This window comes from Papaver somniferum, chromosome 7 (genome assembly GCF_003573695.1).
Source record: "Papaver somniferum cultivar HN1 chromosome 7, ASM357369v1, whole genome shotgun sequence".
NCBI classification, from domain to species: Eukaryota; Viridiplantae; Streptophyta; class Magnoliopsida; order Ranunculales; family Papaveraceae; genus Papaver; species Papaver somniferum.
This window is the reverse complement of record NC_039364.1, coordinates 255,519,398-255,589,840: the sequence shown is the minus strand read 5'-3', so window position 1 is coordinate 255,589,840 and position 70,443 is coordinate 255,519,398. Positions and strand designations below refer to the sequence as shown.

At 37.0% G+C, this 70,443-nt stretch overlaps 3 protein-coding genes and 1 non-coding gene across 4 annotated transcripts; 1 reads left to right on the top strand and 3 right to left on the bottom strand.

The window, feature by feature from the left end:
* The first annotated feature begins 29,397 nt into the window (after positions 1-29,397).
* On the top strand, positions 29,398-29,868 carry LOC113296403. The gene has a single exon (XM_026544714.1). It carries the CDS (start codon positions 29,398-29,400, stop codon positions 29,866-29,868), a length of 471 nt encoding a protein of 156 aa, XP_026400499.1.
* An 8,887-nt stretch (positions 29,869-38,755) lies between these two features.
* Positions 38,756-41,226, bottom strand: LOC113296402 (probable LRR receptor-like serine/threonine-protein kinase At1g05700). The gene is made up of 8 exons (XM_026544713.1): positions 41,130-41,226; positions 40,458-41,028; positions 39,871-40,370; positions 39,639-39,774; positions 39,437-39,505; positions 39,285-39,356; positions 39,112-39,183; positions 38,756-39,019 (listed from the first exon to the last, which is right to left on the bottom strand). Exons 1-8 carry the CDS (start codon positions 41,224-41,226, stop codon positions 38,860-38,862), a joined length of 1,677 nt encoding a protein of 558 aa, XP_026400498.1. The 3' UTR covers positions 38,756-38,859.
* Positions 41,227-42,649: 1,423 nt separating this feature from the next.
* On the bottom strand, positions 42,650-45,394 carry LOC113296401 (wall-associated receptor kinase 2-like). Its single transcript, XM_026544712.1, has 4 exons — positions 45,294-45,394; positions 44,192-45,104; positions 43,916-44,077; positions 42,650-43,839 (listed from the first exon to the last, which is right to left on the bottom strand). Exons 2-4 carry the CDS (start codon positions 45,081-45,083, stop codon positions 42,650-42,652), a joined length of 2,244 nt encoding a protein of 747 aa, XP_026400497.1. The 5' UTR covers positions 45,084-45,104; positions 45,294-45,394.
* Positions 45,395-63,806: 18,412 nt separating this feature from the next.
* Positions 63,807-63,910, bottom strand: LOC113300783. Its single transcript, XR_003335917.1, has one exon. It is a non-coding gene; the product is annotated as a small nucleolar RNA R71 (small nucleolar RNA).
* Between the last annotated feature and the right edge of the window lie 6,533 nt (positions 63,911-70,443).

Below are 70,443 nucleotides of genomic sequence, written 5' to 3'. Positions count from 1 at the left end.
AAAGAAGCAGCCTTCTTGGACGGTGATTATATCTTTTTCAAAAATCATTACCGATAATCAATTATTCATGGTCCGATCATATTTTTCTCTTATTCCATAAAAATAAAAGGAGTAATTAAATCAAAATACAGTCGACACGGCTAATGAACACTAAAAAGGAGACAATTCTATATTCAGTACTACAAATTTTCATTAACAACATCTATCACCTTCGTAATCCATACTATAAGATTTCATTCATAGATATGTCATAAGCGATTTTTTCCCTTGAAATTTACCCGGGTTTCCTAATACTTAGTTGGCAAAAGCGGTTTATAGACTGCTAGACTTTTTTTTTTCTGATGAACCATAGACTACTAGACATAAACGGCCAAATACTTCATTTCTCCGTAATTTCACACTTATATATACTCCCTAGTAATTAATAACGGAGCACATAATTTTAGAAGAAAACAAAGTAGCAGCCTTCTTGGAGGGACAATTTATCGTTCTCAACATTGATTAGCTGAGAACAAGTCATGGTTACATAATAATTGACATTAATTAATTAACTAATTATGTCATTTTTTAACTAATTATGTCATTTCTACGACCCTACCCACGTAACACAATAAACCATGACAGTTTATATGAACTTTCATTAACAACGTCCACTCTATCACCTCCTTCCTGGAAAGCAAGAATTTGAACTTTGGATCACCTTAGGAGATGAACCTTATTACGTCCGTTGTGAATGCACATGTTTAAAGCAGTCTGAATTGTTTGTGACTTTGATGCACACACGATGGACTCCGAATATAACTAGTGACCTCAAGATATCCAGCTAACCAACCTCGAAGGGTTTTATCTGCGTATGTAGAAATGTTTTTGGTCGTATACTGCAAGAACACCAATGCATCAACTCCCTGAAAGCAGTAAGACCCTTTAGCCCAATGGAAACTATCAATATTAATGTTTCTGGTTACCTCCTGCAACTTGAAAACTTTTTTGGAGAACAACAATTAATGCATTTCCTTGTCGGAAAACACCAACTTGATTGTTTTTCTACACAGAAAACCAAAAGTCCAGGCAACCAGGGTCGGCCCTGAGGCAAAGTCGACGAAGTCTTACTTTGGGGCATCAAAGGTCCTGGGGCAACAAAATCGTGAGAATTTATTTCGAATATGTAGGTACCTGTATGCTCTGTTTACCATCACAAGTATAATTGCTTCCCGCCAATGATGCAGGTACCTGACTGGCTGAAGCGTCATTTGGCTTTAAAAGCTGTCTCCAGCACTTTGGTTGTTATCAACTAATAATAATTGGGAAAAAAAGGATAATTTTTGATTAGTTACGGCTGCAAAAGTAACTAACTTTGTTTAACGGTGGTGTTTGAACGGAGTTGGCAACTAATTAAGAATTGATTGACCGATTGCATACTAGGGAATAGAGAGCATTTGAGTTGTATAGATATTAATTTCGTACGACTTTAACCATGCTCTCATTCTGAATCTCTCTGATAACCCTACAGACAAACTCCTTTGAACAAGGTTATAAACACAGCTATGGCTAATTAACATTATAACTACTAGTACTGACAATGGCGCAGTTGCTAGATCCTGGCCGGTACCAAACACACATTACATAATATATAAATACCAGCTTATATTAGCAGAAAATATTTACGAAAAAAATAAAAAAAGAAAGCGAAAGTTATAATAAATATAGGGAAAAAAGTTGAAATGCCCCAATTTGTGGGATCATTAATGAAAATATCCCGAGTTTTGAGAAAAAGTTAAAATGCCCCGAACATCTACAACTACAACTACGTGTGGATTTCGAGTCACTTTCTTATTCTTCTGTTTAGCTTCTTACTACTTGTAAGTAGCTATCATCTACATTCTTTCCTCTTCTAATAAAATCTTCTACTTAATAAAAAAAAACAAAAAAATTAATCTTGATGGGGCATGAAAGTCTTGACGCGGTTTACAAACCGTTGAATTTAATTGTTAGCCTTCAATATCTATTACTTATATACTTGGAAATTAATACAAGAAAACAAAAAAGCAGTTTCCCTAGAGGTTGATAATGTCATTTGATACACATAATTCATTTTTCAAGTCATGTGATTCATACAAGAATATATTGGATTTTTTAAATATGACATTCTTAAAATTAACGACAATTGACTTGTAAATCAATTAAGTCTCTTGATATGATCAAGATGCTAAAACAAACAAATAAACATGAGTCCAACACTAAACCAAAATTCACCTTACGCGGTAAATACTAGCCGTTACTAGCAATTCAAATGCCACGTACTCATATATTATTCAACATTCTGCCACTGCATTACGACGAAATTTCATTAATAACATGGCATATACTACTATGTATTACTGGATTTGTGCCCGTATTACGCAACGGGTATATTTAATTTCCGATAACCTGTGCTATAGCTCGGTTTGAGGGAATTTTGATTTGGTGTGGCGGGGCGAAGCAATAAACCTTCTCTCTTTTAATAAAACTCGCATGTAACCTTCACTATGCACCGACCATATTTAACTTTTTAAATGGCATGTAACCCATGTTATATATCGGGTTTGATGAGAAGTTTTAATTTGGCTTGTCAAGCTACTCCACATCGCAATGCATAAATTCTTGATTGCATCTGTGAAAGGATTTAGACTCAAAACCTGTATCAATTCTCATTAAATAAAAAAAATTAACATTTAACAAACACAAATTAAAAAATTGATGACTGAAGAACTTGAGCCAAACCCAACAGCTGTTATGCACGGCGATGTGTATATTCAAGCACTTTAAGAAAGATCAGGATATATAATATAAAGTCATGGTGAATAGAAAGAACGGAAATGTGAAGTTCCAAAACTTGGATACACTACCTAAGGGTTCAACACTTTGAATTTGATATTCAAGTTTGTATAACACCAAATTAAATTTGTATAACACAAAAACTTGGATACACTACCTAAGGGTTCAACACTTTGAATTTGATACTCAAGTTTCTAAGAGCCGGGAGCCCTAGGCAAAAACTACTACGACGATGCTGGGCATTATGAGGCACTGTGGTGAAGTATCAACAAAAGTAGATAAGAAATAGAGATGTAACTTAACTCCTGCTGTTGTAATTCTTCTTTCTGCATCACTGAGCTAAGTCTAAGTTGCACCCTCCTTGTAACAAAAGAGTCATAGGTTTATTCAGTACTTTCATGATCGTGCAGGTTGACATAGTTTAACAGAGACACAGTCATACCTTGATATTTCTTCACTGTTACAGGCTATTCAGTTTTGCAAGAACATCTTACAACAACGCATTGGACTCGCATGCGATATGACAATCCAAAAAGCATTAGACATGGAATAGACCAACAAAGCTTCGGAAATATGTTTCCCTCAAGCTGTAAAAGTAGTGTATAAAATTTAAAATAATGCCTTACTGCATTTCATTGCATGGAAGGAGTTCATCATTTAAAATCAACCTCCATTTCATAACTCATGCTACTATTGATGGTTTTCCCTCGGTTAGCCTTGTGATAGTCGTATATCTATTTTTCATGAGAAGGAGCATTCTCTTGTATCTAGCAATGTCCTAGAACCTTTTCCCAGCATTAAACTCATCGAGTGCTTGGAATTTGGGTTTTGTTTTCTTAATCATTGTGATGTAATCCCCTGATTTTTCCCAGCCTTAAAACTTCTTGTTAACAGACTTAAGTACATACTGATTCATTGTTAAGTAGAATGCTTGTTAAGTAGAATACATAATATATTACCCTTCTCACAGGAATCAATATGCATTCGCATGAACGAATCTGAATCAGCTAACATCGAAGGTACTGGATTAGAAATTAATGCGCCACAATGGTTCAATTATCAACCTCTTCTAGAAAACTCAAGAAACCTGGACATGCGAACGAATATGTGAGGGTAAATTACCCGATGGGCACATGTCAACATCTCAAGGGATGGTGTCATGATAAGATGATGAGCTAAGAGCATTGGATCATACTCTAAAAGGTGATTTCGTTTGAATCGAGACACCTGCTACAACGCTACCTGAACGACGCGTGTGAGGAGTGGTCTAATAAACTCAGCCGATCAAGTCTAAAAGAATGATTTCATTTAATGAAGGATCAGAAGAGGCGTGGACGAATCCACATCGTATCATAAGGCTCGGGAGATCTATACTATAACCCAAGAATAATGCAGCACGAGGTTCCCCTAACACGATGACATATGGAGCGAGATAACTCGGAAGGAGAACCAAGCAGGCCATCACGAGGGATAGTATAGAACTCGTCCGAAGTAATGACAAAATGTACGATAGCTCCACCAACTCGACGAGACCAGGCCTTCACGAGTCTAATTTGCCTATAAATACCAGTCTATGTAGTCTAGATGGTTTTTCTACAAAGAATTCCTTAGAGAGATCTAGAGAAAGATAAATCTATAAATCTAAGTGATATTTGTAACTTTTTCAGGGGTAAGACCTAAATCAATAAAGAAAACATCTTCTTTCCCGTGGACGTAGGTTTTCATGGCCGAACCACGTTATATGCTTGTGTCAATCTTTAATTTTCGTGTTATTTGCATCTTGTTTATCTTTGAATCTTTAATGTTAGTAGTTTTATATCCTTCAGATCTACTTGGGTGTAGTCACCAGAAAAGATGCAACTATATTTTGGCGCTAGAAACATGGAGGTATGAAGATCTAATCTACCTCCCTATTAACAGCTCTATATTATTTTCATAATCTCTTTGAGAAAAGTGGATTTCATACCACTGTTTAGAATCCTGTAAAAATTCATGAGTAGATCTCGGACACCACACAATCTACACAATCAGTAAAGTCCTGAAGATCCTCAGAATCATCAGATCTACATCTTTTTCACTATTTTTCTTTAAAATTTTCGTTTTATTTTAGATTTCCTATACCTTCCTCAAGATGCTCAAGAGGGTTGAAGATCGGAGTGAAAATGAAGTTTAAAGCACTTCAAAACAGTACTCAAACGATCTCCTCCATGAAAGAGCTGGGAAGAAGTTTAAGGAAGTAAACTTCATAAGAGAAAATATTACCTTATGAAAGTTGAAAAGAAAAGTTGTTCATGATGTTCTTCATCTTTTTAAACTCAAGATAATCCATAATCTTATTATTAGAAATCTAACTCTAATTCAAGGGGAAGGATTAATGAGTACAAAATCAATCATCAAACTCAAAGTTTGTTCAAAATCAAAAGTTTAAGGATATTGAGAAATATTTCCTAAAATGGGAAGATATGCTCAATAGTCATAACTTGCTTTTTTCCTAGTAAAGGTATGATGTGTAGATGGAGGTATTTTTCTCGAAAAGAGAGATAAACAAAACACCTTTTTCCCATCACCAAAACTTTATGCAAGTAGGGAATGTTTTGACATTTTCACATGTCTCCAAAATTTACTAAAAAGTCTTCCTGTACTAAAATTGTCCAGTCTGAACTACGACTTAGTAATTTCACATGACCTGCAAATCTAGGGTCCAACTTTTCTATAAGAAAAGACAAATTAAGAATTATTTCATATATCGCAGGTAAGGCGATGGTGACGAGACGATCTTCTCGCACGAGCCAAGGTGAAACCAGTGGAGCCCAATCCAAAGGACTTGAAGGAATGGAGCCAGGCGAAACCAGACACCACGGTGTACTCCTAGGAGAGGGACAACCCGATAACCAATATCCGGAAGGGTTGACAGATAACTCTAGCTCTAATGAAGAGGGAAATTCCATCGAAGGGCGGGACGATATCCGTCTAAATCAACCAGAAGGGTTGAATCCCTTGCCAAGGCAAACAGTACACAACGAGGCAAAAATGGATGGCACTTCTAACCTCGGGGACTCCAGTGCTACTCTTGAAGCTATTCTGAAATCTCAAAAAGAGCAAAAGGAAAGAATGTTAAAGTTAGAAAGGCGTAACAAGAGGCTAGAGAGGAAAAAACGTAAGATAAAACGCAAAACGAAGAAGAAGGTATCACTCACTACTATAGAGGAGACCCCCAAGCAGGAGAATCCTTTTGAGAACTTGAAGGATGACGAGTGAGTTCACATCCATGACGAGTGAGAACGAGGAAACACGAGAACGCTTTCCAAAGGAAAGCCGAGGGTCCCCAAACGATAAGGAGATCCCGTCCGAGGGATCATCCGATATCGATCCCAAGCATCGATGAGAAAATAAAAATGAAGACGAAGTAAAAACCAACTGCGTGGCCGAGAACCACACAGTCGTAAACCCCAAGCGAGGGGAGACTTCAAATTCAGTTCACTCTAAGATAGTGATGTACGCCGAGCACTCGGACGAAGGATGAAGGCCGAAACAAGGCATAATGATAAACAATTACAAGACCGACTCTATCAACTCGAAGCGATGTGCAGAGAGGATGCAGGAAAATAAGAAGGCAAAAAATCGAAGGAAGTACTGGAAGAGGCTGCACAATGTTCCTTATCGGAGAGTCTATTGGCCCAACCATTTCAAAGGAAATGCTCGCTCTCAACGTTTTCAACTCCCTTCAATGGGACCGAAGATGCAATCGAACATCTCAGATCCTAACGCATGACACTGACACAGTGGAATTATTACGACGTAGTGATGTGTAGTCTCTTTCGATCCAGTCTAAAAGACGAGGCCCTATTGCGGTTCAATAACCTGCCCAAAGCATCGGTTAAATCGTTTGATCATCCATCCAAGTTGTTCTTAGAAACATGCATACATAATAGCCAAGTCAAGACATAAGTCGATATGCTATTCCAATTATCCTGAGGACCGAATGAGTCGCTCCGTTCTCTGGTAACTCACTGGAGAAAATTATGCGCCGAGATCAGAAGTCCCAGAGGCCTACGCGATCTTTGGCTTCAAAAATAGTCTAAGGAAGACATACGCCATACTTGTTCACATGTATGAAACCATGCCACCTAATATAGGGAATCTGAGATAAATTCAAGAGGAATATATATCCCTTGAAGAACTACAGGATGAAACCTATGATAAATTAGTGAGATGAACCAATAGACGAGCAAATGTGGTAGAACCACATAACCCTCAAGTGTCATCCCAAGGAGCAGGGAGATCCCACAACAGGTCCACTCAGTTCGATAAGCATCAAAGTGGAGGATGGAAAGGGCGAGACCAATCCTAATAAAAGAAAGGAAAATTTGTAGACCCTGTCTACACAAAACTAAATACACCCATATCTGAGATCTTTAAGAAGATTGATGGGAAATGTAAAATCATATACCCATGGAATAGAGGACAACAGCCCCAGTGCACTAAAAATAAAACTGATTTATGTGAGTTCCACCAATTCTACAGCCACACGACAGACTGATGTAGAGATCTGAAGAAAATGGTGCAAGACATAATTGACGAAGGAAAACTCTAGGAGTATATCGCACATCCAACAATCCAACCAACCGCAAGAATACCCGTGCATCATATGGAAATTCCTAAAGAGGAACAATACTTGGGATGCAATACGATATCGCACTCAGCTATCACTGTTCCCACACCCGAAGTAAGTGTCATGGGACGAATCCACAAACGAAACTTCTAAGGTGACGAAGTCTTCAGCGTGGCAAAAGAACCTCCTATGCAAGAGTGGATGAAACAACATATCATCTTCTCAGCCTCTGAGGCACCTGATGGAGGACGAAACCACAACGATCCAATAGTGGTTACAATGGCTATCACACGCCGAACACGGGGACGAAGAAGAAAAACCTAAGGTATGTCCGTGTGAAATGCCTAAGATACTGATAGACGGAGGAACTTCTGTCGAAATATTATTTTTAGAGACATTCAAATAGATGGGTCTTAGAGACGAGTGCCTAATACCATCTACCTATATTATATTGTTTTTCAATGGCCCGCCCAAGGGCAAGGTTACCCTATAAATCCACGTAGGAAAAATCGTCACCCTAATTATATTCTGTGTCGTGGATGTACTTTCACCTTACACGGCAATTTTCGGGCGACCCTGGGTCCATGGTATTAAAGGAGTTGCCTCGACCTATCATCAGAGGATAAGGTTTCCAACACCCAATGGGATCGCAGAGATAGTGGGAGACTCAGGCGAAGCTAAGTACGTTTCAACATGGATATACAAAATGGCGAAAACATAGTAAACTCCCCTAAAGTAAAAAATAAGAGGGTTAAGGACGCCAAAAACCAGGCCGAAATCGATGCTTACATAGAAATAACGAACGAGGCAAGGCGCTCAGACAAGGTGCCAGCCTCGGAAAATGTCCAAAATTTGGACTCACTCATGGAGTCCCTCCCACAAGTACAAAACCTCTCCGATGTTGGAGAGCTCAATTCAAACTTCTTGGCCTCAAAACCCACGAAGGAAATAAATATCAAAACACCCGAAAACCCGGGAACAGTTAAAATTAGAACTCTCGTCGACAAAGAGTAAAAACAAAAGCTCATACGAGTATTAAAAGAATACTCATATGTCTTCACATGGCGCATGGAAGACATTCCTGGGATAGAGCATGAAGTCTGTTGCCATCACCTAAAAATTAACCAAAAACATAAAACTATAAGACAAAAGATGCGGAAGGTAGCACAAGAATACCATGAACCAATTCAAAATGAATTGAGAAAAATGGAGACATCAGGAGTCATCCGAGAAGTACAATATCCAATATGGATATCCAACATGGTGATAGTACCAAAGGAAAATGGAGGAGTTCGAATTTGCATTGATTTTAGCGATCTTAATAAGTCTTGTCTGAAGGACATCTTTCCACTCCCCAATATTGATCATCTCTTAGAAGTAACATCTGGATACAGACTACTATCCCTCATGGATACATATTCCGGTTATAACCAAATCCCACTTTCCGAGGAAGACCAAGAGCATACTATCTTTTTTACTCCCCGAGGTCCATATTGTTATACTAAGATGCCATTCAGACTATAAAACGCAGGCACGACTTACCCGAAAATGGTCGAAAAGATGTTTGACAGCTGGGTACAAAAAACCTAGAGTTATATGTGGACGACATGCTCATCAAGAGAAAACTTCCACAATACCATGCGAACGATCTCAAAGAAATTTTCAAACAAATGAGGAAGTTGAATATGAAAATTAACCCGACAAATGTGCTTTTTGGGTAACCTCGGGAAAATTATTTTGACACTAAGTCACCAAACGAGGCATCGAGGTCGACCCGGATAAGGTTCAATCCATACTCAAGATTCCCTTGCCTGCCACAGTCAAAGACATGGAGAGATTAAATGGTCGCCTGGCAGCCCTGGGAAGGTTTACAACTAGATTGTCCGACAAATTAAAGACTGCTTCAATACATTGAAGAAAGGGGAAAAGTTCTCATGTAACGTTGAGTGCGAAGAAGCTTTTAAAAAGATCAAAGAACATTTGGCCACTATGCCAATCCTCCAGAAGCCCGATCCAGGAGAAAATCTTTACATCTACCTATTGGAAACTAACACTTCAATTAGTGCAGTGCTAACCCAAATAGATAAAGAAATGGAAAAATATATTTACTTCATAAGTAAGACCTTGACATCTGCAGAGAATAACTAATCTAAAATTGAAAAGATCATGCATTCCTTGGGTTATGCGACGCAAAAGTTGCGAAAGTATTTTCGTGCCTACCTAGTGATGGTCATTACAAAAGTTCCAATATAATTTGTTTTGGACCCTTCCGACAGGGCATGAAGAATCTCCAAATGGGGAGCCCATATCAAAAAATTTGGTGCGAAATATCAGGCCCAAACAGCAATAAAAACTCAAGTGTTGCAGATTTCTTAGCTGACTTGCCTCTAGACGATACCGATGAGATCGAAGAAATCCCAGGAATGGAAGGCGAATTAGAAGATCCACCTGAGCTGCTTCGCTCGGAGAACCCCAGACGATGGAAAGTCTTCATAGACGGGTTATGTAATTCGGAAGGATCTGCCATCGAAATGGTATTTACGACACCGACAGGACGCATGATCATTTATAGCCTAAGGCTAGAATTCCCCGCTACTAATAACATAACCGAGTACGAGCAAGTCATACATGCCCTACGAGTTATAATTTCACTTGGCATCAATCAAGTGAGACTTACGTGTGACTCACAACTTACTGTCCGACAGATACATGGGATATATTAAGCTTCTGATGCGTGTTTACAACAATATCTTCAACTCACCAAAAATTATATCGGATAGATACCTAACATCACTATCCGACACCTAAAGAGAAACAACAATAGGCATGTCGATGCCTTAGCTTTAATTTCCTCCATGACGACAGATCTGGGGGACACAAGCGTAAGAATCGAGAGGGTACTACTTCCCTTCATACCCATAAAAGGAGATATGGAAATCCTTAATATGGACACAACAATCCAAAGAGAGGCTTTGACCGAGGACGATTGGAGAACCCCAATCATGAAATACTTAGCCAATTGCGATCTCCCAAGCGATCAAAATCTCGCACACAAAGTGATATCCCGATCGGGAAACTATCAAATCAAATATGGCGTCCTGTACAGACAGTCATATTTGGGATCTTTGTTTAGATGCATTTCCTTTATTGAGGGACATGAATTATTGAAAGAAATACATTATGGTTACGCCAGAAATCATAGCGGGGGATGATCCATAGTTCATAAAGCCAGATTACAAGGATATTTTTGGCCTCGCATGAACGAGGACTCGGAACAAATGGACAAATTATGTTTAGAGTGCCAAAAATTTGGTAAAAGAAGGCATGCACCATCAATGGATTTAAAATCTGTACTCATCCCTTGGTCATTCGCCAAATGGGGGGTCGACATCGTTGGAATCCTACGAGCTGGCACAGGGAAACGAAAATACGTAATCGTGACTACAAATTATTTTACCAAATGGGTAGAAGCCTCAGCCCTCAGTGATGAGTGCTAAAAAGTGCATATTTATATATATTTTTCTTGGCATTTAACTCATCTTTTGTGTGTTAATTCTACATTTTATCCCATATTCTGTATTTTCCTTGTTTTCAAGAATAAATATTTTTATTAATTAATTTTGCATTTTTAGGTGATAAATAAAGACTAGATGAGTTGCGGAGCGGAAAAGAGCAGAAAAGCGGTGAAAATCCGGGAGGAATTACACAAGGAAGCCGCGAAGAATGTTGTGCACAAGACCAAAAGGCTAGAAGTGGGCTCGAAGAGGAAGAATTGTTCTTAAAAAAGATATGGGCTTGGCATACCCAAGTCCCAAAACCCTCACCCAAATCCATTTCATATATCCATACCCGTTTCCCTTTCTAGCCGTCAGATTGGATCATCTCAGCATCCTACGGTCGCAGCATCGCCAGTACATCAAAGTCTGAAGCTCCTGTCTAACACTACAGCACCTAACTCCATCTTGAGCCGTCAGTTTCGTTGTATCAGAAATCCGACGGTCGATACCAGTCTCTTCACTTGTAGCCGTTAGATCAATCTATCATTTCCGCATCCCACGGCTCAGCTTTGCGAATCATCGAGACTTGATGAAACCGCTCAACACCCTAATACCCCATTCTATACCCATTAGCCAAACATGCCTTAACCCTAAAACTATCGATCCAAACTTTCTTCTTCCATCTTCTTCAACCATTCCCTCCCATGCCGTCGCTTCCAATACCACCAACTCCGTCTGCAGCCTCTCAACCACCACCATCCTTCATCATAACACACCAACCCTAAAACCCATCATCACTACCACTTTCACCAACTCTATAGACTTCTATTCCACCAATTTCACGCCTCACCAATCTCATGAACCCTAGATGTGAAATTGGTAGAATAGGTTGAAATAGAGTTGTAATTAGAGCATGGGTAGACGCAGGAGAAGGAATAAAGGCATGGGTCGAAGAAGATTGAGTGATTTCAGAGAGTTAGGTATGTCAATTTTGCTTTTTGTAAAAACCCTAATTTCAACTGTTTAATTTGGGGATTTTCTCTGTAAACCCTAATTGATTAATTTGGGTATAAATATGGGATGTGGGGGTGTGTTGTAAGGATGCCTGGGTTAGCCAGAGCTCAACCTTAGAGGCCTGGACTAGCTAGTGCTCTCTATTGTTAGTTTCAATTACAATTTCATTTTTTAGCATAATTTCATGTTCAGTAGAACTCAATTACATTTGTTCACAATGTTTGTTATGTTCTAATCCATTCTGCTAGGGTTAGATGGAGCCCTTAATATTTTGCTAAATTGATTCATGTTTTTAGTGGTGTTATTGCTGTACTTAATTGCTTAAGGGTAGATTTCATCTTAGTTCCACAACATATTACTTTCACCATGTATGTCATGCATCCTTGGTAGTTTGATCAATTCTATGTTGTTGTGCTGTAAATCATGCTTAAAATGAATAGATTTATCTTTTGATTAGTTGTGCTTTAATCAGACAATTAATACTTGTGATAAATACTTTTTACCAGAGACAATGACATCACTGTAACTGAATTACTTAGCTAAGATTAGGTGGTGGACTCCAAAATCCTAGCAATCTCCATATCCATACTGAGCTTTAGCTTTTGTCTTGACACTTTAGGTTCGAATTCAATTAAGAAACATAGAAAATCAACACAGCTCCCTCCTTGTCCCTGTGGACTTCCCCTGCTTATTCACTCACTACAACTGACCCTGTATACTTGCAGGTCTAAGTTGTAGGTTCTTTCAAAACCCTACCACTCAGGCACATTAGAGACCACGATGTTATTAAATTAATTTTTGATCACATCATATGCCGCTTCGGTATCCCAGCCGCCATCGTATCAGATAATGGGACCCAACTCCGAGGGAAAAATATTGATCTCTTATTTAAATGTTTCAAGATAAGGAAGAATAAATCCACACCCAATTTACCCCGAGAGAAATGGCTAGGCGGAAACCACTAACAGTCATCTCCAAGAAAGGCGATGGAGCATACAGACTGCTCAAACCTATTGGGGAAGAACTAGAGCGCCTCTGGAATATCAAGTTCCTCAAGCAATACAATGCTTAAACAGTCTGTATGCTCCATAGACAAGGAAGACGATGGAGCATATAGACTGCTTAAACCTAATGGTTCATAAGCCCTTACCAAAATGTACTAAGGGATTATGAACCCTCTTTTGAGAATAATAAAATTACTCCTTTTGTGTACTTATTTCTTACGGTTTTTCGAAACATCTTTTGTTTACTTTGATTTATATTAGTTTATTTTTCTTGCAATTTTTTGCTTTAGTTTTTCTTGCATTTGCATGTAGCATAATCATACCATATTTTCAATATAAAAAAAACCCATCAATATTATTTCACGGTTCTAGCCATACCTTTCATTTTACAACGAATGATGCGGGTAAAATACTTAAGTTTCCCGAGACGGACACAGACATGAGGCAATGCCATCTAGCCAAATGAAGCAAGATGAAGCGGGAAAGACCCTAAGATACCTATGACGGAAATAGACCTAAGGTAATGCCATCACAATCACCAATCAGATGATGTCCTACCATAATAGGAGATATCCAGAATCAAGGTACTTACCTTTGGATAAGGCAAGAATCACTTGACCGACATATTTTCCTCCAAACAACGGTTAATACACATGTGACTCAAACAACTGACAGGGGAAAGTGTAACCTAAACAGGACATTATTAAATAACCAATCCCGTGAAGGCACCAGACCAGGGCGAGAAAGGGAATGTGGTATACTCAAAGTCCAACACCGTAAGATATGCCCACCGTAAGATATTCCCTATCCAATTAAGGAATTGATCACTCCTTGGTTTTGTCACCCATGATTGGAACAACAGTATACATAAAAACCCCTCAGAGCCATTACCATAAACATATAATGCGGAAATACTCCATCAAGAAAAAACTATCATATTAACAAGTACTTCAATTACAAGTACTATTTTCCTCTGACATTTGAGGATTTTCCAAAACAATAAATTCAGCATAATAGCGCTTTGGAAGGAGAACGAGAACTTACTTCTGACATCCTTACATCACCTCGGACATAGCACGAGGACATATTAACCATCAGGAGTAAAAGAGTCCTTAAATCTAAGAAAAACACAAAAGAGCATCGTAATGATGCCTTGCCAGGAGAATCCCGCTCGGTACCCACCCGAGCCTCACCCTCGGATAAATCAGGATCAGTTGTATAGCTCGACTGTGGGTACACCTTTGGTAAACCCTCCCGAGACTATAACTCGGCCACTAGGGCCACCTAGGGGTTTAAAGGATTATTGCACATGCTAAGTGCAATCGACGATGCCTGCGACACTGAGTTAGGATTTTATTTTGTAGTTTTGATTTGCTCGGGACTAGCAAAAAATAAGTTTGGGGGTATTTGATAGACGCATTTATGTGTCTATTTTCATCTTTTTTGTGTATATTATTAGTACCCATTTTTGTACTAATTTTGGTATTTTATCCCTTTGTAGGTGTTTTTGGAGGAATACGCTTTTGCGGCAAAATTGGATCCAAAAGTTGTCAAAGGTACCTGGGAGGACATTTGCTATTCAGACTCTCATTTTAGATAAGGGGTAACCCATTTCCAAGCAGCTTCTAAGCACAGAAAGGAACTGATAGAGGGAGGTCACATTTCTTCAAAGTTTCAAAACAGAAAACTTGCGGGATTTTTTTTCCCTCACAGACAAATTTAGGGTTGGATTGTTGATCGATTTTTAGGGAGATTAAAGGGATGAATTTGATTGGGTTTGTTCCTATGGACCTAACAGGAGAGGTAAGGGTGTTAGAATTAATCCAAAGTGGCTAGAATTCGAATTGGAGCCAAAAAAAGGTTAAAAATATCATGGGTTATTTACGGAAATTTCTTGGTTTATTTATGGAAACAAACGTGAAGAAGAGGAAGGAAACTCTTCTTAGAGATATTATTCTATCACAGGAAGAGTTTGGACAACTTAGATTGAATGAGGAGATGTGTAGTTGATGAGAAAAGAAAATTATCATAACTTGCTGTGGAGGAAAGAATCAAATATATTCTCGAATTTTTCTTGCTCTAGTATGTATAGAATGGTTGTTACGAGTCCTAGGAAGGTAACCAAGACTTAGTGGAAAGTTTAGAGCCTTAGAGAAGCCATAAAAATCATTAGAAGAAGATCTGGTTTCTGCTGCTGCTGCGAGGAAGAAGACGAAGATCATAAGACCCCCAGAAACCATCGAAGAGCAGTCTTATATTTAACTGCAAAAATCTGTTATCGTTCATGTCTGCAGTCACTGAATCCTTTCAACAATGATTCAGTCTTCTGTTGTAGACTTCCAGCGACTACAGTTTACTCTTTTCTCTCTTGTAATCAGGTTTTGAGCTATAAACATGTATTTTGAGCAAGAGATTAATATGAGGATCTAAACCCCTTAGCCGAGGCGACGGAGGAAGACATTGTTCCATGAAAAGTGGTATAGTTCTATTTTAATTATTTATTGCAATTATTTTAAATGATTATTTGCATTGAACTTAAAATAAAAAATTGTTTTTATCGAGTAGTTGTGAATTGTTTTGATGAAGCATGCTTGGTTTAAAACTTTTGATGTTTCATGCTTGGTGATTACAACTATTACTTTAAAAATCTATTAGAGGCAAAATATTAAAATCCCTTTAAAAGAAAAAAATCCATGAATATTCATTAGAATTTATCACTTAATTGGTCAATGGTGGAATCCAGAGTATCGATATTATTTTCTTATTATTTTTGAAACAACTTTATTTAATTTTCGAAAATCCTTCACAAGCCCGAGTTGAACGAACTCTACTTTTCATTTTTTACAACAACACAAATTTTACATCAGTTACGCATAATATGAGTCCCCTAATTAAAACAAATTTAAATGTAGTCCCCGAATTATTAAAAGACATTGATACCCTTATGTATATTTTCAAGCCCCTAATTAAATAAAATTTAAATTTAGGCCCAAATTATTAAAATATAGTAAAATGATGTCCTCATCACCAACCACCCCCCCGACCACCACCACCCGCCACCACCACCTCCTTACACATCCATATGGCATGTGTAACGAGAAGGTACACATCTGTATGGCATGTGCATCCAAAAGTTACACATTCATATGTCATGACATAGTTAACATGGGCATATGACATGTGTAATTAAAAGTTACACATGCATATGGCATGTGTACCAATTAGTCACACATCCATAATAAAAGTTACATATTTATATTCAGTTGTTATTGAAACAATAATTTCATTACAAAAATCTCTCTATTTATTAATTGTTATTGAACACTATAAACGAGCTAAAACACGAAATATGTAAAATGAAATCCTAGAAATAAGCTGCAAGATCTTCTAATAAAAATGTTATATTCCCTTATTATCTTACTCGATTCCACAATGTTTGTGTATATGCAACGAAATAAACATCCACTGGTTAGGTTGGATGAAAAAAATCTATAAAAGCAAAACTATGGAACAATTACAAGACAAACAACAAAGATCATAGAAATACAAATGATAATCTAAGCAAGTGTAATCAGGAGTTACACATACTCTGTTATGTTGTGTAACCGGGAGTTACACATGCATCTTCTAATAAAGTATGATGTGTACTCAGCGGTTACACATCCATAAAAGCTTGTGTACCTTTCTAATTTTTTTTTGCAAGGTTTTAACATGTGTAATTAGGAATTGTACATGCATTAAACTAGTGTAATTAGAATTTACACATGCATATGATTTGTGTAATTACGATTTACATGCGCATATGACTTGTGTACTAATTATGGAGTTCACACCAAAATATGGCTAAAGTACTCGACAATTACACATACATCCATCTTACCTTATATCTAGTTTCACTTTGGCTAGTGTACCTTAAATTTATACACTCAAAAATACTCCACATTCATCCTACGTCACCATATCTCCATCTCTAACCATACATGTTACTTTGGATAATCATCTAATTACTAAATTGGTTTGTATGTTTCAAAGTAGTAATTGTCTAGTTACTAATTAAAAATAATCAGTATAAGAATAACAATCATATGAGGGATATACAACGCAAATTTGAGGAGAAATATTTGGAATGAAACTGAGAAAGCCAACAGACCTTGGAATAATATCCGTTAATAGAGAAACATTAGGATGGTGTGTGATTGCTTCCATCAAAGGAAGCATAATGGGGTGCCTGAGCATTATTCTCACCTGCCGAAAGGAATAAAATTAGTAGGAATGAATCAGGTTATTAGTCAGACTTGCATAAATATTTTATGGAGGAATTTAATTTAGTTTTCTTTATTTTATTTTTATTTTATGGAGGAATTTAATTTGATTTAATTTAATTTAGTCAGGATCAGAAAATAAGTTTTTCAAGATGATGAAATTTAATTTAGTTTTCTTTATTTTATTTTTATTTTTTGGAGCAAAATTTAATATGCCAGTAGTATTAGGTGTTTTTTTGTTTTGTTTTTCTTTTTTTTTTATATAGAGACCGATGTTCTATTTGTGAACCGATGGTAACCCTAAGTCCGTATTAATTCTATGATTATATTTTTCTGAAAAACAGTTTGTTGTTCAGTTTTGTGAATCTATTGTTTTGTTTCTTTCTTTCTGCTTAATATAATCATGTTTCAAGATTCAAAAAGGTGGGATTGTTTTAAATGCCCTCCATTTTTGTTGACCTTGCACAAATATCCTTGAAGAATAAAAAAAATATTTTTGTAGTCAACTTGAGAAAGTTGCTTCCAAAGAAGTTCCAAACAAATTTGACAAGAAATTTTGAACTCTTGAAGAAGTTGTTGCCACTGTAACAATAAAACACTCAAGGAAAGATGTTAGAAGTAAAATCTCTGGAAGGTAAATAAACACTCAAATGGACAGCACACAGAGAACAGAGTCACGTGTTCAACACGCTGTCCTTAACACGATAGTTGACCGGTACGCCTCAATAATGAGTGATGCCTATACCCTGTGGTCAAGTCATATCCAGGATAAAACTGCCCGTTGCAAGCACTGTTAGCACTTTGTTTGACCCACACCCACACCCGCGCAGCCTGGACGGCGTCTATTGCCTAAGTCCTCTCCCTCGCACAAAAGTGCTAATGACCCAAGGGCTACTCTAATATCAAAAAATTCAATACTTATGGAGAGGTATCATCTTTAGTTTTTCCAATGTGGGACTAAAGGTTCATTGACAAATAGTGAAAATGAGCTAGTGTCCTCAGTCACCACCAATAGATACTAAATTCCAATCCCACCAAGACAAAAAAGCCAAACTATTGTATAAATTCATTTTCTCTAACAGAAGTTAACTTAATAGAGACTTCACCGGGAAAGAACTTGTAGCTGTGAGCGCCGACCAACTAATCTAAACTTTGAGAGGAACCTATGATTAATAATAGAGCAGCCAAATCCTCTGCTTATTAAAAATTCAGAGTTCTCTTAAAATCAAATACACAACTGCTTCAATCAGAACTAGTATGAATAAACAAGGAAAAGAATTCTGCAAAGAAGACCAACCAATCCACCTATTGTCCTGAGATTAGCTTTTGAAGAGATAAAGTGAGCATTTCGATCGATAGTTTTCGAGAAAGAAACATCATGAGAAGAAGAAACTACATTTGGTATCTAATGAGAACTGTCGAGCAGCCCACCGTATTAGCTACTGCCCCTGTAGGCTGAACTCCTGATGACCTAGTACTATGGGTATGTGTTGGGATGTTATGGTACTTGTTGGTTGGACGAAATCATATTTCATCCTTTTAAAGGATTGAGTTAAAATGTAGAGCCAAAGGAAATTAAGAGCACCCTTAATCTTTGATTAATTCCGTTCTGTCAACATGTTGAAAAATATAAGTTGAACACTATTCTAGCTGTATGGATTTATCGAGTTATATCTCGTTCTCTTAAACGTGAGTATACATGTCATCAGCACTTAAATTGTGCTATATATAAATGTCTCAGCATAACATACTCAAAAAATTGAATTATACCGTAATCCAAAGAGAAAAGAAATGGAAATTCCACTTTACATGTAGGTTCCTATGTGACAGCTGGTAAACAAATTAAGCTCGTAGATGGTGGTGAATCATATACGACCTCTGTAGGGGCGAAATATCGCACAACACAAATCCATAGCTTCGCTCCAGCCAAATCAACCATGAACACGAAGAAGAAGGAAATTAGGCAAAGAATAACTACGCGATAATAAGGAAGAAGCACGAAGAGCAATAACTACAAAATGAACTACCATACCACTTTATTTTATAAAATGAACTAGTATAATGAACTACTATTATGAGTTTATTATACCATATGAAATACCAATAGGAGCTCATTCTACAACATGAACAATGCACGAGTACATTCTACAATATGTACTACTATTACGCGTTCATTATATAATATGAAATACCATACTGAACACCTATTATGAGTTCATTTTAAAACATGTATTATCAATCTTACAATATTAAGAACCATTATGAGTTCATTCGACAATAAAAACATCTATCACGAGTTGATTCTACAATATTAACTTTATATAATAATTAACTACCATTGCTACGTCATTCTCCAAAATGAACTACAACTATGAGTTCATTTTGCTAAATAAATTTATAATATATACAAGTTCATTATACGAAATGAATTGCTAGAACTAGAATGAACTACCATGTTCTAACATAGTGTTCATTCTTAGATATGATCTACTATTATAACGATTTTTTTTAAAAGCTTTGAAATAAAGTCATAATAGTACTTGTTGGATAGATCTCGACGAGAGCTGTCCGAATATATAAAATTTATTATTTTTTGACTTATGGTTCAAAAGATATTTTTTTTTATTTTTTTTAATGTTAAGAAGAGATAAATTGGTAAAGAGAACAGAAAAGGGGAAGAAAAAAAACATCATTATATATCACGTGAGTAAGGGAGAAAATAAGAAAGATAAAGAATATTTTAGATATTTAATATTTTTGAATAAATAAGGACACGTGTAAGCTCCCATTTTATTAGTGGACCAAATAGACTTGGGACCACCTAAAAAAATGACCAAACATTGATTTCCCGTTAATACTAAGACTCTACTATGAAATAATACATATTCTCAATCAAACCAAGTGTCAAATAACAAGGAATTTCGGAGAATTTAAATGATTTTAAAAAATTCTCTAACCAATAACAAGAGACATTAAGAGACTCACCAAAAGTCTCTATGGTCTAACAGTAGATTTGTGAATTCCCCAGAAGTCATTCAAAATCTCATTTGACCAAGTTTGAAAAACGGGTCCCAGTTCAGTTCACGGGTACTAGACGTGACCGTTATAATGTGTTTTGACGGGTGTGAGCACGTTTTGGGCCAAAAACGCGTTATATAGGAATAAAACGTGTTTTTTTGACCTTTTTTTATAAAATAACGGGTGTGATTACAGATAAATAGGAAAAATAAAGAAATTTAATAAATTCTGATTCAAGGTTTGAAAAAGGGGTCACGGCTCAGGTCACGTGTACAAGGCGTGACCGTTATAACGCGTTTTGACGGGTGTGAGCACGTTTTGGGCCAAAAACACGTTATATAGGAATAAAACGTGTTTTTTTGACATTTTTTTTAAATAATGGGTGTGATAATGGTTAAATAGGGAAAATAAATAAATTGTAATATGAATTTACTATCTAACAGTAATCACATTCGTGAAAGCGAATACAACGGGTCTGAATAACATTGTTACTACATTTTTTCATTTTTTTGTCTTGATTTAATTTATTTGATTTTTTATTTATTTGTTTTTACGTTTTTTACATACCAATTTATGGATATCTTGTAAAATTCACAACCATGAGTCTATAGCTTATAGCAACGAATTGTAGTTATCGTCTACCAACAATATTTATACACGCATACTATCACTATAAACTTGATACTATAAAGTTGTCACTTGAATAGTTGAATGCACTCCCCAATTTTTTAATAATGCATATTCGTATTTAAAAGTAGTCAAAATACTCAACACTTTGAAGTCGATGTTAAGTGAAACTGATAAAATATTGGCGTAATAATACTATCAACAAGATTGGATGCTCTGCAAGGTGATCCTGCAAGATGCCGGTTGTCCTGCGGTGCTCAGATTCCATCACTCCAGTGGATTGCGGTAAAGACTAAGCAAGGCAAACACATCGTCTGGATCCGAGAGGAATTGAAGTGTATTTGAAAGAATACACACCAAACTACGCAACCTTTTAGTTTCGTCAAGAATATACGATCTGATGTATGTTAATTACAATTTACGCTTATAGCAGCAAAGAGTTCAAGGTAAAGGAATGATACATAACATCGATGTCCACGATGTTCATAGCCTGCTAACAGATGAAAATATGCTTGACCGGATAGCAGAGGATGAAGAAACACCAGTTTTACCTCAGGAAGAACATTAGTTAAATGAATTGGAAAATGAAGCGACTAATAATCCAGAGCCTCTACCTCCAACATACGAATGGCATGATCCAGAAGGTAAATCCCATGTCAAAGGTTATCGGTGAGTATCGTTTTTTATGACTTTGGTAATCAAACATTTCGAGACAACACATAAGGTCATGAAATTGTAACAACCATATAAAATTCTCATTACACTATCGATCATCCTGAAGAAGATACCCGAAGAATTAAGGAAGAGTTTCATTCCAATATTGATATCAATAATGAAGTAGATAATCCTAATGATGGTTAGGATGAAGACTATGGTTGTGGCGATGGCTACAATGTTAATTACAACAGCCAGATGCATTACGAGAACCAATATGAGGAGGAGGAGGAATCAACTAAGAATCACCGAGAAAATAAACAATACGGAAATCACATGCTTGAAAACGATTATTACAGGTCTAAATAACGTTTTTTTTCCTATTTATCAGTGTTAATTAGGCACGCATATCGGTGAGCCTCACGGGCACGCAATATAGGCGTGACCGTTATAACGGTCGTATTTTCGGGAAAAATGACCGTGTTTCAAACCTTGTTCTAATCTGAATTTCTTATCTAACGGTAATCACATACGTGAAAACGCTTACAACGGGTCTAAATAACATTGTTATTACGTTTTTTCATTTTTTTTTCTTTATTTAATTTATTTGATTATATATTGATTTTTATTTGGGTTTTTACATAAAAATTTATGGATATATTGTAAAGTTCACAACCATGAGTCTATAACTTATAGCAATGAATTGTAGTTATCGTCTACCGACAATATTTATACACGCAAACTATCACTATCAACTTGATACTATCAAGTTGTCACTTGAATAGTTGAATGCACTCCCCGATTTTTGAATAATGCATATTCGTATTCAAAAGGATTCAAAAGACTCAACACTTTGAAGTCGATGATAAGTGAAAATGATGAAATATTGTAGTAATAATACCATCAACAAGATTTGCTACTCTGCAAGGTGATCCTGCGAGATGGTGGTTGTCCTACGGTGCTCAGTTTCCGTCACTCCAGTGGATTACGGTAAACACTAAGCAAGATAAAAACATTGTTTGGATCCGAGAGGAATTGAAGTGTTTTTGGAAGAATACACACCAAATTACGCAACCTTTTAGTTTCGTCAAGAATAAACGATATGGTGTATGTTCAGTACAATTTACGATTAGAGCAGCAAAGAGCTCAAGGTAAAGGAAAGCGACATAACATCGACGTCCACGATGTTCATAGCCTACTAAAAGATGACAATATGCCTTACTGGATAGCAGAGGATGAAGAAACACCAGTTTTACCTCAAGAAGAACATTAGTTAAATGAATTGGAAAAGGAAGCGACTAATAATCCATAGCCTCTCCCTCTACCATAAAAATGGCATGATCCACAATTTTAAATCCCATATCAAAGGTTGCCGGTGAGTAACTTTGTTTATGACTTTGGTAATCTAACATTTGGAGACAACACACAAGGTCATGAAATTGTAAATCCCACCCGAGGAATTAATGAAGAGCTTAATTCTAATATTGATATCAATAATGAAGTAGATAATCATAATGATGATTAGGAAGAAGACTATGCCTATGGCAATGGCAATACTGTTAATTACGACATCCAGATGCATTACGAGAACCAATATGAAGAGGAGGAGGAGGAGGAGGAATCAACTAAGAATCACCGAGAAAATAGACAATACTTGAATAAGTCAAAAAGAATCCTAGTTCAAGTTGGTTTGCTTAAGTTTTAAAATTTCAAGCACTACTGCACTAGGTTACTTATTGTAAGTTTATAAAATTTGAAGTGTTTAAATATATAGGTATCACGTACCGTATGGGATACATTTGTATTATTTTTAAAATTATGGTTGTAAGTTTAAAAATAAAAATTGCATAAGAATTTCTCCAACTTAATTTTTGTTTTCCTAAAAAAAAGGTATAACGGGTGTGAAAATAGAAATGACGGTCTAGAAAACTGGTGTTAAAATGTTATTTATAAGAAAAAAATAGAAATATCAATTTTAGAAAAACTGAAATCACATGCGTGAAAACGATTATTACTGGTGTAAATAACGTTGTTTTCCTATTTATCGGTGTTAATTAGGCACGGATATCGGTGAGCCTCACGGGCACGCTATATAGGCATCACCATTATAACGGCCGTATTTTCGGGAAAAAATGATCGTGTTTCAAACCTTGTTATGATATGAATTTCTTATCTAACGGTAATCACATACTTAAAAACGGTTACAACTGGTCCAAATAACATCGTTACTACGTTTTTTCATTTTTTTTGCTTTATTTAATTTATTTGATTTTTATATATTTTTTTTGGGTTTTTTACATACAAATTTATGGATATCTTGTAAAATTTACAACCATGAATATAACTTATAACAATAAATTGTAGTTATCGTCTACCGATAATATTTATACACGCAAACTATCACTATGAACTTGATACTATCAAGTTGTCGCTTGAATAGTTGAATGCACTCCCCAATTTTTGAATAACGCATATTCGTATTCAAAAGGAGTTAAAAGACTCAACACTTTGAAGTCGATGATAAGTGAAACTGATAAAATATTGTAGTAATAATACCATCAACAAGATTGGCTGCTCTGCAAGGTGATCCTGCAACATGGTGGTTATCCTATGGTGCTCAGTTTCCATCACTCCAGTGGATTTTGGTAAGATCAAGAAAGATAAACACATTGTATGGATCCGAGAGGAATTGAAGTGTGTTTTAAAGAATACACACCAAACTATGCAACCTTTTAGTTTCGTCAAGAATAACTGATCTGGTGTATGTTCAGTACAATTTACGATTAGAGCATCAAAGAGTTCAAGGTAAAGGAAAGCGACATCACATCGACGTCCACGATGTTCATAGCCTACTGACAGATGCCAATATGCTTGACTGGATAGCAGAGGATGAAGAAACACCAATTTTACCTCAGGAAGAACATTAATTAAATTAATTGTAAAAGGAAGCGACTAATAATCCAGAGCCTTTCTCTCCACCATACAAATGGCATGATCCAGATGTTGAAATCCCATATCAAAGGTTTTCGGTGAGTAACTTTGTTTATGACTTTCGTAATCTAACATTTGGAGACAACACACAAGGTCATGAAATTTTAAACCCCATATACAATTCTCATTACACTATCGATGACCCTGAAGAAGATACCTGAGGAATTAATGAAGATTTCAATTCCAATATTGATATCAATAATGAAGTAGATAATCGTAATGATGATTAGGAAGAAGACTATGGTTATGGCAATGGCGATACTGTTAATTACGACAGCCAGATGCATTACGAGAACCAATAGGAGATGGAGGAGGAGGAATCAATCAAGAATCACCAAGAAAATTGACAATACTTTGAATAAGTCAAAAAACAAATGCTAGTTAAAGTTGGTTTGTTTAAGTTTTGAAATTTCAAGCACTACTGCACTAGGTTACTTATTGTAAGTTTATCAAATTTGAAGTGTTTAATTATATAGGTATCCTGTACCGTATGGGATACATTTGTATTATTTTTAAAATTTTGGTTATAAGTTTAAAAATAAAAATTGCATAAGAATTTCTCCAACTTAATTTTTGTTTTCCTAAAAAAAAGGTATAATATGTATGAAAACGTAAAATACGGTGTAGAAAACTTGTGTTAAAATGTTATTTTTAAGAAAAATAACGGAAATACAAAATTTAGAAAAACGAAAATCACATGCGTGAAAACGATTATTATTGGTCTAAATAACGCTGTTTTTTCTTATTTATCAGTGTTAATTAGGCACGCATATCGGTGAGCCTCACGGGCACGCTATATAGGCGTGACTGTCATAACAGCCGTATTTTCGGGAAAAATGACCGTGTTTCAAACCTTGTTCTGATCTGAATTTCTTATCTAACGGTAATCACATACGGGAAAACGGTTACAACGGGTCTAAATAACATTGTTACTACGTTTTTTCATTTTTTTTTTGCTTTATTTAATTTTTTTATTTTTGATTTATTTGTTTTTTGTTTCTTTACATACAAATTTATGGATATCTTGTAAAATTCACAACCACGAGTCTATAGCTTATAGCAATGAATTGTAGTTATCGTCTACCGACAATATTTATACACGTAAACTATCACTATCAAGTTGTCACTTGAATAGTTGAATGCACTCCCCAATTTTTGAATAATGCATATTCGTATTCAAAAGAAGTCTAACGACTCAAAACTATGCTGTCGATAATAAGTGAAACTGATAAAATATTGTAGTAATAATACCATCAGCAAGATTGGATGCTCCGCAAGGTGATCCTGTAAGCTGGTGGTTGTCCTACGGTGCTCAGTTTCCATCACTCCATGGGATTGCGGTAAAGATACTAAGCCAGACAAACAAATCATCTGGATCCGAGAGGAATTGAAGCGTGTTTGAAAAAATCCACACCAAACTACGCAACCGTTTAGTTTCGTCAAGAATAAACGATCCCATGTATGTTCAGTACAATTTAAGATTGGAGCAGAAAAGAGTTCAAGGTAAACCAAAGCAACATAACATCGATGTCCACGAAGTTCATAGCCTGCTGAAAGATGACAATATGCTTGACTGGATAGCAGGGGATGACAAAACACCAGTTTTACCTCAGGAAGAACATTAGCTAAATGAATTGGAAGAGGAAGCGGCTAATAATCCAGAGCCTCTCCCTCCACCATACGAATGACATGATCCATAAGTTGAAATCCCATATCAAAGGTTGCCGGTGAGTAACTTTGTTTATGACTTTGTTAATCTAACATTTGGAAACAATACACAAGGTCATGAAAATTTAAATCCCATTTACAATTCTCATTACATTGTCGATAATCCTGAAGAAGATACCTAAGGAACTAATGAAGAGTATAATTCCAATACTGATATCAATAATGAAGTAGATAATCCTAATGATGATTAAAAAGAATACTATTGTTATGACGATGACGATACTGTTAATTACGATAGCCAGATGCATTACGAGAACCAATATGAGGAGGAGGACTCAACTAAGAATCACCAAGAAAATAGACAATACTTGAATAAGTCGAAAAATAAATCAGGTTCAAGTTGGTTTGTTTAAGTTTTAAAATTTCAAGCACTACTGCACTAGGTTACTTATTGTAAGTTTATAGAATTTGAAGTGTTTAATCATATAGGTCTCCCGTACCGTACGGGATACTTTTGTATTATTTTTAAAATTCTGGTTGTAACTTTGAAAATAAAAATTACATAAGAATTTCTCCAACTTAATTTTTGTTTTCCTAAAAAGGGTTGTAACGGGTGTGAAAACGGAAAATACGGTCTAAAAAACTTGTGTTATAATGTTATTTAGAAGAAAAAATCGAAAATATCAATTTTAGAAAACGGAAATCACATTCATGAAAACGGTTAATACGGATCTAAATAACCTTGTTTTTTTTCTATTTATTGGTGTCATTTAGGCACGCATATCGATGAGCCTCACGGTCACGGTATATAGGCGTGACCATTAAAACGGCCGTTTCCCAAACCTTGCATTTGACTACTCCTGTTAATGTCTAGTCAAGCTAAGCCCCCGTCCACCACACGATCTTGAACAGATTTTGCTTTGATGTTGGATAGCGTCGTTTCCTCCAAACCTCCTAAGCCACCATTCTTTGAAGTGGATATATATTGCCAAACATTCTTTGTTCCATTTGACGGACCATGCCTGTATCATTATGCGAGAACTGCAGTAGACTTGGGAAAACCCCATTTCCCGTTGTGCTTAGGTGTAAACACAAAGAATACAAGAATTGTGTAATTCAATTATGTAATTTGATGTGTTGAGAAGGTAATCTTGGATTTCAAACAAATTTGACCAGAAATTTTTTAACTCTTTGAAGAAGTTAACTTAATATAGAGATTTCACCGGCGGAAAAGAACCTGTAGCTGTGAGCGCCCACCTTCTACAATATCCGCTAAGTTATCTAAACTTGGAGAGGAACCAATGATTAATAATAGAGCAGGAAAATCATCGGCTTCTTCAAAATTCAGCGTTCTCTTAAGATGGAATTCCCAACTAGTCTGATAAAAAAAAAAAAAAAAAAATTTTTGCTCGTGCGCCTAGCTCGCCTTTGATAACATAGGTTTGTTTGAATATGTGGAGACGATGATGGCCAGATGTTATTCAAGATCTCATATGGAATAATCTTCCATACGCGGTTTGGTGAGCTACGTGGCTGGAAAGGTACGCTTCCATCTTAAAAAAAAAAGTTAGGAGTGCTATTTATAGAAAGGAGAAGAAATTTGGAACTAAAGTTAGGCTTGACATGTTTATTATCGGAGCATTATAAATAGGGACATAAACCTACTGCCTAAGAGCATGTCGTAGAGAGATGATCAATATCACACAATGGGAAGTCGATGTCAACAGAGAACTTATAAGCATCGAGAGCAAGAGAGGTACGTAATGCACTGCATGTAATTTTACATTACTTTATTTTTTTTAGCTTCTTGTACTATGATTTTAAAGTTTGACCTCTAGGATTGCTGTTTGTGTTTCAGGATTCCAGAAAATTTTCTAGGCGAAGTTCAATATTATGATTTTCATAATCACGATGATTCCTACCCTCGTAGGCGTACCCGTTATGTTAATGTTGATTTCTCAGATTGCGAATCGGTAGATTCGCATACCAACTACAAAAAACACAATACATCAAAAAAAATTAACAACTCCGGAGTTACTGCTGTGAAAAATCGATATACAGTTGTTGACATGGATGAAAGTTCCTTGTGCACACTATGAACAACAAAATCCGGGTAGAGAAGTAAAAGAAGAAGAAGATAAAGGAGAAGCCGCCGGGTTGTATTGGAAGAACTTGAGTCCTTGGTTTAAAGAAGGGAGGCAGTACTGGATAGATTCTTGGTCTAAAGAAGACAACGGTGGGAATAAGAGGTACACTTACAGAAGTATGTACTCTGATGAAGATGAAGATAAATATTTGTACTCTGATGAAGATGAAGACATATTTTGGCTTATAAATGTAGATGGTTTCTTTAGAAAGAATCGTAAAGCAGGATATGGAGTTATAATACCCAATCGCAATGGTGTGCCAATACTTGCATCTGCCTCGGTTTATGAACAAGGAAAACCAGTTTCACGGATTTATCACGCGTTGCAGGGAATTGTTAGAGGTCTAGAACTGGCTATAAAGTACGAATTTCGGAAAGTTTACTTGTTTTACACTTTACCCCATGCTATAGACATTCGCAAAATTCTTAGAAGCAGATTCTTTCAAGAAGATGACGCCGCATGTGACTGAAAATAGAAAGCCTGATTTAACATTCAATATAGTTTGTGAGAGATGTTTAAAGAAATAATTGTAAGGGAAGGGATGAGTTTAACCTAGTGTATCCTCTCATTCAGGAAATAATACAGAAGTGTTATATATTTTACGACTCTGATCCTAAGCACTACAGGTTTTACTCGACTGAGTTGTACTGTAGAAACATAAAAAGAAAGTACAATATTCCTGCCGATTACCTTGCAAAAACTTCAGGTGAACAAAAAAGAGATGAAACAATGTTAGAGAAAATATATTCTTGTTACTCATGTTTCCTTAGTCTATTAGGTTTCCCAGTTTACTAGGTCTTTCCTAAACTTAGTCTTACGTAAATATAGTTCTTTCCTAGAATATCTCTATTTGTTGTAACCTATTTTGTTGTAACTTCACTATATATATCAATAAGAATAAACAAGATATTCACAGTTGTGAAAACCATAAACACTGTCTTCTGGATATAAATCCAATATGGTATCTTCGTGCTAGGTTTTATCAAATCCAAAAAAAAAAAGAAAAAAACCTTTTTTTTCTTCTTCCCAGACGTTATTTTTTTTCTTTCTTCTTTACCGAGCACCTTCGTTCTTCTTCCAACAGCATCAATGGGAGACAACAATGATTCATTGACAGGCAACAACAACACTGGTATTGATTCTAATCCTCACCTTCATCCTTCTAGTCCTTATTATGTTCATCCAGCAGACAATCCTACAACTATTCTTTATCAACCCGTTCTCACAAGTGAAAACTATGCCACTTGGGTTCGTGGTTTTCGTAAGGCCTTAAGTGCCAAGGCCAAGCTTGGCTACATCGATGGCACAATTGTTAAGCCAGAAATTTCAGCCGATATACCGTACTGGCAACGCTGCGATGATCTTGTTGGCAGTTGGGTTTGCAATTCTTGTGAACCAGCAATTGGTCGTAGTGTGATGTCTTTCGAAACTGCTCATGAGATGTGGATGGATTTGCAGAGCCGTTTTGCTCAGTCCAATGCAACAAAGTTACATGCCATCAAACAGTCCATTTCAACCTTGAAACAAGAACACCAAACTGTTGCTCAATATTACACATAACTCAAAACTCTTTGGGATCAATTGGATTCTTTTCAGCCTCCCACTGCTTGCATCTGTAATGCTGGTAAGTCCATCCTTGAACACCATAACCAAGATCGTGCTATGGAGTTTTTACAGGGTCTTCAGGAGCGCTTCTCTGCCTTGCGCAGTCAACTTCTGGTCATCGAGCCATTGCCGTCAGCAGCGAAACTTTACAATCTCGTCAGGAAAGAGGAAGAGCAACAAGGCCTCAACTATGCTGCTGTTCCTCTTCTTGACTCTGCGGCCTTGTCTGCTGCTCACACAGACAATAGGAGTTATCGCACTTCGTCCCAGTTTCGCTCTGTTCACAGCCACTCCAACGGCAACAAACGTCCACGACCCTTTTGCGATCATTGTAATCGGCATGGCCATACACGTACGGTGTGCTGGAAGCTTCATGGTTACCCTAACAGCAGCGGTAACGAACCCTCCAAAGCTGCTGTTGTTGCTGCCAGTCACGCCCTGGCTGCTGTCGCTCCTCCTGGACAGCACTGCAACGTCTCTGACACGCTCCCAGCTGCACCCACCATCACTGCCGAACAGTACCAGCAACTTATCAACCTGCTATCCCCTCCAAACAACAGCGATATCTCCTCTCCAGCAGCCAATTTCGCGGGTGAGTTCTCTGCCAAAATTCCTTCTTTGTTCTCTGCCAATTTCGCTGGTGACTGTGATTCATTATTTCCACATATTGCTACAATTTGCAGATGTGTCTCCACTTTACCGTCTATTTCTTCTTTGCCAAGAATATTTGCTTGTTCTTTATCTACTTGGATTGTCGACAGTGGTGCTACGCACCATATATGCTCTTCTTTATCGTATTTCACTACTTATGCGTTGGTTGATAAACCAATTGAAGTTCAATTGCCAGATGGATCGTTTACCTCTGTGAGTCATGTTGGTAATATTGATTTATCACCTCAAATCAAATTACTAAACGTTCTTCATGTTCCCAGTTTTAAGTTCAATCTCATATCGGTCAGTCAATTAACAAAAACAACCAATTGTTGTATTAAATTCTCTCATGATTCGTGTGTCTTCCAGGACCTTCAAACGAACAAGGAGATTGGATTGAGTAGGCGCATTGCAGGCCTATAGTATAGTTCATGAAGATTCTCCCTTTTCTATGGGGTGAACAGAGTTCGTTATAGTATAGTTCAGTTCAGTCCCGGAGGGATCAGAACACGAACAAGATTAGGAATTAGCTAGTGAATGACCTCGCTGATCACAGACGCTATCTCTTAAAATGCTCTCGCTACTTCCAGAAACGAATTCCTCTTAGATCGGAATAGCATCGATGGCCCGAGGTAGAGCACTCATTGGGCTAGGGTGGCCACAATTTGCCTTACCAACCCCGGGGAAACTCCGAAAGCTGACAACTATTAACATGAAAAAGAAGGCAAGGGAAGAATTAACGGAACAAGCAACGGAACAAGCAGTGGGTTCCTACAGGCGAAGCATATCAATCTCCGAAACACAGGACCCGAGAACGCTTTTCCCTCTCCTTTGATCACTAAATAAGTCAAGTAAACTCATAAGAGAAGAAAGTTTGATCTAACGAAGTGAATTCAGTAAACTCATAAAAGAAGAAGTATTCTTTTGTACGCAAGAGTCAATTCCTTGGATGGATGTCTGAGCGGTCCTTCTGTTTTTTCTTTTATTGCAAATAAGAGGCCAATGGATATGTGGCATTGCCGTTTAGGCCATCCCAGTGAGGAGTGTTTTCGTTTCTTATCTCGCACTTTTAATTGCATTGACTCCAAGAATATTCACTCTTGTATTGTGTGTCCCTTGGCTAAACAAACAAGGTTATCATTTAATAAAAGTACTTCTTCTTCTTCTTATGCTTTCCAGCTAATTCATGCTGATCTTTGGGGACCATTTTACGTGGCATCCTCTACGGGTGCCAGATATTTTCTCACTTTAGTTGATGATTATACTAGATGCACTTGGGTTTATCTCATGGTTGCCAAATCAGAAACTCTAATATGTTTACAAAATTTTTTCCAATTTGGGATTCGACAATATGGTCACAAAATTGCTACCATAACTTCTGGTGCTCATACTACATTCATTCCTAAACTTCAAACTTTTCGTTCTGATAATGGTTCTGAATTTAAATCTAAAGAAATCCAGTCTTAGTTTTATCAGAATGGTATTTTACATCAAACAAGTTGTGTATACACACCTCAACAAAATGGAATTGTCGAACGTAAACATAGACATCTCCTTAATGTAGCTCGTGCTTTACGTTTTCAGTCTAATGTTCCTTTACAATTTTGGGGTGAATGCATATTGACTACGGCATATTTAATCAACAAAATGCCGACCCCAGTCTTATCCCACAAATCTCCTCATGAAATGCTATTGTCCACATTACCGTCTTATTATCATTTACGGGTTTTTGGTTGCCTTTGTTTTGGCCGCAATCCACGTCCGTCTCACAAATTCGATGCTCGTGCTAGACCGGGCATTTTTGTTGGCTATCCTTACAACCAGAAAGGCTACAAAATATATGACCTTGATTCCAAGACAATTTACATATCCAGAGATGTTGTGTTTCATGAAACAATTTTTCCCTTTCATGATATTGGCTCTCTTCCGCATTCAACTATCGCCAATCATGCACGCGACTCTGATCTTGCGTTTTATGACTCCATTCTACTTCCACATGTAGATAACTCTACTCAACACTCTACTATTTCACAAACATCCCCGGCCCCAGTGGCGCAGGACTCCCTTATAAATTCTCAACATCACTTCTCTTCCGCCGAAATGCCATCGCAAGATAATTCTCTCTTCACATATCATAAAGGAAATAAATCCATTTTTGTCCTCATTTATGTTGATGATATCATTATCACCGGTACTGATAATATTTTCATCAACTCTCTCAAATCCAGACTTGCGTCCTATTTCTCAATCAAAGATTTGGGAAAATTACAATACTTCTTGGGCATCGAAGTTTCTCGTTCTTCCAAAGGAATTTTTCTTTGTCAAAGGAAGTACATTCTGGATATCCTAAAGGATTCTGGATTCACTGGAACGCGCACCTCTTCTTTTCCTATGGATGCGCATCTAAAACTGACATCCGAGGCTGGTACACCTTTGCCATATCCTAGTATTTATCGGCGCTTAATTGGTCGTCTTTTATACCTTACAGTCACACGACCAGATATCACTTATGCAGTGAATTATTTAAGCCAATTTATGCAACGTCCTCATTCTTCACATCTGGATGCTGCTAATCATGTTTCACGATACCTTAAAGGTACTATTGTTCATGGAATTTTTCTGGCCTCTTCCACTCCTTTGATACTCAAAGGATATACCGACTCTGATTGGGCAGGCTGCCCAATGACCCGCCGATCCACTACTGGATACCTTGTTACTATAGGTAACAGCCCAGTTTCCTGGAAATCTAAAAAGCAACCCACGGTTGCTCGTTCTTTGGCTGAGGCTGAATATCGTGCTCTTGCACATTTAACTGCAGAACTACAATGGCTTCGTTATTTGTTTCAGGATTTAAGAATTCCTTGTATTCTTCCAATAGTTGTTTCCTGTGACAGTCAGGCAGCTATTCACATTGCTCAAAATCCAGTATTTCACGAGAGGACGAAGCACATCGAAATTGATTGTTATTTCGTACGGGAGAAACTCCTCAACGGCTTAATTAAACCACCACATATACCGCCTTCTGAACAGCTTGCAGATTTATTCACAAAACCTTTAGGTGTCAAGCAATTTCAACATTTGGTTAGCAAGTTGGGTATTCGATCTGGCTCGACTCCTCCAACTTGAGGGGGGGTGTTAGAGAAAATATATTCTTGTTACTCATGTTTCCTTAGTCTATTAGGTTTCCCAGTTTACTAGGTCTTTCCTAAACTTAGTCTTACGTAAATATAGTTCTTTCCTAGAATATCTCTATTTGTTGTAACTTATTTTGTTGTAACTTCACTATATATATCAATAAGAATAAACAAGATATTCACGGTTGTGAAAACCATAAACACTGTCTTCTGGATATAAATCCAATAAACAAGATGAATTTTCCGAGGAACTGAAAGACATTCTTTACGCGGAAGCAGACATTATTGAAAGGATAGGTACTCGCAGATGGACACGGTCCATATTCAAATGTCCCGGATGCATATGATTGTTATCCCTATCAATCATTAGTTAGCTAGCTGCAATGCATAGAGGCTTGTGTTTCTCTGTGTAAAAGTGGCTTTTCTTTTTGAATTAAACTTTATAAAAAGCGAAGTGAATCTACTTATTGATCTTGACAGACAGACGCACTAACAGACAGTAACGGTCTTCACAAACACACAATAGTAAACTCACCTGTTAAAACAAACTAGACCAGCATTTACACTCGATTGATTTGGTTGTTGTTTTAATACTGATCTGCGCATTTACACTCGATTACCAGAGTACCTGAATTTTGAAGATTCTGAAATACTTGGAAGACATTTGAGATCCTACCGCACCTGCATGTTCCAAAGACAGATACGCTGAGATAACATATGGTGATGTGTATCGACGCTGCCGTTGTATGTGAGGGAGGATCTTTCCATCTCCTTCACTCTTTGAACTAGTCCAGTATGTATCCTTGCTTACTATCAATACCGGCCCAACTGATGGTGATTACACTTGATGTCTTCGTGAGTAGAAGTAAGAATATGAACCATGTTTTATGACATGCATTATTATAAACGTGTAATTATGTTAAGAATATATAGGGCAAATCTCGTTTATTATTGGGGCGTCCTTGTGTCTAGCGACTCTAGCCTTATAAATAAAGGCTCTAATATCATTCTATTGTACACAACTCATAAGAATTCTCTCTTCTTCTCTCCCTTTACTTTGTACCCCTTTCTCTATTTTCTAGTTTCACAACACGTCATCAGCACGTGATTCTAACTAAGGAACAATAAATTTTTCTGCCGATCATCTCCAAACAGAAGTTGAAAAATATATAGCCAGATCGTGTGATTGGATATGAAGGTTTTCTTCAGGGATGCACAACTGCTCCAATTGCCGCAATCGCAAACTGTAAGTCTCATTTTTATAATTTTATTTCACGTTTACAGATTTTTGTGTTGGAACTCGTATTCCACTATTGATTTTTTTGTTTGTTTTTTTGTTTACATGAGTTGATTCTCTGGTTTGATTAGCATCTTCGATCAACCGTCCAAGTAACTAATGATAGAGAGTGATGGCCGTCCACCATTATACAGAAAAATCTAAACTGTATTTTAATTATTAATATTTTATTATAGATTTTCCGTCTTTGTACTTTGTATTTTGTACGTATTAAGTTCTATTAGGTGTCGGTGATTAATTTTTAAATCTGATTCTCCTTGGAGAAAGAAAAAACAAAAACTCATCGCAATATGCTTTATAATTTCTATTTCTTAACTGAAATTGTAATCACCTAAAACTGGTGGTGTCGTAATCCAATTCTATTTGGTATCTTTGTCCCTTAAACAAGGATCATGTGATTTATTTCTAGGGTTTCTATTCTTTGTAACAAGAAACCATTCTTTTACCACTATGGAATTCCATAGTAAACGACATCTTCTTGTTTTTTCGGTCGTCGATATGATTTTGGTATATCGTTCTACCAATGGGTATTAATTTTTTCAATAGATTCTCTATAATGAGATGCAAAATATTGGCATTCTAAGTATTTTAGTCAATTTTGATTATTGATCTCTATTCCTTCAAAGAAATCTTTATCAACCAAAAAGTAGATTTTTCTCTACAAAGAATACCATAATGATTTCTTTATTTGTCTCAAAAAAATCATTTAAACCCATTGAAATTAGATTTCTGCATGGATCCTATAAGGATGAGACTGGTTATTACGACAAACACCAATTTAACAATTTTTGGTTTTCTTCATTGTATTATTCTCCAAAATTTGAAATAATTCCACTTTTAGTTGGAATTGGACACTAAAGATCAAAAGGGTGCGCACCCGGCTTGTTAGCCAATATAATTAGTCCTTGTACTTACTATTGATCCTTTGATAAAGAAAGTTTCCAAAATTTATTTTAAAGTGAATAGTATCTCGTTGGTCCTGCAAGTGACGAAGTTATTGGAGATTGTTTGCATATTTTATGTGTTTTTGGTTGTAGCAAATAAAATCCATGGTTAACATTAAATTTGTATGTCCACTAGATAATAATTTAATATTTTTTTTGGGATAATTTTTTTTATGGTTTTTGAAGTCATTATCTATAGTCCAACTGGTGTTGTTAAAACTCAAAAATTATTATGAGTATATGTCCTCGATTTAATCGGATAATACTCTGCAAACTTATTTCGCATATGAGATGATTATATTTTCGTTATAATTAGGGGGAGACTATACATTACCATACGTTTCTCTCACATTTTGATCAAATGGAAAAAGGCTGTTTGCTAGGTGTGAAAATATCTCATCTAGCTTTTATATAAGCTTCTGCCGTTTGAAAAGGAAAACTCAATAACATCTATCAAGCAAGTAGGATTTTATATAGGCTACATATATCTCCAATAGAGTCTATCATAATATGATTCACATTCTCAAAATTTATATCTCCTCATTTGAATAGTAGGAAATTATCATGCCCATGGGCGCTGGTACAAGTAAATTTTGAACTTTTGAAAATATACATATACTTGAGAATTGTGTGGGATCGTGGTAAACAAAAATTATTGTCGAATTTTCATTTAAAGTAGCTACTGAAACAAATGATGGTGGTTTTGAACCCTTCTGCATAGGAATATCGACTTATGTGATTGGTTGGCATACAATCCAAATACAAATTAGATTGGATTAATTTCTCGATTAACAAAATTTCGGATCCAAGACTTGACACCATAAATTGCCGAGCCTATTTATTTTAGGGTGGTGTAGTCATTATAATGCGTTATATGAGAAAACTGATCATTGAATAAATGATTGAAGTTATTTATTTTTGCTCAGAACCTAGGATTGGTTCAATAATATTCTGTTCCTCCAAAATGATGCATTTGACGTGGTAATCTTGAATGACTCTTATTGCATTCACACAAGACATGTGGTCGGAGAACAATATCAAAATTTTAATCCTAAGTGGATTACATTTATATTAAGGCTGCTATCTGACTCGATTATGTCAGGATTAACAATCCTTTATGTGTTTTAAAAATTTTGGTGAAAGATCAAAAATCCGTATTAATTAGTTTATTATGTCGGCTTCATAGGTCTCTTAAAGAGTCTATAAAACACTAAAACCACGCTTTAGCAGCATAAGTTCTATTTTGTTTTTATTTTCTTAAATCTGCAGTTAGAATTATGCTAGATTAAACTCATCTTTAAAATAGACTAGAGTTATTATTTTGATGCTTTTCTTTTGTAAAACTCATATTGTTGGGTTAGCATCCATATTTACGTCAAAAGTTGTACTCATTTCCCTTCGTTTCAGGTTTTATCCCATGTGGTTTTACTGACAAGGTTTTAACGAGGCAACATCTCGTTGGTGTTTGATTTTCTTTCAAAAATGTTGATATTTGTGCTCTTTTTCCTTTGTCCAATTTTTTTCCCATCGGGTTTTACTGGCAAGGTTTTAGTGAGACAAATTAATTCAACATGGTGGTCATAGAAAGGGGAGTTGTATGGATTTTGGTAATTTGGCGGATTCCCACAATTAAGTAGGTCATTTTGTTAGACCACATCAACATAACCATCTTCTATGAATTTGGATATCATTCTCATCGGTAGTATGACTAAAAAATTCGTACACCTATGATACTGTAATTGCATATTGGCACTTTTTTGAAGAAATTACATCAACTACTTCTACAAATCATCTTCAAGAAGCTAGTAATCCAAGTAAGTCCTCAATGTATTTAAAGAAGCGTGAAGATTCGAAAACACTACCATTAGAAGACTACAAAAAGAAGACTTCATCAGCTGGAAAATTTCTCACGAAAGCATTGTTATCTCCAGCATTCAAGAAATCTGTCTATCAAAATTTCCTCAACTCGAAGATTTGCAAGCCCAGATTTAACTGAAGTACTTATCAGGGGGAGTATCAAATTAGAAGGTATTTTATTGGACTATCACGTTATACTTTTTTTTCCTCCATCAAGGTTTTTCCCATTGGGTTTTCCTTTTCAAGGTTTTAACGAGGCAACATTTGCGTGTCCAAATCTTTTCTAAGTTTTCTCAATTGTACTCTTTTCCCTTCGATCAAGTTTTGTCCTTTACGAATTTTCTGACAAGGTTTTAACGAGGCAATTAGCTTAGACACAATGTCATCAGGGGGAGTGTTATAAACGTGTAACTATGTTAAAAATATCTAGGGAAAATCTTGTTTATTACTGGGATGCCTTTGTGTCTAGCCCTATAAATAGAAGCTCTAATAGCAGTCTATTGTACACAACTGATACAAATTCTCTCTTCTTCTCTCCCTCTACTTTGTGTCCCTTTCTCTATTTTCTAGTTTCACAACATGCATATAATTTTGGAGGCATATAAATTTATTTTCCTAACTAAGGCGTGTTTATATGGGGTGTCTAATGGGTATTAGAAAACTAATTGTAAGTGGTTTCTTTATTAATTTCCCATGTATCCTCACACACTTTTACTGATAATAAAATTGTAAGTTATTAAAAGAAATGCAATATGGTTCTCATTCAAAGAAATGCAAGATTGGTCGATTTACGTGCATTTGATTCACATTCTGGACTGTTGAGGTTATTAATCTTATCTTGGGCTTGTGTCGAAGGAAGTGCTTCTTTACAATCACTAAAATATTTTCCAGTAACACCTTTCAGATGAGGATGAAGATCGAGCAAGATAACAAGTTTGAATAGATCATTCAGATGACTGTGAAAGACCAAGAAAAACAGTAGATTAATGACTTTAAAATATTTTGAGTAATGGTTTCAAAGAGGATATTTATTGCCGCATATTGGGGTTCAGAAGATCTACTACTACATTAGCATTTGGATCAATATACTTCCAAGTATAATTATTGGTAGTAAAGTCGTTATACAGTTTTGGCTGTTGCTCGCTGAAGGAATCCTTGATTCAATATTACTTTTGCAGATTGATGTGTTGTTGTTAAGTGACAAGTTCGGATTACCAGTTACACTACAAAAAATCAATCAAATTAATCATATACTTAACAGATAACGAATGATAATTAAAATGAATGGATTCGAAAGAAAACCAGGTTCACTTACCTTAACTTTAGATTGCTATTCTTCAACAATGAACATGGTATCTCTCCAGAAAAATTGTTACCTTCCAAATTTCTACAGAGTATATTGGAAAAAACAATTAAAGGTTTATCATTGTCAATTAGTAGTATATTAATTAAAGGGAAAAATTAGTTGCAAGTAAATTTTGAACTTACAACAAATCAAGTTTAGGCAATGTGCCTAGAAACTCTGGAATTGCTAGTGTCAAATTGTTATTGCTGAAATCTCTGCCAATCATATAACACAATTGTTTAATCTATGACCGTCACAAATTAATTTTTGTAATGCAAATATTTTTGTTACGCACATAGTTTGGAGAGCATCCATTGCACTAAAATCCGGTAGGCTGCCGATCAATCCAAGATCATTCAGATAACTGTAAAAGACCCATGTTATTGCATATGGCATCACTAATTTCTAATTGAAGTATAATAAAAGCATTTGTAAGCTGCAAATTCTTGTTCATTTACTATGATTCTATTGGGAAGTACAGAAAAGGTTGTTCTTACAGTGCTATAACTCGCGGAGAATCAGTATCAGAATCACAAGCAACCCATTCCCAAGTATATGGTGAAGGCAAACAAGGATCACCAGTCCAATCTTGAAGTTGAATGAAACTCTTTTGCAATAACCCCAATGAAATCACTAATTAACGAAAAGAGAAACTAATTAATTAAGAAACCAAATAAACTAAAAAGTTCTTTCAATAAACTTGTAGATAAAAGGAGAGAATTAATTTACCATCACTTGAATTGGTTCCTTGAACTAATTTATCACCAATATAGAAATTTTCAACCGCGTTGATCAATGGCGGAAGAGTTGAATCCTTTGTCGGGACAATTTCAATTTTGAATATACCAACAAAAGGATCAGCAGTAACATTTTCAAAGCGAACCTCCAATGCACGTCCGTAAGGTGGAATCACAGGGCCATACTCTTGATAACTCTTATCAGCAAAAAAATAACCGTTAACTATGACACTAAATGATCGTTTCTGAGTAGAACTTAATATCATCACTTCTGAGAAATATATATTGATATGAAAAGGAACTCTAAAATCTGTTTTGCCTTGAAGAGTTATGTTCGCAGACGAAATCAGATTCACTGCTGAAGTCCTCATCACAATATCAGGAGGCCTATCACCGATGTTGACTTCAAGGGATGTCGAGTTATTTCTAACCTTAGCTGTAGATGGTATATCAATCGGATTCCAAATTCGGCCGTAACTATCTTCAGGGTACCTACATCGTAAATCAAGATTCTAAATATGGTAAAAAACTGCTTGTTAATTAATTAGATAGTAATCCCATGTTGGAAAATATGCATACCTTACAGTTGTGCTGACACCAAAAGCAACTCTTTTGTCGAAAAACAAGGGATAATTTGGATCACTATAGCTACTGTATATGTCTGAATCCAAGCTTCGTACTTCTAGAGCCGATATAAATGGAAAGTTATCCACGTTAGTTTGGCCGAGACATACAATTATAGTACTGCTTATACTGTTCAATGAATAAACCACTTCATGATATACCACTCGGTCCATCGATGTAACAACTTGTGTCCAGTTATTCCCATTGAATTGAAGACGAAAAGTCGGGGGACTTGATTTATTGTCATAGTTTCCATAGAAGAAACTAGCTCGAAGAAGAACCCGTTCAACCGAGGTACTATCTTCAGATTTGTTATCAACATCTAATGAATAACAATTCTTTTTTAGAATACTGAATTCCCTAAGGGTGCTCATAACATGAGAATCCCAAGCAGGTGGTAAATCCTTTGTAATGACATTTCTAGTTTCGCCTGTTTTTACGTACTGATCATCCGCAACCCAAACGAGAGAAGATTTATCCGTGTAAGGTTCCGGTGAAGAAGAACCACAATCTATGTTCATAAGCACTGTAATTAAGATGATTAAATGTCATCAATTTTTTTTTAATTCGGAACAAAATGTTTAGAGAAAAATAAACATAAAAATTAGAGATAAAGAACCACATTACCTTTTGCGGATACTGGTACAACGATATGAAAACATGAGAGTTGTGAAAAGAGTAAAAGAACAAGAAGAAGACGAGGATCAAGATTTAGAGTTTGCATGTTGGAATTCCTATGTGGAGATTTGGATCATTATAGAGATTATAAGTTCTTAAGTTGTGTATTTTGATCAAAATCGACTAAGTTGGACTTTTGTCTGATGAACATATTATTTGTCATGTGAAGGTGATGTTCCACTACTGTCAAAATGATATTTAGCATTGACGTGCAAGAGATACATGCCCACGTCCTGATAACCTACATATCATGGATGCTGGTCCTGATAAAATATTTATAAAGAAAAAGACGTGTTGCACTAACCTGATTAAGCTGAGTATTATGGGCATGGAAGCTAAAATTTTATGCAAACAAGTGCATTGAGAAAAATGATGAGTAACATCCGAATATCGAGCATCAGTTTTTTTTTTCAAGACAGGCATAGACTTGGGTCTTGAAGCCAAGTCTGTCTTATTAACTTGGTTAGACGCTGCTGGTTTGCGTCTACGCACATCAACTTCTCTCAAACGACAGTCAATTGGGAGGTATTTATTCATGTTAACTTTTCCTTTTCTTTTTTGAGTTTGCCTGCAGCTTACTCGCAAGTTTTTGTATCTACTCCTCGTACAGATGTATGTTCTTAATCTATTTGATTTCTCTTCTTATCAGTTTGGCATTTTAATGTACAAAACAAATGCGTTGGCACGCATAACATGATTATTATGATATGCGGACTTGCAGAACTTTTAGGATGAAAATCACGTCCAAGAAACTTAATCTATTGTAGCAGCCAATGTTTATGGCATAAACCACTCGTGGTGTCGAGATAACCTATGTAGCAAGAGGTCTACTGCGACACCCGTTATCTGTTACTGTAGCAAGAGATCATACTTCTTTGCCACATTCTTTTCATGTCGTTGCTACAGTTGTACGGCAAAAGTTTCATTTTACAGCAGTAAATTATAGTTTTAGCCGCACTTGAAAACTATTGCAACTAAAAAATTTCTTTTGCAACATTATATATTCAATGTGTGATAATATATAGTGTAGTAATAGGTAGATTTTCTTGTAGTGACTGCACAACATGGCCGACTAAACTCTTTGGCCACACTTCAAGAACGATACGCTCTAATATGTGCACCATGTACCGACACTCTTTACTCTCAATATGATTCAGGTGATGAGGCACGATTTTAAATACGCCCCTTCACATTTCGTGGTCTAAGACGTGGAGATTTAATCGGGACTATGTTACCATAATTCATCGCTTCATTGATAAATATTTGTATTTGTCTCCCTCAACTTCTTAACTATGACAACATAATGATATAACTGGTTACCCTTTTTCAACCCCCTTTACAAATTTCAGTTAACATTTGAAGAACGAAAAAAAAAAGTAAAAAAAAAAAGAAAGAATCAAAAACCAAAGAAAAAACGCGACCAAAGCAATACAATGTTGCGGACAACAGCTGTTGCAATTTTTCGGCACTCATCTTGGCACAATATCTCCTGCCACCAAGCTATTTTGTGCCGAGTGCGAAGTTGAAATACTATCGTAAGAAATCAAAGGCACATCGGAGAGGTCACTCTGAGGCGGATCAGATTGCACGTTCTTTGAATTATCATCGCTTGGTGTATTTATCTTCAAGGATGTAAGTGCTTCCAGACTTGTTGCAACTTGTTTCATTGTAGGGCGATCATCCCCTTTTAAGCTAAGGCATCTCTTTGCAAGCTCTGCAACTGCATTTACTTGCTCCGGGTTTCCCTCATTTAAAACTCGATCCTCAAGAAGTTGGGACAAATTGTTTGCTTTCATCGAGGAAAGGAAAAATGTAGCTAAATTTCTTTGTTCTTCGGATCTATTGAAACAAATGGATTTTTCTCCGGTTAAGAGTTCTACAACAACTACACCGAAACTATAAACATCACTTTTCTCGGTCAACTGGCTTGTATTAAAGTATTCTGGATCCAGATATCCTAATGTACCTTGAACCAATGTGTCTACCCATGTTTGATCCAGAGGAACCAACCGTGATGCTCCGAAATCTGATACTTTCGCTGTGTATTTTTCGTCTAACAATATGTTAGCAGACTTTATATCTCTATGAATAATAGGTGTAGAGGCAGCGGAGTGTAAATATGAAAGTGCATTTGCAATTTCGGTAGCAATTGTCAAACGACTTCCCCAAGATATAGTGGAAAAACCGTTCTTGTCATGAATATGTTCAGCAAGGGTGCCATTAGAAACGTATTCATATACAAGCAAAGGGACTGCAGTTTCTAAACAACAACCTAAAAGTTTTACTACGTTTCTATGGTTAATTTGAGTTAGGATAATAACCTCATTTATGAACTGCTCAATTTGGCTCTGGTCGACTAATTTCGACTTCTTAACTGCAACTACACGCTTATCAAATAATGCTCCCTTGTAAACTGTACCAAACCCTCCTCGTCCAAGGACTTGATCTTCGTCATAATTGTTGGTTGCCAATTCTAACTCTTCTGCTGTAAAAATCCTTGTTTCTATCCCACCAGTTTGGGAGGATATTTGGTTTCTTAACATTAACCCACCGTTTCGCTGAAAGAATCGCTCTTTGACTTTGCGTATTTTTTGCTTTTTAAGCATTACGTATGAAAAAGAAGTGCAGATGACCAAAAAGAATAACCCAAATCCCAAACCTGCACATCAATTACTTCATTTATAAATGCAAATGTTTCACCGACGAGTTAGCAGTAAAAATTACTAGACACGTACCGAGAGCTGCCTTTATTACTGGAAATTTGGTAGCACAACCAGTCCCATCTTTCCTCCCATCCCCATAACTGCCTGGTGGGCAAGAGCAAACATAATCTCCATCCGTATTAGTACAGGCTCCTATGCAGGGGTTGTTGGATTGATCTTCACATTCGTTTATATCTGTCAATGGAGACGCTAGCATCGATCAGTGTAATTATGTAAGATGTAATACAAAAATTATCATCATGGAATTTTACTCTTAACACCGAATATATATACCAAAAAATTACGTACCTATACACCCAGGTTCAAGATAGGGGTTTCCTGCGTAACCTTTTGTGCAAGTACACCGATATCCTGGATTGTTCACCGTCTCAGTACAATGACTATTATTCTGGCACGCATAAGTATTGGGGCTTACTTGAGCTTGTTCACAACTCTTATCTCCTATAGCCCAATCGAGCACCACTGGTATGACCTTAGTGTCTTTACGTACAGATCCATTCAGACGAAGATCCGATGCTTCAAGCGTGAATTGCCCTGCCTCAGCCAAGAAAGCGAAGTTGCACGAATTGTAAGACGATTTTGGAGGGTTTCCTTGTAAGACACCATCCAGTCTTGAAGTGAATTTTTTCATACCCTTCGGGACAGTTACCTGGCAGCAACCACTGGTGCCAGTGCAAGCCCCAACATCCATATTTTTGTTACTCTTACATTTCGATATACATGAATCAGTACTTAAAGCAGTTTCGTTATCTCCCGACTGACCTATTATTGTAGCGATGATTTCACAACCAATCCCAAAAAACATGTTTTTCTTGTATGATGCTGTAAACACCGAGCTAGTCATGTCTAACTCGTATCTCCCGTAGTCAAACTGGTGTCCGGAATCATTGTAACATAAGTAGGCTTTGCTGGTTTGGACACGTATTTCAGTCTCTGTTATACTGAAAATTTCTATTGTACCTTCCTTTCCAGGGAAGAGTTTGGGAGGATCATATGAAGTATTGCAGCGCAAGTTGTACCCAGAAGCAGACTTGCCGCCAACAGTTTGATCAATAAAGCAGCCATCACCTATACCAAATGGGTATGGAATGCTTATATTCCCACATTGCGATTGGCAACCTGGTTTTGCCTGTAAGAATGTCGATGACTCCACTGACGTTGTTGATGATATTGTTAACATTAAAAACCAGGAAAATATGATCTGCATGACTAAGAAGAAAAATTGCTGATACATTTTTGATATAGCCAAATGTGTTAATTTGCTTGATTAATGAATAATATCAGAAATTATTGGATGATAATCAGGATGAACTGATCAATGAAGGATACAAACTTGTAATTAGAGAAACTTAATTAAAAGGCTACTTAATTAAACAAACTTGACCTTTACCTGTATAAAAGTTGAAAATATGAAAATACTGAGTGCACGTTTGTGCTTGCAGCCATAAAACGGACGTGCTCCATTACCACTGTGATCTCATGATCTTTTTGTATGATATCCTAATAGAAGTTAATTAGTTATTAAAATGGTTAGTCATGTCTAGGACTCCTTATTAGTTTAAAGAAACCAGATTCCAGATTCCAAATCTCTAGCCGACCAAGTTGTAGATGTACTGTCTATAACCACCTCACACGTTCCTGCAGAATCAATCCAATATAAGATATCAAGAATTTAAGATAAGTTTAATCCTTGTTTCTTCCCCAAAAACTAACTAAGGTCTCTAATTTAATTTTCTTCTGGAAAATTTTGATAGGCGAAATCATTTATCGTCAACTATATCATTCATCTATAGTTAGCTGTCTCCAGCAGTAATGTATAGGTGACATGCTAAGATCAAATGCTATCTCAAAGTAGGGTACTATCTATAATACACCCACACACGATTGTACCTTATACTACTAAATGACTTTCATTCTCAAACCTTTATTAATTTAAAGAAACAAAAAATTCTAAATCACAGTTACCCGATTTGGCAATCTTGTGTATAAACTGTAGTATAACAAACAGACAGGAATAGAAACGCAAACCCAATTAGACAAACCAAAGTTGAGGCAAGGATTACATCCTCTAGCCTTAGGAATAGAAACGCAAACCCAATTGGTGCTTATGGATTATCGATGTCTCCCAGGATACAACGACTTTCTTCTCGATGTAGTAGCACTCCAAACTTCGAGAAACGGCGGACCAAACTTAAAACCATAAACTCTCTCTTTAACACAAACTAAATTGATGATTTTAGAATGCTCTAGGATGATAATTAGGTTTCTAATTGATCGCTCTTTTCCGAGTGTGTGCAGGGTTTATATAGAAATTACTAGTACCTCTTTAATGAAGAATCATAATTCTTCACATACATCTTCATTGAATAATCATGATGTTTCAAGGATTTCACCAAGGGGTGCGTCTCCCGAATTCCAAATAGAATCCCATTCACGTTTGGGTTTAGGTTTGGGTTAGTTTCAAACTTGAAACCGAAACTGAACTTAATGGACATCCAATATTACGATTAAGCCCAACCATTTTGTATAACCCAACATCCAAATCCAAACCGGTATTAAGCAAGACTTTTCTATTCATATACGAAGTTCAATTTTCCGACAACCCCACTAGAGTGCAGGAAATTATGGACGACATATACATGCTTTTAAGTGAGTTGCAGGTTCTTTTTTGCTAAATCTGCAAGCTGACAAGCTGTAGCTATACTAAAGCCACATTGCCTGAGATTTAATCCGATGTCGAATATAAAAAAATTCTACGGAGTATAAGTTACAAGATCTTACCCCATTAGTGTAATGTTATATTTTTATCAGCCATCACTATTACTTTAGGCTCCCTTAATTTATCCAAATACATTTTAGATGAACTTTTTGAGCATGGGTTGAACCATATTGGGCTGACAATGGATATTTGGATTGAGACACCTAAATTAGTAAAGAAGAATTATATTTTTTTTAAAGCAACCCCAGAGAGGCCATTTATTGATCAAAGAAAAGCAAACAAAAGGCCGAGGGGATCAAAGAAAAGAAAACAGAAGGTGGAGGGAATAAAAGCATAACCTCCAAAAGAAGTACTATATGTTTAGGAGCTTTTTATGGAAAAGATGCATTATTTCAGTATTGGGGATTAACTCGAACACATGTTCCTGGATCATCATAAATACAACATTATTGTAGAATTTGCGAATGTCACAAATAAATTTTCGTTTATGGAAACCCATTTGGTTTATTATGGAAACCTGTTTGGTTATAAAAGAAACAAAGGACTTATTAAAGATGCCCAATTGGCTTATTTGGAAGCCCAGATAGTTGATAAAAGCAATCCATTGTTTATTATAGAAGCCCAAAGACTTATTTTGGAAGTCATTTTGAGATAGATACAAATCTTGGAAGATATAAAAGGATCTTCCAAAATAAATACAAATCTTGAGAGATAAATATGAATCTTTCAAGATAGATTCAAATGTTGTGGGGATAGACACAAATCTTCAGGGGATAAATATGGATCTTCCAAAATATATTCAAATCTTGGAAGATAGACAAGGATCTTCCAAGATAGACCCAAATCTTGTAAAGATATACAAGGATCTGTCAAGATAAACATAAATATGGAGAAGATAAACATGGATCTTCAAGAATAGACACAAATATTAAAAGATAAGTACAAATTTAGACGGTTATTTTGGCAAAGCTAGGGTCCACAACTCACTTGTCTAGAACTCTTGTTGATTTTTAGCATCGGATTGTCTTTGCAGGCCCCCTTCCCCAATTTTCTTCATCAATATTCTTGGAGGCTCTAATCAACGGCGGCGATTAAATCACCTTACGCACATATCGAAGATTGTTGAGGTAATTAATTTTGCACCAATATTTTTTGGCGCTGACTAAGGAAAACAAGCAAAAGATCGTTTTCCCCCATCGAGAAAAAATGTTTTCCAATCGTTTTTGAAAATTAGGGTTCCAAAAACGTTGTAAAAAAGTTGTAGAAAGTCTAAAAAACATGGTCATCCAGAATTGCAGAAAGTCTGGAAAAACGTCATGATTGAGAGTTGCAGAGAGTCTCGGAAAACGTCGTGATACAAAGTTGCACAAATTTTCGTAAACATCACGATCTAGAGTTGCAGAAAGTCTAGTAAACGTCGGAGATCCAGAGTTGTAGTAAGTCTCGCAAACGTCACGATCCAAGGAAAATCTCGGAAACGTCGTGATCAAGAGTTGCGGAAAGTTCAGAAACGCTGTGAAATAAAACGTTGTTAAAATAAAAACTAACCAAAAGTAAGACATGGAGTCTTCACAAGCAAATCAACATGGAAGAAACGGAGATGCACCTACCTGACACTCTCCTACTCAACGTAACAACAATCGAACTGTATGGAGTGCCGTCGTCAAGACTTTCCAAGACGGAAGGGAAACATCAATTTCCTCGACGACATTGAGTGCTCATTTTGTGAGAACCTGGTCAAGTTTCAGGGGAAACAATGTTTGGATACGTAGAACACCTCCCCAAACAATCAGTGAAAACCTAAATCGTCAGAGAGAGCTTCGAAATCAGCACCCGATCATCCAGGAGCTTCATTGTGGTGACGTTGCTAATAGAGGTGTGTGCACTCCCCCACGTAATGCACAAATTGTCAACCCACAAGTGACGTCGTTTCCAGGAGTTGGAAAAGGAAACCAAGCGACTAAAAATCGCATTGGTGAAAAGAAAGCATCTTGAAAAAGTTATTATCCCGCATTCCGAAAGTGATAGTACAAATGTCACAAACCATCATAATCATCGAGAACATGACAGCCCTCGCTTATGGAAGGAAGTTCCCGATGAGCGTTTTCCCGGTCTAAGTGATGCAAGAAGAGTTGAGGATGACAGGAACGATTATCAAAGTCGTGATCACTATAATGACAGCTATTATGATCGTTGTGTACCCGAAAATGATGACTACTGTATGATCGAGCAAGATAGGCGAGCAAGACTAAGTCATATGAGACATGATAGGTGTAGCCACAGGATGATCATATCAATGATGATCACTCAAAAAGGCTTAGACTTGAAAGAAACAATTTAGGAAGGAGAATAGTGCCTATCGTCGGATTCGCAGAGAAACCGAGGGAGATTCACCAAGAGGAGAAAAAATCAGCAGAAGAAAGCTCAACTTAGATGATTGACGAACTATTATCTCAGAAGCACTCCCCATTTATTAAAAAGATACGACGTTTCCGCCCACATATGAATTTCAACCAACCTCGGTTCAAGAAATTTTTTGATGGAAGCAAGGGAGATCCAGTGGAGCACGTCCATCGATTTCAAGCCTCTACAGGACTTTTCCAATAACCATTACTAATAAGGATTTAACCTTGTTCTCACAATTAGAGCCAAATTCAATTAAAAACTTTGGAATTAATAAATTATGGGTATCATAGAGTCGGATCACAAAGATCAAACACAAATAAAGAAGACAAAAATTAAAGTGGTTCGGCACTAACGCCTACGTCCACTGACAGAACCCCGTAGGGTGAATTGGATTATTGATCTCCAGAATTTTATGATTCCGGGATACATTTTACATTTACATAATGATCCCGTTTATAGAGATGATAGGATCAGTAAACCCTAGAAGATAACAACTTAACTATCTTATCTTGACTAGGTATCATAAGCTTAGCTTGAACAGTTTAGCTACTAACTAGCGTATTACCACTTGGTCTTCTGACTATGATTTGGTCTTCACGTCATACGCAAGATTAGACACCGTGATTTCTTCTTCCTTGTACAGTCAAAAATATATCTTGTACTACACTTCTTTTATATTCCAACAGGAATGCTAATGGATGCATTTTTCGAGCAATGCAAGATTAACGAGAATTTTTTTGATGGGAATGTTTTTTGAAGGTGGTACGGGGATAAATGATATGTTGACACATGTATTTGATCCTAATAAATTATGTTTCCAAAAATACCACCATCAATTAAGAAAAGAAACTTTCTCACCACAAATAAACTTCTTCTATATTTTTGAGAAAATAATTTATTAATATCAAATGCATGTACAAAAAAGGAAGCATTCATTTATTCCTTTTACACATAGAAGTTGGCCAGATTCTTATTGATTTTACGAGGTTTCGTCAAGAAGTTAATGAAGTTTGAAGGGTTGATGATGGTTTCGTAATACAAGCATACAAGAATGCATTGAATTATGACAAGTTTGGTATTTCCAACTCATTAACAGAGTTCAGCCAGTCGGAACCCCCAAAGAACTGTACGGCAGGGCCGATAGGTACAAAAAAGCTGAGCAAAGATGACGATGGAGCTATGTAGAGCTCAGGGGTGGCCCCCGCCCCCCTGTTTTTGTTTAATTCATTAGTGATCCTTTAAAATTCTTACTAATTAAAAGCAAAATTTCTTAATAAGCCCCCCTAAGTTTTATCTATTAGCCCTCCCTGTATGAAATTTCTGGCTCCGTCCCTTAAAATGTCACGTACAACGAAAGGGTCCGGAACCGAGCAACATGCGAAAACAAAGCAGCAATTTAACAGTAATACGTACCAAGAGAAAAAAATCATGATGAATATCCAAGAATAACGCGAAACGAAGAGGATTCTCATAAGACTCGAGAAAGGAAAAAAGTAAAGTTTCCTAAACTATATATCGGACTTGGAGAGATTTTTAAGAAGATGAAAGACTAGCTTCCGATTGCGAAACCATTACCGATAGAAACAATGGATATACAAGAATAAATATTGTGCCCATCACCAAGATCATTGGAAAAACAGACTTTTGTCGTGCGCTCGCGGAAGAGGTCCAAATGTTGATTGGAGATTGAAAGCTGCAGTGGTACGCAAGAAAGATCTAGCACAGGTCAACACACTAGATCTATGAGATATCAAAGTAAGCCATGCAAGAGTCAACTCATCTTCAAGAAAGGGCTCATGAAAATGCGACACGTTTATAGTTGTGTCACATCCAGGATTGGCCAATATCGAACAAGGTTGATTAAGCTAATCCGATCGGTACGGAAACTCTTGAAGAAGGAAAGGCTGAGATATCTTTTTCAGACGCAGATTTTGCTGGAGTTTATCAACCACATAATGATGCAATCATTATCTTAGCTCTCATTGGAATGTAAAAGGTACGCCGAGTTCTAGTCGATACTGGAAGTTCAATTAGTCTCCTATTATCCGGAGCATACTCTTCAATGGGTATGAATGAGAGCAAGTAGAAGGTGATGATAATACGATCATCGGATTTAATCTACCTACGATTATGGTAGGAAGAACGGTTATGCAGTATTTCTTGTTGCTAGATTGTCGTGCCCCCTACAATGCTATGTTAGGACACGATTGGATTCATGCAATGGGGGCGGTAACATCCATTATTCACCAATGTCTGAAATTTATTACTCCAACATAGGTGATGAAAGTGAGGAGCGATTAGGTCATAAATGTCACCCAATGGAGGAGTATAGACGAACTAAAGGTCTCAGAAATACTCCAAGTTGAAACGAAAGTATAGAAATCACAGTGCTTCCTGACCTCTTATCCAGGAAGAGGTAGGGAAGGACCACCGACTATTAAGGATTTCGTGGGAGTAAAATTTGGGGAACAAAAGAACCATACAACGTTTATCGGAGAAGAACTACCGTTAGGCGAAAGTGAGAGCTTGATTACCCAATTGAAGAATAATAGAGATGTATTTGCTTGGAGCCTTAGAGACATGCCGGGTATCCATTCTGCCATCGAGTTAGCATCGTTGACGGAGGACTTCCCAGTGGGTGATATTACAATTTCTGAGTCCATTCTCGAAGAGGAAATCTTGCATGAAGCAGAAAACGTATTGCCCATCCCGGTGCCATGCGAAACTGTGAAATTTAGTAAGAAATATCTAAAAGAAATTGATGTGCAAACGAGTAATAAAGACAGTATTGATACCTGAAAGTGACAAAGGGGTATGGAAGTCTACACTGACGGATCATCAAACACCGATGGAGCAGGCGTTGGTTGAGTACTAGTTTCCCCAGAAGGATTACGAATCGAAAAGGATGTCCAACTAGGATTTACAGCTTCAAACAATCAAGCTGAGTACGATGCTGCAATCTCAGAATCGAATATTGCTCTTCACTTGGGGCGCGGAAAGTTATACTAACAACTGATCCAATAATAATAGCCAACCTGTTCACAGGCGCATACAAAGCCAGAAATGAAAGGTTGGCATCTTATTTGAAGTGTATAAGTGACTCGACAAAGGAATTAGAAGATTTCAGTATTGAAAAAAAGTCAAGGTTAGATAACAGGCATGCAGATGCCCTTGCCTACCTATCAACACAGAAGTGGAGTCATATACAACTAGGTATATCGTAGTTGATCATTTCCAAGAATTTCATAGTATTCACAAAACCATTGTTGCCGCACATAGAATCTATGCTAATGGAAATGAGGATAGCTCATCCGAAGTCCATCATGATCTTGTGGGCAGTGATGAAGTGGACAACATCCAGTACGAAGACTGGAGACAACCGGACGTTCGTTACCTACAAACACAAGAGCTTCCACAAGATAAGTACTAGGTTAGGAAAATAGCGAAAACTGCCTGGAGGTATGCTCTTATCGAGGGCGAACTTTTCAGAAAACCGATTTCAATGGAACCATTCCTGCGATGTGTAACCCGAGATGTGGGAAGAAGATACTACAAGAAACACATGAAGGGTGTTGTGGGAATCATTCTGGAGGCAGGAGTCTGGCACATAGGTTGCTGTCTCAAGGGTACTTTTTGCCCTATATGTAAAATTACGCGAAGGAGTATACGAAAAGATGCATGGCGTGTCAACTATATGACCCTCTAGTAAAGAGACCGGAAAATGAGCTGCATCCATTCTTGAGCCAATGGACATTCAACAAATGGGGATATTGTAGGTCCATTCCCAGCAGCACCTGGGGGCGTCAAGTATGTGTTAGCTTGGACTGTTTAATTCACCAAGCGGGTGGAACTTGTGGCACTGGTAAAAATTGAGGCGGTGCACGTCTACAAGTTCATCTGGCAAAATATTATCTGCAGGTCCGGCGTGTCAGCAATGATCGTGTCTGACATTGGGAAGCAGTTTGATTATGTGTGAAGGGTTGTACATTAGACACAACTTTTCTACGGACATGATTTTCACTGTTTACACTAGCATTTCTCGTAGAACTAGTGGATCCTACTACATAGACTGGCGCAGCGTTCCGGGCAGAACTAAAAAATTCTTTCCAAAGATAAGGAATTCCTGGACGAGGTTAGAAATGAAGCGTCAAGAAGGCTAGTAGTTTACCAACAGTCCATGAAGAAGCAATATAACAAGAAAGTACGCGAACGGTCATTACTGCCTGGAGAACAAGTGCTAGAAGAACAAGGCCAAAATCGTTAGATGCAAGCGGCGGAAAACTAGGAGAAAATTGGTGTATGAACTCGCTAGCGGTGGTGCTTAATGGTCGAGGAACATGAGTGGCAAGATGGATCCCAACCCATGGAATTCCTTTAACCTGAAAAAGTATTTTTATTAATTGATGTATTAATAATAATTGTTCAATAAATGCCTTATTTCTCGATGGAGCTATCGCAGAAAAGGATGCGAGGATTGCTGAACATCGCGCGATAATATTGGCATCAGTTGTCGCACATACAAAACAGTCCCTGCAGTAATACGGTTAGTAAATTGATCTGTACAGTGATACAATGTTAGAAAGAAAAACAAAAGAATAAAGAAGGGAACGGATGCTTACTTGATAAAAGAAGGATAGCCTCCGACGAGATGTATGCATATGGTAGAGAAGATACGTCAATATATAGAGCTTGGAATAGTGGCGTACAATAAATATGGGCTAAGAGTTTGATAAGATTGAAGTTTCAAAGTGAGTCAAATTCTTCATTTTACAAAGAATTGGATTCTTACTGGCCATGGTAGTTGTCGCTGTTTGAATACAGACAAAACGTACCATAGTTGGAGTACGTAGAATTTGGACAACGCTGATAATAGACCAAGCTGGTCACTTATGGAAGAGGTGACACGAGGTGGGATCATGAGGATACGGGTTGTTTCTGAGATGTATACATATGACTCAAGCGGTGGAGTGAGTAATCCCACCAAGGGACCGATGGAAGAGCTATAAAGACTAAATAAACACGATTGGCTTTGGGCCTAATAATGACGGACATGGACTTGTCAAGCTTCACATGCTGGTAAGTAAGCATTTGTATATGGGAAATCAAGTACGTACTGTGGTATTTGTAAATGATAAAATTAGCATGGGCGTATTTCACAAAGAAAACCGCCCGAATTTGCTAGTGCCATAATTCACTTATGCAATTATCCTCACGCGGCCAAGGTACATCGTTTTTGGAATTTCATCTTCATAATAATCATCCATCATGTTAAAACATGAATATGAAATTACCTTTATGCTGAAAATATGCATAGCCCTAGTATTAGCATATCCTACAAGTTAAACCACCATAAACAAGGCATTATGTCCATTCTAAACATCCAGTATGTTTTGATTTAGATACATGGATATCATAAGAGGGAGTTATGATTTAAGTATGATAAATATGTATCAATACAACTTGTACTCTTAAGGTTTCTGAATAAGGCATCCTCAATAGCAGTATAACAACATAATACACAATTCCATATAAGTATAGAAGTAAGAAAACAAAACATCAAGTAATTAAGGGTTCATTGACTTAACTTCTACTTCTATTTCCTTTTGCTTAGTTTAATAGAAAATCACACAATTCTAGATATATACAAGAGGTTAGAAGAGGGCTTATTCAATATTTAAGTAGCTATGTGTCATCCAACCCGTCCATCATTAGTTAGATGATACCTCACTAGGTGAGTCATGCTTAGTCAACATGACACCTAAGGTAACTTTAAGTTAATCTTAATTCATTGATTTAACTCTAATCTTTCCATAATATAGCATATACTTAATCCATCTTAGATTAGAACTAATCATAGATTAACTTAAGCTAAGCCTGATTTGTTGCTAAACCAACATAAAGTCTAACATCTCCCACTTTGGTTGGCAACAAATTCTTTACTGAAACTGCAAGCCCAAGATAAAGGTACGCTAGTATTCGACTATAGAGACCTACACACCATTTAGAAGATGCATACACCATTTTCATAATCGAAAACTAAGACATACAACAATCCTAAGCTTAACTTTTGTATTAAACTGATCTTTATAACACAGATCTTCACACTTCAATTGAGGATTCTAAATAATGTTCAAAGACATTGATTGTCTCAATTCAGGAGCTTCTTATTATCATAATCGAGCTTCTATAGATTAACTCATAATCTCAAGCAAAATTTGCCAATGTATCACTTAAGAGACTTTGTATTCATTACTAAGATTATATATAGTTCTAGAGATTTATTTACATCTCTGTCAATAGATTCCTTTATGATTTGAAAACAACCTTTAATCTCTAGGAAGAGATTTCTTTGTACGATCAATTAAGATCTACATCAATGTGTCAATTAAGAGACTTCAATAAGATTTTTATAATTAAGAGACTACATTAAGATTTTTTATAGTCTCAACTGAGATTTTCTAATGTCTCACTTAAGAGACTACAACAACATTCCTTACGATCTCAACTAAGATCTGCTAATGCCCCTTCAAAGAGACTATAACAATCTCAAATTCCTTATGAGATGTCTCCGAATAGACTTTCTATGCTTAGTATGAGCTATGTCAACATCTTGTACTCAATATGAGTTATGTCGACTTTATGTACTCGATACGAGACTTCTTTCTAATCTCAAAGAGATTTTTTGTGCTCAACATGAGCAGTCTCTTTAAGTACTCTATGTTGTCATTATGACATATATATCCGAAAATACTTTTTTGCACTCTTTTAATAGCTATCTCCAAAGATACTTTCTTGTTCCATTCTCAATGAAATATAAACAGTAATAACATGTGTAAATGATAAGGGAACAAGAACTATCATGCTCTCATTATTCTTTAGAATTATGTCACTACAAAATATTTTTCATACCTTTATCATTTTATTCTATGTTCAGATAGTCCAAATTGCTTACAACAACAACTGTTATCTTTATTCAGATGACATGAACTACATTATTAAAGTAGCAATCATCTCTTCAGACATATAACATAATCCATGTTAAACATTAATACATATTCGGTACCATCACAAATCACCTTTGAGTAAACTTGTGGTATACTAAAATCCAAACAAAAACAAGACTAATCAGGCTATACATAGTACTCAACGAACCTTTTAAACCTTTGGGTCGAACAAACGTTAAAAGTATGATTAACCATTGGGTATCATCATACAAACAACATCTAAAACGCAAGTTTACATAGTCCTTTCAGAACGAAATACGTAGCTTTTATCAACTCCAAAAGTATCACTTTGGAGACACATGGAAACGATAAAAGTTACATCAAGACTACTACAATCGTCACTTATTTTCACTAAATTTTTTTCATTACTCTCAAAGAATTACTTTGGCAACGCTTAGTCGAGTAATGAAAAAAGTACAGATTACATACAATTACAATTTTCATAAACTGAAAATCAGATGACATAGTTGGTATACTATGAAGTCTAAATCTGTACCTCAAAGGACAACGTACCTTTAATGTGATTGTTGAAGAAATACCTGACATCAAAATAGAGGAAGTCACATGGAAAAATAACTTTCAAAGATTCAGATGCCACACAACAACAAGCCACGATTGTGCAATTCCCGTAGTACGTAGTACAACTCAAAGACCTAACTAGTACTATCTCTAACATCTCCGTGACTTTACTTTCCCTCATTATAATCCAGATTCCGTTTTGATTTTCGTAAACCCATGAAACTCCTAAGAAGAGAAAAAACTTTTCTTCCCACTGAACCAGGGAATACTCACGTCAAAAACATTTAGAAATCATCCACCGGTACTAATAAATAACAAACTCTCAAACCCAGCAATATTCCGAGTTGTTGTTTCTCGATTATCTGAGAAATATTTTTGGCAGAGGTATCACCGGGAACCTTAAAGAAGAACGGAAGTTGGTAAATGCAGACTAACTCCTCCACTGCCAACCCGAGGTACTTGATCTTTGATAAAGAGCACCACCTGTGACACTAGCATCCCATAACATAACAAGTTTGTCAACTTCATTGCTATCTTTGATCTGTTTTGAAGGTTTATTAGTGGTCTCCTTCCTTGCAAGTCTACGAACTGAATGCGCTCATACAACATCAACATGAGAAACAAAACCGTACCACTGAGTGCTACTTATGCTATAAAAGCATAATAACTCAATCTACCATCCATTCGAGAGTCCCAGAAATTATTTGTAGTTTATGATGCTCTTGTATTTCACCATTATCATATGGAAAAATCGTCCCTGTAATGGAGCATGACTACATTATGAGCTTTCCTTTATCTTTTCTTAATCAAGAACTAATGTTGTTTAAGCCCTCTAATTAGGTATTAACTGGATAAAATCCTGATGCCCATCATACCACTATACAAGTTCTTTATTTGAGCGTACCGAGCCTCGACCAAAATGTTCACTATCGTAATTGCAATTGTATATTCAGCAGGCAATAACCATCTTGACCAACATCTCTTGGAAGCTTAAACCTTGTGCAGCACAAGTGAGTCATCAATGATGCATTTGCAGTTACATACATGGACACAAGTTGACCTTCTTCTTTAGACTCCAACTTTCCTCCATTCAAAAGACATTGCAAATACATCTAGATCCTAAACATCAGCTAGTGTCTTCTTGCAGCATATCCCCAATAACCAACTGGAAAAAATTTCTCACCTAGAACCATTACTTGTCCATATAAGGCTCTGTAACTGATGGGTCCTTAAACAGCTAGACTAGGCGAGACAACCATCTCGATATTGACCATTCACACAATATAAAATTTACCAGGTTGTGTGTATCAGTTAGTGCTATCCTCTCAGTTGTCTAAATCCTGCGCAATCGAAGAATACATCCACTCCATGGACTCCATATTATTAACCACATCTTCCATATGCAAAATAGTTTGTCGATGTTGTGTATCTTGTGCTGTTAGAGTCGTTCAAGAAAAAGAAATACTTGAACCAACTCGCTCCCACTGATATGTAAACTCCATATTCCAAAACGACTATGCTAAAGCTGTAAACTTCTTGACAACGACTTTGTGCAACAAGAATTTATTGCAATTCGATATGATACTAGATTCATTATGCCTCATTCTGATTTTTGGTGCTTGATTCAACCAGAACACCAGCAACAAAAGTTAATGGAGAATACACACAAGAACACTATCAATAGGTAACCAAACCAAAACTTAGTTTTGTGTATACCTTAGTTTAAGAACATGTAATTACTAGGAAAAATAGAAGTAGAATGTTGGAATTTCAGCTTCAGAATCATCATTCAGTATGCTTAAACATGATAATAAAATTACCCTTATGGTGAAAATATCCATATCCCTAGTATTAGCATATCCTACAAGTTAAACCACCATAAACAAGGCATTATGTCCATTCTAAACATCTGGTATGTTCTGATTTAAGTACATGGATATCATAAGAGGGAGTTATGATTTAAGTATGATAAATATGTATGAATACAACCTGTACTCTTAAGTTTTCTGAATAATGCATCCTCAATAGCTTTATAACAACATAATACACAATTCCATATAAGTATAGAAGTAAGAAAACAAAACATCAAGTAAAGGGTTCATTGACTTAGCTTCTACTTCTATTTCCTTTTGCTTAGCTTAATGGAAAATCACACAATTTATGATATATACAAGAGGTTAGAAGAGGTATTAGTCAATACTTAAGTAGTTGTGTGTCATCTAACATGTCCATCATTAGTTGGATGACACCTCACTAGGTGAGTCATGCTTAGTCAACATGACACCCAAGATATCTTTAAGCTAATCTTAATTCATTGATTTAACTCTAATCTTTCCATAATCTGGCATACACTTAATCCATCTTAGATTAGAACTAATCATAGATTAACTTAAGTTAAGCCTGATTTGTTGCTAAACCAACATAAAGTCTAACAATCACAACTTTGGTTTTTTTTAATTTGTAATTAAAAAAAATCATATGAGATAGATATTGATATTTATGGATAGAAATATTATGGGGATAAACAGAAATCTTGAGGGGATAAATATGGATATTCTAAGATATATTCAAACCTTGGAAGATAGACAAGGATCTTACAAGATAGACTCAAGTCTTGTAAAGATATACAAGTATCTTTCAAGATAAACTTTAATCTGGAGAAAATAAACATGAATCTCCAAGGACAGATACAAATATTAAAGGATAAATACAAATTTAGGTGGTTATTTCGGATAAATAAAAATCTAGGGTTAACTACAACTAGATTTGATTTTTTTCCTATAAAAAGAGGCCAAAATCCAACTCAATAGGTACATAATTTTTATTCCTTTTATCCACAACTCACCTGCCTAGAACTCTTGTTGATTTTCTCCACAATTCACTTGCCTAGAACTCTTTGGAGAATCTAATCAACTGCGGCCATTGAATCATCTTACACACATCTCGAAGATTGTTAAGATAGTTAATTTTTCACTGCCAATGTTATTGACTACCAGAGCAACAGTTAAATACTACCTTCCACAACTTTAATATTCAAATATTGGTGCTTTGCTATATGTACATCGTTATTATCGTTCAGTTCTTTATCCCGAAAGCAGCATATACATCAGCAAATCCCGAGAGCTGGTGCAACATAAAAATTTAGCAGATACTGGTGTTACCAATTAATATTTTACTATCAGTTACAAAATATTGACTAGGTTAACGAAGATCGACTTTGTTTTTCTGGTAAAAATTTATCAACAGTTAACAGTTGTTGCTTAATTTTTATTGTTGTTTCTAAATTCTGGACTAGGAAAAAGATGACAGAATTCCATTTTTTTGATAACAAATTAGCATCATTTTATCTCCAAATCTATTTTTTCCTACAACTACCCGATAAATTTTGTGATTCAATCAATCAATCAATATTTTGCTCCACTTATATATAAAAAATAATTGTCACGTACAATAAGAAATTGTGCCCAACCCTCATACAACATAGAACTGTTAAATTCTGTGGGCATCCAACTCAAAAATTTTTTGCAATGATTGGAGCGGTCCTTTCATATTATATTTTCCTTCCACACAGACACTTGATGAGTGCCAAATAATGTATATATTTATCCATTTTTGTTGGCATTTAACTCATCTTTTGTGCAGTAATTCTACATTTTATCCCATATTCTGTATTTTCATTGTTTTCAAGAATAAATATTTTTCTTACTTAATTTTGCATTTTTAGGTAATAAATAAAGTTTGGATGAATAGCAGAGCAGAAAAGTAGTGAAAAGCCGGAAGAAATTACGCAAGGAAGACGCAAAGAATGGAGCGCACGTCCAAAAAGCTAGGAATGGGCTCAAGAAGGAAGAATTGTTCTTAAAGAAGATATGGGTTGGGCATACCCAAGGCCCAAAACCCTTACCCAAACCCATTTTCTATATCCATACCCGCCTCCATTCTCAGCCGTTAGATCGGATCCATCTCATCATCCAATGGTCGCTTCTTCATCGTTCATCAAAATCTGAAGTCCCTGCAAAACACCATAGTACCTAAATTCCAAGCCTTCAGATTAGATCACATTTAGATCCTGCGGTCGCTTCTTTGCCTGCGCATCAAACCTCGATATTTCCGCTTAACACTACAACACCTAACTCCATCTGGTGTCGTCAATTTTGTTGTATCTCATAATCCAACGGTCGCCACATACCTCTCCATCGTAGCCGTTTGATTCAATCTATATGGGATCATCCAACGCTCTTTACTCGATGTTCATCAAAGTTCTCTATCCCTGCTTGACACCCTAGTCACCGAACCCTATTACCCAACCAAACGGACCCTTCTTCTCCATCGGGTTCTTCCTCTCTTCTTCCCAAACAACAGAGAGCTGCTCTGCAACTCCATCACCTCCACCATCTCTTCCATCTCCACATAGAACACCACCACTACCACCTTCCCCCGACAAACTCAGGATTCAATCACCACCCTTGTCTCTTCCTTTCTCGTCTGTAGCATCGAGTCCTGATGCTACAAACTCGACAGTGAGAGAAGCTAGGGTTCACAGACGTCTAGGGCTAGGCCAACATCGCAACAAGAGCTAGAGGAGGAGCAGTAGAACATCAACAGGGCATGGGTCGAAGCCAATTTACACATGGGTATGTCGAATTTGATTTTCCCCAAAAGTTAGGGTTTGCAAATTTAGGGTTTTGGTGAAATTAGGTATTTTGTTGTAAGCTATAAAAGGGAAGTGATGTAGGATGTTAAAGGTTGTTCTTGGTTAGCCGAGATACCCCCAAATTTGGGTTAATCACTATTTAATTTTAGTTTTAATTTTCAATTTAATATTTAGGGTTCTTCAATTTCTGTTCATGTTCTGTTTATGTTAAATTTTTGAATTCATGTTTCAATTATCTTGTATGATGTATGTTAGTGTTAGCATGTTAGTCATGAGCTAAGTCTCACTAGCTGAGGCTCAGATGAAACCTTAGTGCACTAATGAATGATGAATTGCTAGGAAGGCCTGTTTTGCTTGAGTAATGGGAAGTAGTTGGTTCTCTGATATGCCTGTGGGGGCAAATCAGTGAGCAAGCTGATTTTCTTCCCATTCTAGTTGGATGCTTAAGTTTTTAAATCTAGAATTACATTGTTTAGCTAGGACACAAGGGTGGATTCTAAGCCTTAGCTTAGCCACAGCTGCAAACTCCTCCCTGCCCTTGGCTAACAGCCTTGGTTCCATTGTTCTCTGCTTGTAGTTTCATTGTTCTGTCACATTTACTTCACAGGGAGTGGGATTGTTTACTTTACTTCACTGTTACCATTTGTTTCATTGCTGCTCCCTTGCCTTAGGCTAACTGCCTTTGTGCCTCATTGCCACTGATTTTTGCTTCTTTCCCATGATCATTGTTAGTTTGTTTCACTACCATCTTCATTGCTTTGTAAATATCACAGTTTCACTGCCACTATTTGCTCTTTCTTCTCTTTTGTTTCTCCTGTTCTTGTTACTGCATTCACTGCCTAGTGCTCTGCTGCCTTGTTCTCCCCCTGCTGCTACTACTTGCTGTTGCTGTTGCTGCTGCTGTGCACTTGCCCTTTGCACTGCTGCTGCTCTCCCTTTCCCTGCTGAGCATCTGCTGCTGTGCACTGCTTCTGCTGCTGCTGTGCACTGCTTCTGCTACTGCTGAAGCCCAGATTCATAACAAAAGCCCACTGTGGACTTAATAAAAGCCCAGGTTCAAGGCCCAGCCACAGTTCAGGTTAAGGTCTAAGGCCCAATTCACTGTTACTAAGCCCAGTTCACTGTTAGCCCAAAGCCCAGTGCAACTCTAAAGACCAAAAGCCCATAAGTTCACAGTCAATCCAAAGGCCCAAAGCCCAGTTCATTCTTATAGAATAAAGCCAAAGCACAAACTCAATCAAGAGCCCAGTGCACTTCAAAACCAAAGCCAAGCCCACTGTGCCTAGAAGTTACCAAAGCCCAATAGCAACTTAGAAGCCCAAAATAGCTACACACTCCAAACACACCCAGTCCCTGTGGATTCGACCCGTACTTGCACGAGCTACAACTGAAGACCGTGCACTTGCGGTATTACTGTAGGCCCGTTTTCATTTCACTTCAATTTTATACGCTTTCCCGGGTCCACCAAGTTTTTGGCGCCGCTTCCGGGGATTGGTGCTGTGTTTTTCTTGTAGTTTTATTAGCTATTTTTGCATTTCACTGCATAGGATTTGCATCTGCATCTGCTTCACTTCATTTGCTGTTGGACCTGCTGTTCTGAACCTGTTTTTCCTCTGCTGGGACGCCACCAAGGAAAAGAACCAAAGCCCAACTGGGTTTTTGCAACAATATTAGAGCAGCTGGGCTGTGCTTAAAAGGTAACCCATTTAAGAGAACCCAACCTGTGGGCTTCCAATTTTTAATTGTGGGCTTGTAATATTAAAGCCAATTTTTGGGCTTTTTATTTTCTGTTGGGTTTGTAATTAATTTTTGTGGGCTTGTTTGTTTAATTTGTGGGCTTGTATTTAATTTTTGTGAGCTTGTTTAATTTGGACTTGTATTTTGTATTCTGGGTTTTTGAACCCAGCTGAGCTTGTAACCGATCACGCTAGGTTAACTCGTTAGTGGGCCGAGTACCCAAATTCTAGGCCGAGATTTTGGACTCAGTTTCACCAAACGTTTTCAAACCAGCTGAGCCAAAGCAAACACAAAACCAACAGTGGGCTTGCTCCCATTCAAAAAACAAATTTTATTTTCTTTTTTTTTAAAAAAAAAAAAGAAAAAAAAAAAAAAAAATTTGCTCCTTATTTCAAAAAACCAAAATTTTCCCAAAAATCCAAACCCATTAAAACCAAATTTTTCCCAAAATCCAAACCCATTAAAACCAAATAGTGGGCTTTGTGTCTTTTCAATATGGGCCAACCTAGTGCTCTCCATGAATACATGTATCCCACAATAAAAATTCCATTATCATGTATTGTATTACCTCAAACCAATACCCCTTTTAAAATAAATGCAAGCATGATACAAATACTTCCTATATTTCGAGGGTTCGATTCTGAGAACCCCTATACTCATGTAAGAGAGTTTGAACAAATTTGTCGGACTATGCAACCTGATCATATGTCCGAAGACTCTCTGAAATTGCGTTTGTTTACATTTTCTCTAAAGGAAAGGGCCAAAACATGGTTTTACGGTTTGAGACCACAATCAATCACCACTTGGGAACAAATCACTAATCAATTTTTCCAAAGATTTTTTCCACATCATAGGACCATCGCTATTCGTCAAAATATCAATTGTTTTGTCCAGTTGGATGAGGAAACTGTTTTTGAATATTTTGAATGTTTTAATGATTTGTTGAGCGAATGTCCACACCATGGATTTGAGAAGTGGAGACTTGTCGCTATCCTCTATGAGGGACTAGACTTTAAATCTCGAGCCATGGTTGAGTGTATGTGTAATGGTGAATTTCTTGATAAAACTGTGGATGATGCATGGAAATTTTTAGCTGAGATTGCAGAGAAAACCCGTCACTGGGAGTCCATTAGGGAAACTGAGACACTGTCACATGATATTGGTGGTAATGAATTGAACTTTGGAAATAGCATGTCTAGTCCTTCTCATGTGTATGATATTGAATATGAACCTAATCTAGAGGAACATGAGTTGACTAATGACACCACAACTGCTAATAGGGACAAGTATGCATATTACTATGATGATGATGATGATGATGATGATGTTATGTTAGAAGAACATGTCTATGCTGAAAATGTTATGGAACCTTTGGGTTCAAATACATTAGGCTTCTCTGCCTCGACCTTCATGAATGATGTTTCTTCTAGTATTCCATATACATGTGATGATGATACTGATTTTGAGCATGTGCATCTGTCCTATGAAAATGATTTAGGTAATATAGAATCTTCTGTTGACACTAATATGCATGAAAATATAATTGTTGTGTCTGATTCTCTACCTGGGTCACGTTGTGATGTTTCCACTGATTTGCCGATGCATGAGAATAATTCTTCTGATGATGTTGATGATTCTGATTTGTTTGATGATTGTGAGCATGTTGTGACACGTGTAGAAGACTTAGGAGATGTTGATGTGATTAATAATGATGTGCCTATCGTCCTACATAAGTCACAATATGATTGCCTTCCACCCAACCTAGATTTGGTTTGTACCCATATTGTCAAACCGACTTTTCTGAGAGTCCCTAATCTAGGTTTGAAACTGTGTGCTTCCCAAGTCCTCTTGGACTATTTTGCTTCTAAGTATAATACATTTGAGGAACCACAGTTGGAATTAGCATGTTTGCCCGTCCCTAGCACAGTTCATTTCGAGCTAGACCTCGTGCATGATGAACCCCCAAAACTGCGAGATTTTGTTTCCAAAATTTTATCCGTTGAAAAATCCAGGTTTGGGGGTAGCTCATTTTGTTTCACAGTCTCACTTGCGTTTCTTTCCTGTTATATTTGTGTGAAGCTGTTGAAACCTCTACACTTTGTCTTTTGGGTTGATCCTCAACTCTTTAGATTGTTAGTGTATGGTGAATTTTTGTATATAATCCATTAGATAAAATTTCTTAAAAACCCTTTTGTTCCTTTTGTATATATTTTGCTAAATCCAATATGATCTCGGCTGACATATGTTGGATTCTTGCCTTGAATAACGGAGTTCTAATATTGCTTTCGCCGAAATCGGGTATTCTCTTTCCTTTTTCTCTACTCAACATGATCCTCTTCATATATTGTTTTATAATTCTTTCCATATTTTGAAACATTGAGGACAATGTTTAGTTTAGGTTTGGGGGTATAGAGTAGATACCACGATAATATGCCATAATTGAAAACAAAACTCCATCTTTTTGAAAAAATTGAAAAATTCCAAAAAAATTGAAAAATCAAAATAAAAAATTAAAAATTAAAAAAAACATAAAAATGGAGCTCATTTACCTTGAAATGTTGACTCTTGTGCAAATATGTAATTATTAGGAGTCTTAGTCTAGATATTTAGGCACCCTGATTCTAGCACAATTCACATAGTGATAAGAAATTTGCACTCGCACGATCTACCAATACATGTATGGCCTCGATCTTCAAGGTGTTTTATAGGAAGTCACGATTGCCAATCACTTTAGAATACTGAACGAAACTTGACTAGCTTGTTCTTTGGTTGGTTGGGATAGAAGGTGGAGGTTACATTAAGAAAGACAACCATCGAATATAACTGGGTGCATCAAAAAGGGCTACCTCTTGCAAAGTGTCATGTAATTTTTTGTTTCCTTTTGTATATGTATCAAAAGTGTTTCCTTATCAAAAAAAAAAAATCAGAAAAATACAAAAAAATCAAGTTTTTATCAATTCCATCCTCTCTTGTTCCAAAAATAAAAGAGAGTAGTCAATGTAAATAAGAGTCATGTAAAGAGTCTTTTGTTGTTTCTTTGTAATAAGCAAGGAGGGTGTATGCCATTGATGTACAACGCGAGTAATTGTGAAACACCTCCAACTCATTCACAATTCTCGTAAAGTCCGGACAGCTAGCTAGATTTCGACCTTGGTTCTTAGCCTGAGAAACTATCTCTTGGTGATTAGTAGTCATAACATCCGATCTTTCTTTACACATGTGTAGATACACTTTACACTCTTATCACATGTCCTTATTTGTTATCAGTGCTAGGATTGTGCCTTCGATAGCTAGATTGACATCTCCATTTTGCTGTGAGCTTAACTGACTTGCACATGTCACATTTGATGGAATCTGAGCTTATATTTTGACCTAGAACTTTGTAGGTACGTTCTAAGCAAACCTTCACGAGACTTCAACTCGTCCACTAGGGACACTTAGTGGTTTAAAAGGCTTAGTGCATACGCTAAATGCATTCGAGAGACCAGCGACAGTGGTATAGGTAGGATTTCCTTAGTTTTGTTTTACTTGAGGACAAGTAAAATTCAGGTTTGGGGGTATTTGATGAGTGCCAAATAATGTATATATTTATCCCTTTTTGTTGGCATTTAACTCATCTTTTGTGCAGTAATTCTACATTTTATCCCATATTCTGTATTTTCATTGTTTTCAAGAATAAATATTTTTCTTACTTAATTTTGCATTTTTAGGTAATAAATACAGTTTGGATGAATAGCAGAGCGGAAAAGAGCAGAAAAGTAGTGAAAAGCCGGAAGAAATTACGCAAGGAAGACGCAAAGAATGGAGCGCACGTCCAAAAAGCTAGGAATGGGCTCAAGAAGGAAGAATTGTTCTTAAAGAAGATATGGGCTGGGCATACCCAAGGCCCAAAACCCTTACCCAAACCCATTTTCTATATCCATACCCGCCTCCATTCTCAGCCGTTAGATCGGATCCATCTCATCATCCAATGGTCGCTTCTTCATCGTTCATCACAAGTCCCTGCAAAACACCATAGTACCTAAATTCCAAGCCTTCAGATTAGATCATATTTAGATCCTGCGGTCGCTTCTTTGCCTGCGCATCAAACCTCGATATTTCCGCTTAACACTACAACACCTAACTCCATATGGTGTCGTCAATTTTGTTGTATCTCATAATCCAACGGTCACCACATACCTCTCCATCGTAGACGTTCGATTCAATCTATATGGGATCATCCAACGCTCTTTACTCGATGTTCATCAAAGTTCTCTATCCCTGCTTCACACCCTAGTCACCGAACCCTATTACCCAACCAAACGGACCCTTCTTCTCCATCGGGTTCTTCCTCTCTTCTTCCCAAACAACAGAGAGCTGCTCTGCAACTCCATCACCTCCACCATCTCTTCCATCTCCACCTCGAACACCACCACTACCACCTTCCCCCGACAAACTCAGGATTCAATCACCACCCTTGTCTCTTCCTTTCTCGTCTGTAGCATCGAGTCCTGATGCTACAAACTCGACAGTGAGAGAAGCTAGGGTTCACAGACGTCTAGGGCTAGGCCAACAGCGCAACAAGAGCTAGAGGAGGAGCAGTAGAACATCAACAGGGCATGGGTCGAAGCCAATTTACACATGGGTATGTCGAATTTGATTTTCCCCAAAAGTTAGGGTTTGCAAATTTAGGGTTTTGGTGAAATTAGGTATTTTGTTGTAAGCTATAAAAGGGAAGTGATGTAGGATGTTAAAGGTTGTTCTTGGTTAGCCGAGATACCCCCAAATTTGGGTTAATCACTATTTAATTTTAGTTTTAATTTTCAATTTAATATTTAGGGTTCTTCAATTTCTGTTCATGTTCTGTTTATGTTAAATTTTTGAATTCATGTTTCAATTATCTTGTATGATGTATGTTAGTGTTAGCATGTTAGTCATGAGCTAAGTCTCACTAGCTGAGGCTCAGATGAAACCTTAGTGCACTAATGAATGATGAATTGCTAGGAAGGCCTGTTTTGCTTGAGTAATGGGAAGTAGTTGGTGCTCTGATATGCCTGTGGGGGCAAATCAGTGAGCAAGCTGATTTTCTTCCCATTCTAGTTGGATGCTTAAGTTTTTGCATTGTTTAGCTAGGACACAAGGGTGGATTCAAAGCCTTAGCTTATCCACAGCTGCAAACTCCTCCTTGCCCTTGGCTAACAGCCTTGGTTCCATTGTTCTCTGCTTGTAGTTTCATTGTTCTGTCACATTTACTTCACAGGGAGTGGGATTGTTTACTTTACTTCACTGTTACCATTTGTTTCATTGCTGCTCCTTGCCTTAGGCTAACTGCCTTTGTGCCTCATTGCCACTGATTTTTGCTTCTTTCCCATGATCATTGTTAGTTTGTTTCACTACCATCTTCATTGCTTTGTAAATATCACAGTTTCACTGCCACTATTTGCTCTTTTCTCTTTTGTTTCTCCTGTTCTTGTTACTGCATTCACTGCCTAGTGCTCTGCTGCCTTGTTCTCCCCCTGCTGCTACTACTTGCTGTTGCTGTTGCTGCTGCTGTGCACTTGCCCTTTGCACTGCTGCTGCTCTCCCTTTCCCTGCTGAGCATCTGCTGCTGTGCACTGCTTCTGCTGCTGCTGTGCACTGCTTCTGCTACTGCTGAAGCCCAGATTCATAACAAAAGCCCACTGTGGACTTAATAAAAGCCCAGGTTCAAGGCCCAGCCACAGTTCAGGTTAAGGTCTAAGGCCCAATTCACTGTTACTAAGCCCAGTTCACTGTTAGCCCAAAGCCCAGTGCAACTCTAAAGACCAAAAGCCCATAAGTTCACAGTCAATCCAAAGGCCCAAAGCCCAGTTCATTCTTATAGAATAAAGCCAAAGCACAAACTCAATCAAGAGCCCAGTGCACTTCAAAACCAAAGCCAAGCCCACTGTGCCTAGAAGTTACCAAAGCCCAATAGCAACTTAGAAGCCCAAAATAGCTACACACTCCAAACACACCCAGTCCCTGTGGATTCGACCCGTACTTGCACGAGCTACAACTGACGACCGTGCACTTGCGGTATTACTGTAGGCCCGTTTTCATTTCACTTCAATTTTATACGCTTTCCCGGGTCCACCAACACTCAAGTGTAAGTCCAGTCATTCGGCCTACCACGTGGACCCACGTACGAGTAACCAGTAAACTGGTAAGGACTAGGTGTACATGTGAGTGACTAAATCGTGGGGTAACATCTCGGCCAGTATCGGCCTACATCCCGGGTGTACAAGTGACAAAATTGGTTAAACACTTCATCCAGTAATTCGGCCTACACCCGGCGTACACAGGTCTGGGTCTGGGGATTACCTCTGATACAATGTTAACATATGGGCATCGAACTCCAAACCAATTGGAAATGAGTGGAGAGGCCCTTAGGATTATAAACCTCATGATCTTAGATTTCCAACATAATATGGGACTAATAATCCCAACACACCCCCTCACGTGTAGCCTCGTTGGGTCTAACACGTGGAAAATTAAATAGGGTAACGCAGACTAAAGATTCGGTCAAATGACTCGATACAAATAGCCTGCTCTGATATGCACCATGATAGAATATGGGCATCCAACTCAAAACCAATTGGCAATCCCTTTCACATTATATTAAGTTAATTTAGCGGATTCTAGCGATATGGGACTATTTTCCTTTCACCCCCCCCCCCCACCCCCCACCCCCACGTGTAAGGCCAGTCACTCGGCCTACCACATGGACCTACGTACGAGTAACCATTCAATCGGTAACACATGTACATGTGAGTGAATAAATCGGGGGGTAACACCTCCGCCAGTATCGGCCTATACCCGGGGTGTACAAGTGACAAAATCGGTTAAACACTTCGTCCAGTAACTCGTCCTACAACCGTCTTACGCAGGTCTGGGTCTGGGGATTAGCTCTGATACCATGTTAAAATATGGGAATCCAACTCAAAACCAACTGACAATGAGTGGAGAGTCCCTTAGGATTATAAACCGCAGGATCTTAGATTTCGTAGACAATATGAGACTAATAATCTCAACACGCCCCCTCACGTGTAGCCTCGTTGGGTCTAACACGTGGAAAATTAAATAGGGTGACGCAGACTAAAGACGCGGTCAAATGACTTGATACAAATAGCCTTATCTGATAGACACCATGATAGAATATGGGTATCCAGCTCAAACCAATTGGCAATGAGTGTAGCGGACCTCATATTATATTTAAGTTAATTAAGTGGATTCTAACGATGGGGGACTATTGTCATTTCACACGTAACCTCACGTGTAAGGCCAGTCACTCGGACTACCACGTGGACCTATGTACGAGTAACCAGTCAATCGGTAGGCCTGCCACGTGGAACTACGTACGAGTAACCAATCAATCGGTAAGGTAACAGGTGTACAGGTGAGTGACTAAATCGGGGGGTAACACCTCAGACGGTATCGTCCTACACCCTGGGTGTACAAGTGACAAAATCAGTTAAACACTTCGGCCAATAACTCGGCCTAC

What these genes read in the sequence shown, in the direction of transcription:
- LOC113296403 (XM_026544714.1), top strand. Translation starts at nt 29,398, where the DNA reads ATGGGAGACAACAATGATTCATTGACAGGCAACAACAACACTGGTATT.
- LOC113296402 (XM_026544713.1), bottom strand. Translation starts at nt 41,226, where the DNA reads ATGCAAACTCTAAATCTTGATCCTCGTCTTCTTCTTGTTCTTTTACTC. An exon ending in TCTCCGCGAGTTATAGCACT is followed by an intron (nt 39,506 to 39,638) that starts GTAAGAACAACC and finishes GGTCTTTTACAG; the next exon opens with TTATCTGAATGATCTTGGAT. An exon ending in AATAGCAATCTAAAGTTAAG is followed by an intron (nt 39,020 to 39,111) that starts GTAAGTGAACCT and finishes GATTTTTTGTAG; the next exon opens with TGTAACTGGTAATCCGAACT.
- LOC113296401 (XM_026544712.1), bottom strand. Translation starts at nt 45,083, where the DNA reads ATGTTAACAATATCATCAACAACGTCAGTGGAGTCATCGACATTCTTA. An exon ending in TCTTGAACCTGGGTGTATAG is followed by an intron (nt 44,078 to 44,191) that starts GTACGTAATTTT and finishes CTCCATTGACAG; the next exon opens with ATATAAACGAATGTGAAGAT. An exon ending in AGTAATAAAGGCAGCTCTCG is followed by an intron (nt 43,840 to 43,915) that starts GTACGTGTCTAG and finishes ATTGATGTGCAG; the next exon opens with GTTTGGGATTTGGGTTATTC.